Source organism: Zingiber officinale, chromosome 6A (assembly GCF_018446385.1).
Source record: "Zingiber officinale cultivar Zhangliang chromosome 6A, Zo_v1.1, whole genome shotgun sequence".
Lineage (NCBI taxonomy): Eukaryota > Viridiplantae > Streptophyta > Magnoliopsida > Zingiberales > Zingiberaceae > Zingiber > Zingiber officinale.
This window is the reverse complement of record NC_055997.1, coordinates 74623576-74695664: the sequence shown is the minus strand read 5'-3', so window position 1 is coordinate 74695664 and position 72089 is coordinate 74623576. Positions and strand designations below refer to the sequence as shown.

Here is a 72089-nt window from a genome sequence, read left to right as displayed (position 1 = left end):
GGCGCAACAAGTAAATGTACCCATATCTTGAATAGCATCTATAAAAGAGACGAAATATTCGAAACCACCTCTCGCCTAGATAGTTATAGGTCCACACAAATCAGAATGAACCAATTCCAACACATCTTTTGCTCTATACCCCTTGGCCTTAAAAGGTCTCTTGGTCATTTTCCCTTCCAAGCAAGATTCACAGGTTGAAAAATTTTCTAACACTAATGAACCCAAGAGTCCATCGGCTATTAGTCTTTGAATCCTACTTAAGTTAATATGACCAAGTTTTAGATGCCAAAGATATGTTTGGTTCATTTTTGAAGGTTCCTTTCTCTTATTAGCATTAGAAGATGTGTTATTAATTTCCATTTGTTGCTTTGTGGGAGTTATCAGATTTAGAGTATACAAATTTCCAACTAATGTACCAGAACAGATAACTATCCTATTCTTCTTGATAACCACTTTGTCATCAAAAGAAACAGTATATACATCCAAAAATAGTTTAGAAACTGATGAAATTAAATTATTTCTAAAACTTGGTACATAAAGACAATTTCTCAAAATCAAATTTATATTCCTATCAAATGATAAGTAGACATCTCCCACTGTAACAGTTGTCACTTTCGTAGCACTGCCTATGTAGATGGTTATCTCTCCTTCATACAGTCGACGGGTTTCCTGGAACCCCTGCAATGAATTGCAGACATGATTAGTGGCTTCTATATCTACACATCAGGTACTAGTAGATAACACTACTAAACATATTTCAACTACTAGAGAATAAGATATACCTTTATTGTTCTCTTTCCTATGAGGACAATCTGTCTTCCAATGTCCAGATTGCTTGCAAATAAAGCACTTGCCCTTCGACTTCTTTACTCCTGCTTTAAGTCCAGTACCTAGAGATCGATTCACTTTCTTTGCTGAACCAGCTTATTTCTTCTTCTTCTTCTTGCCTTTCGACTTAGAAGTAGAAACATTTTCAGCAAAGTGAATTTGAGAATTATGACGAAATAGGCCTTCTGCTACCTGAAGTTCTGTCAGTAGTTTTGCCAATGAATAAATTCTTTTATTCATATTGTAGTTCAGGCGGAACTGCTCAAAACTTTTGGGTAGCGATTGGAGAATAATATCGACTTGGGTTTCCCCATCGATTTCAGCTCCAAGGATTTGTATCTCATTCAAGTAAGCCATCATTTTGAGGATATGATCCCTTACGGGTGTCCCCTCTGACATGATGGTTGTCATTAAGTTTCTCATAACTTCTTGCCTAGCGGTCCGATTCTGGTGTCCGAAGAGTTCCTTGAGATTGTACATCATGTTATAGGCAGTAGGCATATGCTGATACTGATGTTGCAGCACATTTGACATGGAAGCCAAAATGTAATACCGCGTCATCTCATCTACCTTGACCCATTTCTTATGATACTCAATCTACTCTTCACTAGAATCACTATTAGGCTCATTAGGGCAGACCTCTAACAGTACAAACTTATAGCCTTCAACAGTTAGGACAATGTGCAGGTTTCTTTTCTAATCTATGTAATTGGGACCGGTAAGTTTGTTCTCTTTCAATATAATAGCTAGTGGGTTGAAAGTCATCCTAAGAATCACAAAATAGGTTTTAGTCAATACTTTAGAATTTAGAATAATATTCAATCCTCAAACAATATTATCCTCAAACAATAGTAGCCAGTGGTTGCTACTCGGAATACCGTCCTACTTCCCCTGTACAAAAATTTGTACAAGTATAGAACTATCTTAGCTACCCATGTACTCTACTAAAGTTAAATTTGGATTGCAAATGATGCTTAACATTATTAATCCAAATTTTCCCTTTAGAAGTTAAACTTAGATTGGGAACGAAACTTAATATTCTTACTCCAAGTTTAACCAATGTGATCTTCCTAAGTTAAACCATATTACAGAAGTTATCAAATATCTATTTCAAGGATCGGCTTCCAGGTTAAACATGGCGAGGCACTAGACCTTCTTGGATATGGGATCATCTACCACTTCCTAGACAAAGTCTCACAAAGAAATTGGATATTTAACTTCTTACAGTAAACTAGGTTTAACTATAGAGACCTCAATAGAAACACAATATCGAAACATAAAATTGAAAACATAAAATCGAAAACATAAAATTGATAACAAAAATGATAACTTAAACCGATAACCTCTTATGTTTGATTTTTCAAGATCTATACAAAAGATGAACTAGTTATGATGCGGAAACTAATAACTAGTTATACCTTTTGTAGCTTATAGACTTCTTGGTCTTCTATTGTATTCCTCTCCTTCTCTTGGATGTCGTGTGGGCGACGATCTACCAAGATGAAATCCACCCAAGCCTTCTCTTCTTGCTTCCAAGTTTCGGCCACCAACAACCTCCAAAGGATGATGAGTCTCAACCACCAACCAATCTCCAAGGGATGCTAGGAAACAATGCCACCTTTCTCTTCTTCTTCTTCAAGTGAAATCCGGCCACTAATGAAGCTCCAAGAGGTAGATGTCGTCGGCCACAAAGAAGAAGAAAGGGGAAGAGGAAGGGCCGGCCACAAGGAATAAGAGAGGAAGAATAATAGAAGTGTTCTTCGGTGAGGCACCCCTCCTTCTCTTTTATATTCCTTGGTCTTGGCAAATAAGGAAAGTTTTAAACATAATTAAAACTTCCTTATATTCCTTGCCAATGACTAAAAAGGAAAGGTTTTTTTTAAAAAAAAAATTAAAACTCCCTTTTATACTTGTCATGGTCGGCCATATATATGCCCCATACAAGGAAAGTTTTAAATATAAAATTAAAACTTCATTATTTGTTTATAGTAAGAAATTTTAATTAAAATTTTTTTTTCTTTAAATCCCTTATTGGTTGTAAAAGGAAAATTATATAAATTAAAATCTTTCTTTTAAAACATGTGAATGGTTGCAAAAAATGAAAGTTTTATCAAAAATTAAAATCTTCCTTTTAACTACAAATAAAGAAAGATATCTAACCTTTCTCTTAATCTTTTGTATAAAGCTATAAAAGGAAAGATTTAAAATCATGGCTTCCACATAAGGAAAGATTTAAAATTTAAAACCTCCTTTTAATCTTAATGTGGCCGGCCACCCTTGCTTGGGCTCCAAGCTAGGGCCAACCACAACTTGCCTCCCTTCTTGGTCTGGTTTGGTCGGCCCTAGCTTGGGCTCCAAGCTAGGCTTGGTCGGCCACCAAGAGGTGGGTAAGAAGTTGGGTTTTGGTGGATATAAGACTTTATAAATAAGAGGCTATAATAGGGACCGAGAGGAGGAATTTGTTTTGGTCTCCCGATGAGCTTGAGCTTCCCGTGTTCGCCCCGAACACCCAACTCAAGTTCATCAATAATATCTCATTCCACTAAAGTTTGCACTATCGCACCAATCTCATATTACAATATGGGCTCCTTCTTATTATGAGTATGTTAGTCTCTCTGTGTTTAAGATATTAAATGTCCACTAATTAAAAGAGTTACTGATAACTCACTTCATTAATATCTAGTTCCAAGAGTAGTACCACTCAACCCTATTGTCATGTCGGACTAAGTCCACCTGCAGGGTTTACATGACAATCCTTATGAGCTCCTCAAGGGGATATCATCAACCTAGATTACTAGGACACAGTTTCACTCTATAATCAACAACACACCATATAAATAATATCATTTCCCAACTTATCGGGCCAATTGATTTAACGAGCTAAATCGCACCCTTTGATAAATTAAAGAAATAAATATTAAATATACGTGCTTGTTATTATATCATGATTAAGAGTACGCACTTCCATAATAACAGAGGTTTTGTTCTTTGATATAGTCAGTATAAAAAGGAACTACCTCAAATGGTCCTGCTCAATACACTCATAGTGTACTAGTGTAATTTATTAGTCAAGATAAACTAATACCTAATTACACTACAACCACTCCAATGGTTTGTCCCATTCCATCTTGGTTGTGAGCAACTGTTTATAATTTATAAGGAACTGATAACATGAACTTTTATGTGTCTCCTCACACCATGTTATCTACAATATAAATTAAATGGACAACTACACTTAGCATAAATGTAGACATTTGACCAATGCAATTCTTATTTCAAAATAAATGTTTATACTAAAAGCTAGACTTTTAGTAGACACTCTAACATGCTGTAGTAAGAACTTCACAGTCATATCTATATATATGTAGAGAACTATATGAAGTCTTACAACGAGACACTCCAATGAACTAGTTACCATAACCAACATCCACGTTTAACTCTCGACATCCAATGTCTCCAGCTAGTGAGAAAATAGCTGCTTGGCCGAACCAAGGAGTATAACCCATGCTAGTCTTATAGAATTGATGGTGTCTGAATACATCAATTCGACAGCTAAGGAAATTTCAATATATTCATAATTATACATGTAGAGATAATGACTAGTTGCGATCCAATCACAAATTCTCTCATATTATGAATTATATTATGGACATTCAGTAAATGAGTTTAAGACAATCAAACATATAATATGCAAGCAAATAATGAATCTATAGTTATCAAATAAATAGAAAAAACCATAAAGTTATTACCTTAGGACATCCCTCAAATTCTAACACTCCAACTTGGCCTAAAGCCAATCACCATGGTGTCGTAAACCGTAAGCACAGACATGACTCTCAAACTTACTTTGTGGTAGAGTCTTTGTCAAAGGATCCGCTAGATTCCTTTTAGTGGAAATTTTCTCGAGTTGTATTTCTTTCCTACAAACAATCTCCCTGATCAGATGATAACGGCGAAGTACATGTATTGATCATTGATGAGACCTCAGTTCCTTTGCTTGTGCAATGGCTCCAGTGTTGTCGCAGTAAATAGGTAATGCTTCAACAATGGATGGAACCACTCTAAGTCCAGTAACAAACTTCTTGATCCAAACTGCTTCCTTTGCTGCTTCCGAAGCTGCAATGTATTCCGCTCCACAGGTAGAATATGCAACAGTGTCTTGCTTGGAACTTTTCCAACTAACTGCGCCTCCATTTAATATGAATCCAGACTGAGACTTGGAGTCATCATTGTCCGTCTAGAGACTAGCATATGTACATCCACGTATGGTCATATCACCATCTCCATAAACTAAGAACATATCCTTAGTTCTTTTTATGTACTTAAGGATCATCTTGACAGCCACCCAATGATCTATTCCTAGATCAGATTGGTATATGCTCATAACACTCAGAGCATATGATACATCGGGTCTTGTACATAACATAGCAATATGCCATCAACATATAATATTAGGAATACGACTACACTCCCACTAACCTTTTGATACATACAAGGTTCGTCTGGATTTTGTGAGAAATTAAACTATTTGATTGCCTCATCAAAATGGATATTCCAAGTCCTGGATGCTTGCTTTAGTCCATAAATGGATTGTTGAAGTTTGCATACTTTATTCTTGTTGATAAATGTGAAGCCTTCGGGCTGTGTCATATACACATCCTTGAGCATATTTCCATTAAGGAAAGTTGTTTTCACATCCATCTGTCATATCTCATAATCATAATAAGCTGATATAGCCAGGAGTATCCGAATGGATTTAAGCATGGTCACAGGTGAGAAAGTTTCGTCATAGTCAATGCCTTGCCTTTGACAATAACCTTTCGCCACCAACCTTGCCTTGCAGGTAATAATATTACCATCCATGTCATTTTTCTTCTTGAAAACCCATTTGTACCCTATAGGTGTAATGCCTTCTAGTGGGTCCACCAAGTTCCAAACTTAGTTTTCGTACATTGAATTCATTTCTGACTTCATGGCTGTATGCCACTTGTCCTTTTCTAAACTATTCAGAGTCTCTTCGTAATTAGTAGGTTCCTCATCCTCAATAAGTAACACATCATTCGATTCTCTTACAAGAGATCCATATCTCTCAGGAATATTGTGTATCCTACCTGATCTACGAGGAGATTTTGTCATAATCGGTTGTGGTTCTTGACTAGACATCTCATTAGTATTTATTAGAGTCTCTTGAACTTCATCAAGTTCAACCATACTCCCACTTGCTTCCTGTAAGAGAAACTCTTTCTCTAAGAAGGTAGCATGCCTTGAAACAAAACACTTTTTATTCCAAGGGGTGATAGAATTAGTAACCCTTAGTTTTCTTAGGGTATCCAATAAATAAACACTTATCAGACTTGACATCTAACTTATCTGATATAGTCCTCTTCACATAAGCAGGACATCCCCATATCTTCAAATAAGATATGAGGGGTTTCTTACTAGTCCATACCTCATATGGAGTAGTTGAGATTGCCTTCGTCGGGACTTGTTTAGCAAGTAAACATTATGTTGTGGCGTATAAGGCGGAGTCCATTGAGACAATATACCATTGTCCCTTAGATAATCTAGAAACTCTTGGCTTAAATATTCACCACCTCAATCGGATCGAAGTATCTTAATATTTTTACCAAGTTATTTTTCTACTTCACTTCTAAATTCTCTAAACTTTTTAAAGGCTTCATATTTGTGTTTCATTAGATACACATACTCATAACGAGAGTGATCATCAATAAAAGTAATGAAATAGTTATAACCTCCTAATACATGAGTTGTCATTGGTCCACATACATCGGTATGTACGAGCCCAAGTAACTCATCAACTTGTTCACCCTTTTGAGAAAAAGGTAACTTTGTCATCTTGCCTTTTAAACATGAATTATATGTATCAAAGGTATCTAATTCAAATGATTTGATAACTGCAATCTTTTGCAATTCGGACATGCGTTTCTTGCTTATATGGTCAAGGCGACGATGCCACAAGTAAGAGGTTAATTGATTATTTATTCAGGTGTGTTTATTGCTCTTTTTGATATTGAGTACGTCAGTAGATATATCTAACACGTAGATGTTATTGCATAAAGTTCCAGTACCATTAAGAATGTCATTTAAAGTTATATAACAACAATTATTATTAAAAGTTAAATGGAAACCTTTTCTATTTAAACAAGAAATAGAAACAATGTTCTTTATTAATGTTGGAACAAAATAACAATTATCTAGTTCTAATACAAGTCCACTAGGAAGCTTTAACAAGTATATTCTGATGGCGACGATAGCAACCTTTGCTCCATTCCCAACTCGCAGACTTGTTTCTCCCTTGACGAGTCTTCTGCTATTTTTTAGCCCATGTATGTCATTACATATATGTGACCCACACCCAGTATCCAATATCCAAGTGTCTAAGAAAATAACATGACAATCAATAACGAAAATACCTGAAGAGGATGGGGCATTGGATGCCTTATTCTTCTTCATGGATTCAAGATAGATCTTGCAGTTTCTTCACCAGTGTCACATTTTACCACAATGATGGCATCATCCCTTTTGTGTCGGTTCTACTGTCTTGGTTTTTTTTGCTTTTCCCTTTAGCTTGATGTTTTCGCTTCCTCTTAGAACCTTTCTTGGAGGAGTCTACTAACATCACAGTTTTCTGTTCACCCTTAGTAAAAGGCTCCATAATCTTAAGCATATTTATCATCTCAGGGATAGTCGATTCCAAATTATCATCCGATAGTTCATCACAAATTGTGAATGATTTTTCGGTAAACTATGTAGAATTAAATCAATACTTAACTCATGATCCATCGTAAAATTGAGTGATGCTAAACGCTCTATGTAGTCGTTCATCTTTAATACATATTGTACTGCAGACGAACCCTCTTGCATCTTTGAGCAAAAGAGAAGCTTGGAGACCTCGAACCTTTCGGATCTAGCTTGCTCATCAAATAGCTCACGAAGATGATAAATAATATGATAAGCATCCAAATGCTCATGTTGTTGCTGTAATTCAAGAGTCATAGTGGCTAGTATGATGCAACTAGTAAGTACAGAATCATCCTTATGTTTTTAAAGAGTCAACAGTTGGTCCGCAGTTGCATCGACATCAAGACTGGTGGGAAGAGGTTGATCAAGGACATAAGCTAGATTCTCAGCTTTGAGAATAATTCTCAAATTTCAAAACTAGTCCAAGAAGTTCGGCCTAGTCAATTTGTTTGAGTCCAAAATTGAATGCAGATTAACATAAGTCATAATTAAATGATTAACCTAGAAATACAAAAATGAGAATGTATAAGAGATATGATTTTATTTATGTAAATAATTTACATAAAAACTCGCTTATTTATCAAATTCAAATATCCTTATTTTGAATTCAAGAGATGGTAGGCTTTCTTCAAGTGGGTTGATATCCTCCATCGATAAGAATAACCTTGACTTTGGCCAACAAGTCATTCTTAGCTATAGCGGTAGATAACATATTTACCTATTGCATATCACTATATACAACTATCACATTATGCTAGCAACTAATTGATCTTCGCATAAACATCGATTTGTTAACACATTAACAAATATACATCAAATGCACATCACCCAACTTCACCTCTATCCACATTGATCATGACTTTGGCACAACAAATCAACAGTTCAAGTTTAAAACCAACTCGTTAATCATGAGATTGCACCTCTATGGTTTGAACATGTTTAATTTCAAGTTGATCTTGACTTTGGCCAACAACTCAAACAAGAACTTAAACTCTGGTTCTTACTATATTAACGAAAGGTGTAGGTTTTAATATTGAGTAAGGAATTTAGGTCTCATCTACATCATGCAAAATTCTATCTATATGACATTACACGCATGGCATAAATGATAACATGACACGTCGCACATATGACATAAATGATGACATGAAACATCACACGCATGGCATAGCATGACACATCATAGATATGGTAAAATCTAATCACATCACACGCATGGAAAAATCTAATCATGTCATAATTAATGCATCTACATGGCATACAATATGGTATGTTCATAAATAAATTTACATGTGTTATAATTCTATTTTAGAAAGAAAAATATGTTATAAATATGATTTTTATAAATAAAGATTTATCTAATCAAATTAGGAAACTAATTTTCAAATTTAATTAACATATCTCATCTAGAATCTTTCTATCAATCAAGAATCTTTAATTATTTTAGGAAAAAATTTCAAATTAATTTTCTAACCATTTAAGAAATAAATAATTGATATTACTTAATTTTTTACAAAATAATTCAAATCTGAATTTTTTAAATCTTTCCAAATTTAGTATTTCTTCACAATTTAGGAAACTTTCCAAAAATGGAATATTTTAATAAATCTAAAAATTTCAAAAAATATTAATTCTATAATTTAATTTAGAATATCTCAAATCTTGATTTTTTATGATTTTTTAAATCTTTCCAAATTTTGTATTTCCTAACAATTTAGGAAACTTTCCAAAAATGGAATATTTTAATAAATCCAAAAATTCCAGAAAAGAGTAATTCTATAATTTAATTTAGAATATCTTAGATCTAGATTTTTTAAAAAAAAAAAAATAGAATCTTTCCATATTTGGTATTACCTAACAAATTAAGAAATTTTCTAAAAATAGAATAGTTCTTAAAATTTCACAAAATTTCAGAAATGATAATTTCTAAATTAATAGAATATTTCTAAATTAAAATTTTCAAAATTATATCAAAAACTTTCCAAAAATAAAATTTTCTAACAATTTAAGAAACTTTCCAAAAATAGAAAAATCTTAATAATTTCAAAAAAAAAATTAAAATTAATTACAACACAAATTATGAATCATAAAATAATTTTACGATCATATCGAAGTACGATCAGACTCTGATACCACTGTTGGGATATGCCCGATACGGTGTGTGCTAAAACATATTTCGTAAACATGCACAGCGAAAAATAAAACAATAATAATTTTTAAATTATTACATCACACACACCACACACATACAAGAATATAACATGCCAAACATGATCGCATAATTAATCTTTTTACAGAAAGTAAATTTACGCTAGATGTATCTCACGGATGATCTGTAACGAGAAGGGTATCAATCGTAGCGACGTTGTCGAATCTCGCCTCTATTCGTATCCACACTGAGCTCCTTAAGACAACTCCTTGAGTACAAGTCTCTCCTTCGAAAGTTATTAGCCACGAGCGAAGAAGAGGGATCAAGAGGAAGAGAAGCACACACGGGAGAGTTTTCTCCCTTGTGGTGGTCACGACAACAAGGGGAAAGGATTCCCCTTGTTGGCGGTGACAAAGAGAGAGGGGAGAGGGAGAGGAGAAGAGAAATTGGGTTAAGGTTTTCCAAAAACCATACAAGGCAATTAATGATCTCATGTGTATAATCTTCTCTTAACCATATCAATATATAGCCCTCATTAATGAGTTGGATTAGAAATCCCAAATTTAACTCATGATCCCTTAACTAAAAATTAGCCCATTAACCCCTTAGTTTGGTTTACAACTAAACCAAGTTGGTTCATGACTAATTCATAATTAAACTAAATATGGTCCAACTCTTTCATAAGAGATGCGACCCATCCACGCTTCCATTGCGATAAATATTTCCATATTTGTCTTATGTATGGTCCAACCAAACATTTATCTCTTGATCTAAGAATCCTATTGTTTAACTTGTTTTACGTCTTTTAAAGACTCGTTAGTGCGTGTGACCCAATAGGTTCCCGGTTTATCTTGGTCATCCATAATTAACTACTTAATTATAGAACGATCATGAGTGTCACCTAGTAGTACATTATGATTCCCAATTGGTCAGAAAATCATAGTTTATCTTATAATTATGTAACAACTCAAATTTCCTCACTACGAGTCCTAATAGTTCTTATAAATATTTAGAAATGCTTTAGAAATATTCTAAAGATTTTTAGAAATTTTTAGAGTATTTTTATGTAATTTTCGGAGTTCATTTGGTATTTTTACCAAAAGAAAACAAAGTTGAGGCAAAAAGAGGTCGGGCCGAGGTTCAAACCGGAGACCCCTAGTTAAGCAAAGTCTTTAGTTGTTTCGGATAACCAAGAACCCAGCAGGGCCGTGCTGATCAAATAAAAGACGGAAATAATTTAAGCAGTGATACGTAACAGAAATACCCTAGGTATTAAAACGGGATAAGTTAAGAGGGGAAGGAGATTTATTTGCTCGTGACCTAAACCTTCCCTCTCCTCTCTCGCGTGCGGCGACACTGTTCGGGCAGAAACTGTAATGACCCGGCCCTCTTGGCCCATTTGGCGACCCTCGGGTCGTCGACCGTCGGCCCTTATGTCGTCGGCCTATTTGGCGACCTCTCATGTTGTCGACCGACGACCCTTGGCCGTGTCGTTACTCACTAGGACTTTCCACCCCTGGCCAGTGGATTTTTGCCTCCCCCAGGATTCGAACTCTAGACCTCCGGGCTTAAGTACTAGAGTTTATGAATCTTGGTAACCAAGTGAGATCAAAAATCCACTGGCCAGGGGTGGAAAGTCCTAATGAGTAATGACACGGCCAAAGGTCATCGGTCGACGACATGAGAGGTCGCCAAATGGGACGACGACATAAGGGCCGACGGTCGACAACCCGAGGGTCGCCAAATGGGCCGCCAAATGGGTCAAGAGGGCCGGGTCGTTACAATAAAAAGGTGCCTTTTATTGTAACGACCCGGCCCTCTTGGCCCATTTGGCGGCCCATTTGGCGACCTCTCATGTCGTCGACCGACGACCCTTGGCCGTGTCGTTACTCACTAGGACTTTCCACCCCTGACAGTGGATTTTTGCCTCCCCCAGGATTCGAACTCTAAACCTCCAGGCTTAAGTATTAGAGTTTATGAATCCTGGTAACCAAGTGAGATCCGGCAAATGGGCCAGTTACCAGGATTCATAAACTCTAATACTTAAGCCTGGAGGTTTAGAGTTCGAATCCTGGGGAAGGCAAAAATCCACTGACCAGGGGTGGAAAGTCCTAGTGAGTAACGACACGGCCAAGGGTCGTCGGTCAACGACATTAGAGGTCGCCAAATGGGCCGACGACATAAGGGCCGACGGTCGACGACATGAGAGGTCGCCAAATGGGCCAAGAGGGCCGGGTCGTTACAGAAACGAAGCCAGAGCTAGGGCTTTGTCTCCGGCGGCCTGCCAAGGGGAATTTCCGTGAGTTCTCCACCAATTCGAGACTCTCTCGTCGAGGAGAGCCCGTAGGCACGAAGAAGAGGCCGAAATTTCGAGCTCTCCGAAACCCTAGAAGTCGAGTTCGGTTGTAAGTCCAAGAACAAGGGTAAGTGCTTCTCACCTGCAGTAGGAGTAGTTCAGATTCTTGTTTCTTCTTGTTGTTTTTCCGAAGCATGCGGTAAGGAGCGTTGTTCTTGAAGCTTGCTGCCGTGAATCTCAATCCGGATTGTTTGGGTTTGGAAAAGGAACAAATTGTTTAGTTTAGGCATGTGATTCGGATTTTTCTTCAAGCTTGGTAATTAGTATTTCAAAAATTGAGTTAGTTCTTTTCTGTTTGTGACCTTAATGGGCAATTCGGATTGTGCTGTGAAGAGGGCATGAGCAGCTTCCTTTTGGAGTTTGTTGTGCAAGTCGAGTTGTGATGTGAAAGGGGCACGAGTAGTTGTTTTTTTGGAATTTTCTGTGCAACTCGGGTTGTGAAATGAAAAGGGCATGAGCAACTAGCTCCCTTTGGGGCTTGCTGTGCAGGTTGGTTTGTGCCGTTTAGACCCTTTCTGCTTTCCAATTAGCACGAACAGCATGTGATCAAGTATTTAGTTTTAGTTTTCTATAAAAGCATAAGCTTTGAACAAGTTTTACATGGGTTTTGTTTTAAAATTCCAACAAGCTTAACTTGATTGTGCAATTCGGGTTTGTGCTAGGAAAGGGGCATGAACAGTCCCTTTGAAGTTTGCTATGCAATTTTGGTTTGTGTTATGCATTGGGTATGAATAACTTTAGTTTGGGAGTTTCTGTTGGATTTCCGTGGCTTAATTAGATCCTTTTGATATCAGTTGAATAACATGCTGTTAGACCCCTTTTGTTATTAGATCTTTTATTATTAGTTTTTATATATGCGGTTTTAGATTGGCATGTGGTTTAGCAGTTCATTTTGGGTAGTAAATTTTGTTATACATGCAGTTTTAGATCCAGTGTTTCAGCTACAGATTTCCTGTTAAATTCGAACAAGAATAGCCCATTAATTCCATACCAGCTTTAGACCTTTTTGTCGATTTACTAAGTATGAAGAGTTTTCTTCTTCTTTTAGTGTGCAGCCCTAAATTGTTCATTTCCAGTCAATAGGCGTGAATACCCTTTTTGAAACCGTGGAGGATTGTTTTGTTGACTAGTTTTTGTTTAAGTGTGAAGGGCCTTATTATTTGGCATTGCAGATTTTGATTTCCTATGGAACTTGTTGGACACGAACAGCATGTGATCAAGCATTTAGTTTTAGCTTTCTATATATATGCAATAAATACGAACAGTTTGTTTAAGCTTGCTGTTTAATTGCCGAGGCATTCTTCTTATTAGAGGTATTAATAAGCAACAAGTATTTTACTTGAAGAGGCTAGTACCCGACTTCCGAGGTTGTCGTTAAACAAATCCAGGTGACCGATTCCGAGGTCTTGGCCCTGGTAAGACCAAGGTCTTTACCCTCGTAGGACTGGTGGCTCGCTATTTCAGTTTCTATTAGGGAGCGCGCAATGGTACTAAATCTGGGCCCAAGAGATTATTATTTTGAAGTATAAGAGTATAAGTTTTGGGAACAAATGAAATAAGTTTCACTTAGTTTTAAAGATCAGCAAGTTTAGTTTTCTTTTATTCTAGCATGCTATTTAGATTCTTATTACTGTTAATTGCTATTAGATGAGCATGAGCAGCGTTACATGTTTAGCATTTCAGTTTGTTATGATTTCTTTACTATTAGATGAGCATGAGTAGTTTTATTTAAAAACTAAAAAGCATCCAGTTTTTAGATTTCTTCTTATACACATACATATACGAGTTTTGTGAGTTAAACAGCGTTTACTAAGCATCCGCTTCTAGTTGTATTTCCTCTTACTGTAGATACAGGAAAAGGAAAGCTATAGTGAAGGAAGGCGACAAGGAGGTGTGGGATGGATGTGTGATGTCTGGACTATGGAAGCCTTGGGATTTTCTTAAAGAATTTATTAAGATTTTGTATTTAGACATTTTGTGAAATGTAGGTGGATTGAGTTCTTTTTGCATTGTTGGAATTATTCTTTTATGTTGATGGTTTATTCATAGAATGTTTTTATATTCTTCCGTTTAAATTGCTATGCACGTTAGTCCCATTATTTGAATTATATCACTGTCGCATGCATGTGCAGATTGATATGTTTTAGTTGTGAACAAATGCTAGAGTAGAATGTTGAGATGAGCTATTTATGTTTTCAGCTGTTACTAAATTGCATGCTTCGAGTTTTCAAAGAGTTCTAAGTGTTACTATCAACATGTGGACGACATTAGTTAAGTAAAGTAAAAGTTAATAGTCCACTAACGTCCCACCCTCACAGACTAGTAGAGTGGAGGGTGGGGTGTTACAAATTAATTCTAAACCCTTCAGCAGATACAGTGAGTCATGCCTCATTTCTTTCACTTGTCTTATATCCACTTGGTTCAGGGCATAATCTATGTGTCTTGTCCCTACTAGACTGACTACGTCACACCTACCTCAAATAATACTTACTCGTTCTACGGATTCAAATTACTCATACATGTGTACAAGAGTCTCGCACTCTTAACATGTGATGCTTTGGCCAAAGACTTTGAATAATAATCCTAACGAGTGGACATAGGGTATACGTCTCCTCGCAAGGAGCGGTGAATCCTCTGTGCGTTATCCAAATATCTTCGGGTACTTCAACTTATACCCAATCAACCTGGATCCACAACTCAATGAGATGCTTGCTTAAGATGTCAAAGTATAAGTCTCCATGACTAAGATGACTTGTATATCTCAAGCCAAAGGAAACTTGCACTTGTACTGCAGTAAGAACTTCACATACATTTCTATATATATGTGGAGAACCATATGAAGTCTTACAGCTAGTCACTCCAATGAACTAGTTACCATAACTAGCATCCACGTTTAACTCTTGACATCTTAATGTCTCCAGCCAGTGAGAAAATAGCTACTTGGCTGAACCAAACAGTATAACCCGTGCTAGTCTTACAGAATTGATGGTGTCCGAATATATTAATTCGATGACTAAGGAAATTTCAATATATTCATAATTGCACATGTAGAGATAATCATTAGCTGTGATCCAATCACAAATTCTCTCATGCTATGAATTATATTATGAACATTCAGTAGATGAATTTAAGACAATTAAACATATAATATACACTCAAATAGTGAATTTATACTTATCAAATAAATATTAAAACCCGTAACACGATTGCCTTAGGACATCCCTCAAATTCTAACAAGAGAAAGGTACCTTTTTAATTTACAGGCAATTCACCCCTTCTTGCCGACCTCACTACACCAACAAGTGCAATCATAGCCGGAATGCCTCAAAAGGACTAACCGTCGAGTAAAACACAGAGATAATGGCCGAATCGAGCATCTACCCACCGAAGTTCGAGGGAGAATTCGCGACCTAGAAGAAACTCATGGAAGAATTCTTTAAAATAGACTTTGAATTGCTTTTAATTATTAAATATGATTTTGTAGCTCCCAAAGACCCACAAGGAATGAAAAAAAAAAAAGAATATCAATGGACCAAGAAGGAGCAAGCGGACTTCGTAGCAAATGGACAAACCTAATTCCATATGCTGAGTGTGCTTCCTCTGCAAGAAGTCAACAGAATCGACGCCTACGAATCAGCAAAGGAACTTTAGGAGAAGTTCCTGGAGCTACACGAAGGTACGTCCAAATCTAAGCTCGTAAAATGAGATATGCTCTGAAGCCAACTGATCAACCTCTGGTTGATAGAAGAAGAATCTGTAGCGCAACTGGATGCTAAACTAAAAGAGTTGATCACTAGATTCACGAATCTCAAAGAAAAGGTAACAAACTGAAATTCCCTAAGGTATGCATTAAATGTTTTTCCAAGGAGACCCGAATGGTTCTCAATCGTCGACTCCTATTATATTTCTAAAGATCTAGAGGTAAGCACATAAGAAAGTTTATTTTCTACTTTGGAACTTCACGAATCTAGATGTGCAGAACCAAATGAGCCCAGACAGAACATCACCCTGAAGTCAAAAATAGATGATCCAAACTCTGAAGCGTCAATTGATAAAGACGAAGTGGCCCTAATGGTAAGAAAATTTAGTAACTTTATTAAATCTAATAAATTTAATAAGTCATAGGCGAAAAAGTACTTTCAGAGCAAGAGAAAGGTATGATGCTACAACTACCAAAGAGAATGGCACATCAAGGACAACTGCCCCGAACTGAAGAAGAAGAAGAAGGACAAGGGCAAAAGACCAATAAGATCAAAGCACAAAAATCTAAAGGCCACATGGGATGAATCATCGTCCTCCGAGTCCGAGATCGAAGCTTTCGCCGAACTAGCTCTAATGACAAGCCACCAAAGAGAAGCTGAAAGCAGCTCAGAGATAAACATCGATGAAAGGGAAAGATCAGCAGAGGAAAGCTGTGATGAAGGAAGAGCATCAGAACACGAGGTAAGTAAGGTACGTGCGCTATCTCTCAAGCAATTTTTTGAATTTATCAAAATACTTTTAAAAATATGTGCAAATTAGAAAAATAAATATGGACTTGAAAAGAAAATTAGTCAATGCATGTCCACTAAAATTGTTTGATAATTTACAATTAGAAAATAAAAAATTGAAAACACAAATAGAGAAATTGAAAGATTACAATGCATGTTCTAACTACATTCAAGTAAAGTTTAGAAATCATGGTAGAGTCAATTCGTACATTAGATATCACCAAAGATAAATTAGGAAAATTTTAAAAAATTATGTACCTCCCAAATTTTTAGTAAATCCAGTAGGCAGAAACCTATATTGGGTTCTAAAATTTTTTTAGGTTAAATTTTTTTTTTTTATTTGCATAGAAATTGTCTCAATTAGAAAATTTTTCTATGTTATCTGAAGATTTAATTTACAAAAAGAGACTTTTTTTAAATTTTGTTTACTGTTGAGTTATTTTTAAAATTTAAATGTATTTTAAAAATCTTATTTCTCCGTGATAAAAGATAATATTCTCTATACTTACAAATATTTTTGAATTTTTTTTTTTAAAATATCTAATTTATTATGAATTATTTTCAAAAATTAGTTTATGTACTGTAATAATTTATTTCTTTTAGAATACAAAGTATTTCTTCGTGTAGATTTTTCTAACAGTTTATTTTATTTTTTTTTTCTAGATTTTTTGATATAATCAAAGGGGCCGGGAGAAATAGGTATAAGTTCAAGGGGAGTTAGGATTTAGAATTTTTACTCATTTTGTACATAAATTTTTACTTATTGTTATCACTTTTATTTTATTATATTTTTAATCCTAACTTGAACTTGGGTTGATGCACATCAAAAATGGGGAGATTGTAAGTACGTCGAGGTAGTTTGATGTGGTCAACTAAGTTCAATTAGGTCTTGTTATGTTTTAACCCTTGTGTCTAAGTGTGCAGGAACTTAGGAGCATAGGAAGTCGAGCGAAAGACACAGCTAGCGAGAAGGATGGCACGGGAGATAGTCGACGGACTCGGTGCATCCGAGAGACGAGATGCTGCGGAAGAGTACACTGGTGGATGAGAAGGACGTGCACGACAATCGAGGGAAGAGAAGGTAGGGAGGAAGCCTGCTCGAGAAGGTCCGAAGATGGGTCCGGGTCAGCCCAATTATAGATGGACGAAATCATCCAAGCGATCAAAGTAGCAGAAGAGCCAACGGGAAGTTGAGATGCTACTGGAGGTGCCATCAATGTAGTTGGAGGTACCTCCATACTTTTCTGTGCGAAGGCACCTTCAACAGGGTTGAAGGCGCCTTCAACTTTTTGAAGACGCCTTAGATTGGGCAAAATATAACCGTTAGCGGAAATAAAACCTTATCTTCGCTTGCCTCACTGGAGGCACCTTCCACCTTATTGGAGGTGTCTTCCAGCCTCAGATAAGATTTTTCAGGAGGTATAAAATGACCCCTAAACATAGAAAATATTCAACAACTTAAGTATTCATTTCCTAGTAATTTTCTGAGTATTCGAAGAGTGTAAGATGCTTCGAGTGTAAGAGGTTTTTCCACCTTCACAAAAGGAGATTTTTAGTACTTTCATTTGCCTTGGATTAACAGCCACCTAAGTTGTAACCAAGTAACTTTCTTAGCCTCTTTATTTTATTAGTTGTTAAATTGGTTTAAGTTAATTGTGCTACTAATCTTGTTTGAAAGGATAGAGAAATATCCATTTTTAATTATAGACAATTCACCCCCCTCTTGCTGACTCTGCTACAGCAACATAATCTTTATTCATGAATATTAACAAGTTAAATACATATGTATTTAAATTTATTTATTTAATTTAATTAATTATTTAAACTTATTCATTTATACATATTGAATAAACATAAATAATTCATGGAATATCAATTCTACTCACCAACATTTAGTTCATTTAAAATCATAATTGGATGATCCCCTGGTGTTTAATGATCATGATAGATCTAGCTAGCTATCGATCCAATTGCACTATTAACTCATTTGATTAACTTGTTCAACTCATTTTTCTAAATTGGATTGCTCACTCTGTTGGACCACTTGAATTGACTCCTCCAACTTGAGCAATGTGATTAGCATTAGCTATGTTGGTCATTGACTTAGTTGACTCATTCGCAAACCGCTCAACCCACTTAGCTTGTTCAATTGAACTAGTTCATTTAGATTGTTCACTTGAACTTTTCTATGTTGCGCAATAGATCGAGAGGGCCTAGCAAGCAGGGTAAGATGGCTTCATCCAAACTGCTTAAGTGATCAACTTATTCGAGCCACTCGAATTGTTTGTCCTTTTGACTTGCCTCGTTGAGTCATACCAACTTGACAACTCATCCAACTAATTTGCTTGGCCTAACAAATCTGATGCGGTATGTCGTTAGTGGATCCAGAGGCAACGTGACAATCAAAAGTCAAGCTGAAGTGACAGTCAAATTCAAGGAAAAGTGATAATCCTGGATAGACGAGCCAGTCACCATCATCGAGGCCCAACCCTTGACTCACCAACGTCAAGGCCTCCAATATGAGGTTGGCCGTTCAGAGGGCCAGCGGCCCAAAGGTTGACCGAGCTTATCTAAGCTTAGGGGACTCAACTCCTTATTTGTGGAGTTTCTCAATATATGGTCGGATGACCCCTGAGTCGGTCAGACTTTAAGAAACTTATTATTATGATCAGTGTCAAAGCATACAGATCAAATCCAAATGGCCCTAGCTCCAATCGAGCATAAGAGATACAACTACTCACTGCTACAGTATGACTCAATATATAGCTGGTAACCCAATAACCAGTCGAACCTATAGATCTCAGCTTATTTCTTATGGTCGGTCTCCCTACATGCAGCCAGATGGTCATAAGGTTGGTCGGACTTACACTACTCAGCACTCCGTCCCATGTATACATGAATGAATCAGGCCATCCTCATTAAAATTTGGGCGGATATGGATCCAGTCAAATCCTTGGATCTCAGAACATTTCAAGGATAAGTCTTGTAACATATGGTCAATCGGTCTAAAGGTCGATCAGATCCTCTAGGACTTGGATCCTCGCTCTTCAAAAATAGGCATCACAATGTATAGTCGGTCGACCAAATATCCTGCCAGATTACCTTGGTCGGCTAAAGGTCTGACCGAGCTATATTCAGGGGATAAAATTGTCAGAGAATCACAATAGCCCTTCAGAAAATAATAGTCATTCAACATGGAATATTCTAATACTTGACACTTGTAGCAAAGCCTTCTTATGATGACTATACAACTTTTATCATTACTGCGGAGGTTACAAAAAATTATTCATACACATGTAACAGAAGATTCCTCATATGAAGACTATACACCTTCCATTATCCGACATCTTCTGACACCGAATATTTTTGTCGCCTCATTATTGCAGAGGTTATGAGAGGTGATATAAAAAGGGGAGGATTTCTCCATTAGCGAGGTATGCTTGATTATGCAATACATTTTATGCTCAAATGTCTACTGTTCTTCTCTATTTTTCTCTCGGCCACTATGTTGACTTGAGCGTCAAAGTACATACGTCAAGAATCTCTTCCTTGATTCTCGCTCTAATATTCTATTTGCTCTCTCTTTGATGCACGCAGAGAGGAAGAAGGAGGTCGTTCTTCTCTGGTTCAAAGTTTTTCCTGATCAACAGTAGAGCCGTCAACATCATGGATTTTTCATCCCATGGAGCAAAATGCCCTATAATGTACCGTAATTAGGATTCGGACAACGAATGCTTGGGTATCATGCTGAGCTCCTTGCCATTGCACCGTACTCAGGGGGCAGGAATGACATCAACCATTGCTTAATCTATGGCCAGTGAAGTACACATCAAGAGTTTTACTCCATTTAATTACATTTTTAGGATAGCTATATTCTTTTAGATTGCAATGTTAGAATTAGTGGGCCTATTTTATCATAACCAGGCCCATTAACCTAGATAATAATGGTCCTATTTTAATCAACTATAATTGGGCCTAGGTGGAAAGCTTCTTGTGATTCAAATCATTAAAAAAAAAGTATAAAATATATCATATAATTCTTCTATTTTATATTACATGGACTACTAAAATCTCACTTGGCGCTAATATGAGAGTATCCATATTTATTACCTTAAATTAAAATTTTATTTTAAATTTTATATCTTATATAAAAAATATCTATATTAGTTACCCTATCCATTTCCTAAATATATATTTTATAAATAGTAATTTTCTAAATTTAGAGAATGAATTCTATTCCCTAAATATTAAAATTGTATTTCTCTCTCCTACCTTTAATAATAAAAAAATTCTCTCTCCTCTATCTAATAATAAAAAATATGAAGAAAATAAAATAAAATAAAAATAAAAATAAATATATGACAAATTATAGAGAAATTGATGTATTGTGTAATGAAAAATAGATATTTAAATTTAATAACGTAATTCTTCTATACTAAATTTTATATTCTAAATAAAATTCTCATGTGGACGCTCTAAGGATATTTTGTTAACATGATCAAATTATAATCACATCATATTGCTTCAAATGTGGGGAGGGATTTCATCCTCACCACTAAACCAAACAATTGGTGTTTTTGGAGTGGTGGAAGTTTTTTTTTCCCGTGTGGGTGTGTGTGGGGCTACTCTTTAATTACAAAGTTCAAAGTCATTTTGCCTATTCTCTTGTTGAATAGTTGCAAAGTTCACATGTCTTGCGATGAGAGAGAGCAAAGTCACTTCACATCTAGAAACATGTTTTAGAATTATTTTCTTTATTTTTAAATATATAAAATATTTTTAAAAATGAAGGGGTTATTCAAACACCTTTGATGAAAAGACGATCACCAATTCAAAAATAAAGATAGAAAGCAAGTTGATATTTTGGGACCTAAAAATTTAATAGAGTTGTCCTTAAAACTTTATTATGTCTCAAGTTATCCTCTATACAAATGGAGAAACTAAAGGTAATTACAAGTTAGTAAAAAAAATATTTTTACTAATATATCCTTTGAAGTTCTTATAAAGTTGTGATAAATAATATAAAGTTGAGAATGAAATGAACAGCATGTTTACAAAGTTAGATTCTTTCCTTACTATGTTGTAATAAAAATGAGAATATTTTTGTAATGCTTTATTGCTAATGAAATCAACTTTTTTTTCTTTACTACTTTTGACAATAATGGTTCTCATGGAATATTGTTGGTAATATGTCAATACCCACTAAGTTATAAGGCAAGTGTGCAAATTAGTGTAGTTTAAGTTCAAGAAGTGGCCCATTAATTACATATTAAATAATTATTATTACTCAGGGGGCACTTGGTTCGCGGAAGAGAATGAGAATGAAAATAGGATTGATAGAGGTGGAAAATAAGAATCGAAGGGTTTCAATCTGAACATTATTTTTTCTCATTCCCTTATTTTACTTGGTAATGGTCCATTTCTATATTTGGAGGATTGAATCCGTAAGACCCACTACCAATCTCCTAAATTAAACACTAACTTTTAATCCTTTTCCTATTCCCCACTTTGATTCTATCCAACCAACTACCCCTTAGTGTATTGAGAAAAATATAATTGTAGGATACTAGTTCTTACAACTCTTTATTACACGTGAGGAAATTAAGTATTAGGTAGAATATTCCTTTTCCTTTGCCTTTAGTTTTAAGTTGCATCCTTCTCTTAAAGCATACCTCTACTTCAACTAAGCCAAACTTACAAGCAAAGCATCCGATCAACACTTCTACTCGTGAGAGGTGTCCACGGACATTGTGCAAGGTATCAACTAGATATATATATGATTGTTATTCTGTACACCTCATGTGCATTCCGTGCACATCCAAAATTGTTTTCGATTTAAAATTTTCTTTCTACTTAATACTATAACATAACTCTTAAATCCTAAAAACAAAATCCTAAATGGAATATCCACAAGCCAAAAAAAGAATTGCATTACCGCCTAAGTTGCTCACTGTGGATATGCAGACTATATATATATATAAATACATTCATTCATGGGCGACCCTCATAGGTATGAACACCCAGATTCTTAAAAATGAATCGGGACACTCAGGAGAAGCTCGGAGCACCCGGACCTATAAGACTCGCCCATGAGTATGCAGGATAAAGATATATAGGATATCAAATCTCTCTCTATATATATAGGGGAGGTGGATAACATAGATGGAACAAGTGATTCAAACAAATAACATAACTCGATAGATTGAATGCGCACGGTTAAATAGATGGGTCAAGAGGGTACATATATAGGTTTGGGTAGATCAACTTCGATAAATTTGATGGGTAGGTTGGACGAAGCAAGTTTATTAGATTTAACAAGCATGATAAATTGAGCAAGATAGATACAGAGTGGTTAGACTTGTCCTAATGAATTTGATAGATCAAGCAAACTAAGTGAATAAACAAGCTAAGCAAAAAAATTAAAAATAAAAAAGTGAAATAGGAAGATGTGCAGACATAGTGAATTAGCCTAATTATGAGAGCGATATTTATCTTGTAGTCATATTTTAGTATATGATAGTAGTATTTTATTTCATTGATCAAATCAAGAAATAAATATTTCTTCATCTTTTATTCCTACTGTAATAGAATCTTTAACAAGGATAAGTGGCTCCTAGGACACTGTTGAGTTGACTACTATGAGATAGATATTACTACTGTTGACAAATGTCTTATATTTGAATGAAGGTCAATACGAAAGGTTTCTCAGATGAAAAGAAAGAAACAGTGAAAAGAAATTCTATTACTATTTTCATAATAGAATTTTGTTAAAAAAATTTTAACAGAATTCTGTTATAGTTTTTTGTAATAGAATATGATACAATTTTTCGGATCTATTTTGACATGTTGAGGTTTGGATAATATTTATAATGATCATTGTAAACTTATTGTGACAATCATTATTATGATGAGGACTCTTTTGTGTAGAGAACATTCTAATAAAGTTTCGACCGTTTTGTGGAATAGATATACTGTCAAACCACAATAAATTTTCTCCCTCTTCTTCTTCTTCCCCATCATATTTGCTCTTTCTTGTGCATCTATGTCTTGTTACTCCGTGCAATCTCTTTCTTCCTCTTCTTCCACATTAGAGGTTGAGAGGTGTTGCCTCCTCTTTGCGCAAAAAGTAGTATTAGAGCAAGGTATTGGTCGATTTCTTAAACATGTTGGGGTTGTCTTTTGTGATGTTTGATCTGGTGAAATTTAACAAAACCAGGAACTTCGGATTATGGTAGAGGAGGGTTAAGGACTTGTTGGTATATCAAGACATAGTAAGGCATTAGGAGAAAGGAAACCAGAAAGCTTAGAGAGATCAAATTGATAAGAACTTCATGTGAAAGCAGTGGCAACAATCAGGACTTATCTTGCAGATGATATGATGTACCATATCTTAGAAGAGGAGTCACCGGTGACAGTTTGACAAAAGTTGAAAAGTAGGTACATGTCAAAGTAATTAACAAACAAACTGTATCTCAAGTAAAAGTTATACGGACTGAAGATGACAGAGAAAACTGATCTGAGCCAACACATCAACTTATTTAACCATATTGTAAGTAAGTTGATGTGAAAATCGAGGATGAAGATAAAACACTGATGTTACTGAATTCTCTATCTTCACTCCTACGTACAAGAATTTGGTTACTACTTTGATGTAAAATAAGGAAACTCTTAAATTAGAGGAGATTATATGTGCATTGCTAGGTTTTTATCAAAGGAAAAAAACAAGCTATGAAGTTTCTCATGAAAAAGGACTTGTGGTAAATAACAACTAAGAGTGTGGTAGGAGAAAATCTCGACATGGATCGGGCAATGACAACAATGCCCGTTCTAAGTCGAGAAGGAAAAAAGGTGATCATTTGCTATAAGTGTGGAGGAAAAGGTCATTTGAAGATAGATTATCTAGAAATAAAAAAAAACATGTTATAAAGAACAAAGATAGTTCGGCGAAATCTGTAAACATAGTTGAAGAGGATAATTCAAAGAGCGGTGATGGAGATATGCTATCAATTATGTCGAGTTCGGAGTAACTGACGTATGTATAGATCTTAGACTCTACATGTTCATATCATATAACTCCAAACAAAAAGTGATTTGATACCTACAGGATAGTGAATTCTAGTTCAATGTTGATGGGAAACAATACGTCATGTAGAGTTATCAACATAGAAACATCATAATTAAAATATTTGATGGTGTTATCAGAACCCTATATGATGTCAAACATATACCAGAGCTAAGGAAGAACTTGATCTCACTAGGCACATTAGATGGTATTGGTTATACTTACAAATCGGTGAGTGAGGTGATAAAGATCTGCAAGGGAGCTCTGACCGTAATAAAAGGATAAAAATTAGCAGAAACCATATACAAGTTGGTAGGGACTACAGTTGTAGGTAGAGTCACCTCGATGGAATATGAATCAGACAATACTGTCTTATGACATATGCGATTGGGGTAAATGAGCGAACATGGGATGCAACGAACGTGGAACATGGCATATGGATTTGACGCAAGCAGTTAGTATGGTGAGCAAGTTTTTATCAAATCCTAGTTGACCACAATGGGATGCGGTAAAGTGAATTTTTAGATACTTGAAAAATATAACCGATTATGCAATCATGTTCAGTAGACAATCAGAATATCCTTTAGTTTTTGGGTATGCAAATGCAGACTATGTAAGAGATTTAGATGACAGGATGTTTACTATAGGATATGTGTTAACTGTGGTGGGAGGACCTATCTATTGGAAATATATGATACAATCTATTGTTGCATTGTTTACTACGGAGTTGGAGTATATGATAGCAGCTGAAGCAGCGAAGGAAGTTTTATGACTTACAAAATTGGTCAGAGAATTGTGTTCAGCAAGTTGAAGTCAAGTTATTATGTGATAGTTAGAGTGTTATCTATTTGGAGAAGAATTAAGTGTATCATGCAAGAACCAAGCATATTGAAGTAAGGTTTTACAAGATCAAAAAGCTGATTGCTTATGAAGAAATCCAACTTGAGAAGGTTCATACTACAGATAATGCTGCAGACATGTTGACAAAGTCAGTGACCACAGAAAAGTTCAAGCATTGCTTGAACTTGATCCATATATTTAGATGCTAGAGGAAGGAAGCTCAGACCTAGAGATCCATATGAAGTTTTACTCAGATGCTCGTGTTCTTCGAAAGAGTGAATATTCACCAAGGTGGAGATTGTTGGTGGGTGGTTCATATCTAAGTGAAGGTCAATGTGAGGGACGTCACGAATGAAAAGAAAGGGAGAAAAAATTTTATTAAGATTTTTCGTAATATAATTCTGTTAAGGTTTTTTCACAACAAAATTTTATTATGATTTTTCGTAATAAAATTATGTTACGATTTTTCAAGTCTGTTTTGGTATGTTGCTATTTTGATATTATATATAGGGATCATTGTAAACCTATTGGGACAATCATCATTATAATGAAGATTCTTTTATGTAGAGAGAATTCTAATAAAGTTTCAGTATTTTTTGGAATAGGCACGCTACCAAACCACGATAAATCTTCTCCCTCTTCTTCATGTTTGCTCTTTTTTGTGCGTCTCTCGTTGCTCTGTGTGATTTCTTGCTCTCTTCCTCTTTTTTCGTGTTAGAGGTTGGCAGGTGTTGTCCTCTCTTTGCGTAACAATTGTAATGGGCAATGGGTCGAATCTCGATAAAGTCAAGAAAAATATTCTCCCTATAATGATCAACTGTAGCTTCCTGATTTACCTCATCATAAATAATCATGAAACTAATTGTGTAAGGTTATGGGGTGACGGATTTCATTTTTTCTGCACTTGAACAAGGACAAATGATACCTATATAATTTTTTTAATTATTATTATTATTTATTAATTAAAAATCTAAAATTTTCTTTAGACAACTCCATCATGTATAGTGTGGCACGTTTTATGACTAAATGATCCTTGTTTGTCTCATAATTAACGACGTGATTCACGATCGATTATTGTTCCTAGTCAACTTCTTTGTCCATGCAAATCTGCAGCCCTCACAATCCATCGATCAACGTCTATGACATTAAATTACAGCTCTCTCCCTGTGAATTCTTCTTTATCAGCTCTCATAGGTGGTGACATCCTCTCTAGCTACCAAGACCCTCCCTTTGGCATCTTCTTCAATAATTTCAACGTCCACTCACTTATGAGCAATCTTAATTGCTACCAATTAGATTGTTGTCGGAGTTATTGGAAATAATCTGTATTTAATTTTCGTTAAAAATAAATTTAGATTTATCTGTCAAGATAACTTTGCTTCACAGTTATGTGGTCTGACTGATGGGAAGAAGTTTCTGATTGCTGTCCGAGTGCTTGAGTGCCCGATTGGCCCAAGTGTCGGAAGGTCTGATCTGAGTGTTGACTATTGAGAGTCAAGTTGGTTGAGTAGTCGTCTTCTAAGCTACCTAGTGGACTGCTCGAGCACGAGTGGGATGTTCCTAGCCCAATACCGAGTGCTCCCGAGTAGGCTCGAGTGTCATGCGAGTGGGATGTCAAGTGTTGAGTCGGGAAACCGAGTGATTGAGTCACCTAACTGTTGAATGTCAAGTCAATTGAGTGAGTCACTACTACCTTATAGATGCGTCGAGAGGCTACATTGAGAGCTACCCGAGTCTGAGATTCGAGCACTCCTAGGGATGAGCGCCAAGTGCCAAGTTGGGAGGCCGAGTCTGAGATCAAGTGGAAAAGAGATATGTTGAGGTTTGTGTTCGACACAGTTTTCTTAAAATAATTTCGCCCTCTCAAAGAGTACTTCATGATTATATTGGACGTATATTTCTCATGATACAACATGATCACCATGTACATAATTTAGCTAGAGTTGTTCGTAGGAACCGAGCATGTACTCGAATGCTATCATGAAAAATATTGTGAAATATATACCAAAGAAAAAGAAATTATATGTTTCTGTATGCGTCTACTTCTCAAGCCGTAGGCTCCTTATATAAGGGCTCTGTCCTGCTCAACTGTATTGAATGATCGAGCAATGATTATTTAATGTCCGGGGCATAATGATAGTTGTCGACCATCAATCATGGATTATTTTTGTCCGGGCAGTTACATATTCACCATTAATATCAGATCATTTTAGATCTGGTACACTAATACATATGCTTCATACATTAGCAAGTAGGAAAAAATTGATCTAAATGGCAAAACGTAAATTAATATGCTTAAGCAAATTTTACCTATCCTGACTGGTCCGATATTTAATGCATGCAAATAGCTCTCGCACAAGAGCTATCTGGGGTTAGTATATTTACACTCCTCTCCTGTAAGTGTGGGCGTATTCAAGATTTTAATTTTTATAATTCATTATAAATCAACCTTCACTTAACTCCGGCTGTGAGACTGATATCTTATTCACAATTGAATACCTTTTATGCATACGGAAATGTCGACAAGATCTCAATTAAGCTCTTTGTGCAAATGTGCAATATAGTCATGTGGCCAAAGAAAATTGTTCAATAATTATAAGAATTTATAGACAAAATTAAAATAGATGGACCCCAGTGGTTGACCAACCCACTAACTCATCGCCGCAACAACAAAAAAATAAATCACGTGGATAATAAGGAGAACTCGTAACAGCTGCCAAGTTTGACATTTCGGCACGGCTCGTTGACTACTCTGTTCAAAATTGATTCAGTTCTTAATGGTCAGTTTAACCTAAAGGCAGTCCATATTCATTCTGTTAAAAGCCGAATATATATATATAATATTGAGTAATTTTAATTTAAACTGATCAATTAAGTTACAATTATTAAACAAATGCAAAAGCATCAAAGCAGAAATCTGATATCATAGTTTTTTCAACGCATGCACATTTATAATTATTAGGCTATTTATCCCCAAATTATAGGGTGGCACGTGGAAGGAAGGAAGCGGGACATCCATCTACCCATCTAACATCTATTGGTGAACTGAGACCGTTGACCAGTCCACTTCGATCCCGACGTCTGGTTCATATTTTATATTTATTTATTCATTTATTTATTCATTTAACAATATGAGACTAAAATTGTGGCAAATTTGATTAGATTATTTGAAATTGTTGTCTTAAATTTATATCTTGTCCACGTGGCATGATCCGATTAGATATTTTCAGAAAAAACCAATATATTTATGGACGGTAAACGAGTCAAGTTGAACTTTAAAATATTCAAACGTATTTAATAAGATAATCGAATTAAATCAAACTTAAAATAAATTAAACTTTTGAAATGATTATTTAATCTTGATTTGATTTATTTTTATGAACTTCAACTTATTTGAAGCTTGACTTGAACTTGATTTATTTAGATATTATCGAACTCTCAATTCAAGTTTGATTATGTTAAATTGAAACACGCTAGAGAGAGGATGAATAGTACTCGTGGCTTTCACTTTTCGATTTAAAATTATCAACTAAATGCAGCGGAAATTAAAAGAAAGCAGCGCAAAAAAGACACACCAAGTACGCAGGTTGGTTTTACTTGGTTCGGAATCTAGGGCGACTCCTACTCCAAGGCCCACGCTCGTTGAGTGTTTACTTTGGGCAATTCACTATCAGTTCGAAAATCTTATAAAAAAATATTACAATTTAGAATGCTGTAAAAAAATTATACTGACTACAAAGGAATCGTAAAATAAAAGCTTCATGTTGTTGGAATATTGTTACGGCTTCGCCTGATCGTCTCATTAACAGTGCGCTGAAGAAGGATTGCCAAAATTGTGTTGTTCTTTGCTGCTGCTCGAGACAGGCTTAAATAAGTCATTGAGGGTGCCTTTAAGCCCCTTAAGAGCGCCTCCATCACCGACGGATTCGCAGCGTGGATGAGCTTTGACTCCTTCGTAGCCTATCCACTTAAGGGTGCCTCTAATGTTATGGAGGGCGCCTTCAAGGCCGTCCAAGGCGCCTCAGCACTCCATGAGGGGGCCTCCAACTTTGCTGCGCGCATTCCCTAGCTCTTGCACCCGAGGCGCCTCCAAGCTTCATGAAGGGTGCCTCGGGAACTGTTCATCCGAGGCAAATCAAGCTATTTTGTCCCTGCAAGATATGTTAGTCCCAAAATACCAAGCATACCCTACAACACAAACTTAGCACATAATAATAACATAAATATGAATATCTGACAATCACCGGACCGTCCGATTCTGACTTCGGATTTCCTACTAAAAATCCTAAGTTGAGCCGACACCTACTGTTCCCTCAGCGGGGAATGCATCCTCACCTACTTCACTCAGGAGAGTATACCTGTTGCCAGTTTGATCCTCCAGATCAACTGGGCTTTTGCTCAACGCCCGAGTCTTCAGGTCTTTCCGCTGGACGTCCGCTCCACGACCCGCCCAAACTTTCCACCCAATTCGCGACACCGAGATTTTCACCTAGAGTTTCCGACTTTAAGACTTTTGTCTGAAGACCTCGACCTGCCAAGGCTTTCCACCTAGGGTTACCACCCCCTAGGACCTAACGTTACCACCTCCTACGATTTTCTCTCTGTCTAACCGTAGCTAGAACTTTTGCCTAAAATACCTTAGGACTTTCTTACAAACTCATTCAAACATATTAGATCATAAATAATTTTAACTTTGAATCGTTTGTCATTATCAAAACTCGATTTTGATCGTCGAATGCTTCCCGCACTAACAAATTCGAACTTGGTTGGTTTACATATTATCAAACTCTCAATTTAAATTTATTTGATTATTTAAAAACTTTTAGTTATTTAATTATTTATTAAATTTAATAATTCAAATTTATTTATTTTATATTATTATTTATTTAATATATTAATAAATTTTTTATTAATTAATATAGTTTATAAATATTATTCATAAATATTATTTATAAATATTGTTCGTGTTTTCTAAATGAAGAGTTATAAATAGTTTATAAATATTATTGTTCGTATTGACCTTGGATGGATTGGGGGGACTGAGAACAACGTATACACCTTTTTACAACAATGTTTTCTAAATATCTTGATCACAGATATAGAAAAAAAAAAAATCTATATATAGAAAAAATAATTAAATTTAAATTAATCGTCGCAAAAAGCAAAGCTGGACTTCTCCGCGACTTGCCTCCTTAATTATCACTTCATCTTCATCCTTTCACAGTCACTCATTCACGCGCTCCTCGATCGCCATGTTGTCTTCCACCTCTGCTTCTCCACCTTGAAACAGAGGAATTAATAAACACAGACGCGATGATCGCACCTCGCCGCCGTATTCTCCTCTTATTCCTCGTCTCTGTCTTATTCTTCTTCTTCTTCCATGGTGCCTCCTCGCTCAACCAAGAAGGCCGCATTTTGCTGGAGGCGAAGGGAGGCCTGGCGGGGCAGCCCGACGCGCTTTCCTCTTGGAACGCCAGCGACGACACGCCCTGTGCGTGGCAGGGCGTCAACTGCACCTCCGGAGTCGTGACCGCCATTAACCTCTCCGACGCCAACCTCTCCGGCCCCTTCCCTTCGGCCCTCTGCCGCCTCCCCCACCTCGCCTCCATCGACCTCTCCGTTAACTACATCAACGGCTCCCTCACTGACGCCGACCTCGCCGGCTGCGACGCCCTGTCCTTCCTGGATTTGTTTCTCAACAACCTCGTCGGCCCGCTCCCCGACGCGCTTGCGTCGCTGCCTAACCTCACCTACCTGGATCTCTCCTCGAATAACTTCTCCGGCGGCATCCCGCAGGCCTTCGGCCGGTTCTCCCGCCTCGAGACGCTGGCCCTCGTCTACAACCTGCTCACCTCCACCGTCCCCGATTTCCTCGGCGATGTCTTAACGCTCCGGAATCTCGACCTCCGGTACAACCCATTCAACGCCGGTCACATACCGGTGTCGCTCGGAAACCTCCGTAATCTCGAGACGCTCTCCCTCGGTCACTGTAACCTCGACGGGGAGATTCCACAATCGCTCGGCCGACTCTCACGGCTCGCCTACCTAGACCTCTCCTGTAATCACCTCCGCGGAGGCGTGCCGGAGTTCCTTTCCGGGCTATCCCACTTAACCCAGGTCGAGCTGTACAACAACTCGCTATCCGGTCGCATTCCGAGAGGCCTCGGTAAGCTCGGCGCGCTACTTCGCTTCGACGCGTCCCTGAACCAGCTCGAGGGCCCGCTCCCCGACGACATCTTTGACGGGCCGTTGCTCGAGAGCTTGCACCTACACACGAATCAGCTGACCGGTGGGATCCCTGCCGGCGTCGCGCGGTCCAAGAGCTTGTCCGATCTCCGCCTCTACAATAACCAGCTCCATGGCTACCTCCCAGCGGATTTGGGAAAGATAACACCGTTGGTGACGGTGGATCTGTCGAGGAACTCGCTCTACGGCGAGATCCCTGCGAGCATATGCGACTGCGGCGTACTGGTGCAGCTGCACCTGATGCAAAACTCCTTCTCCAGCAGAGTTCCCGACGGCCTAGGACGGTGCCGGACGCTGAACCGCCTTCGGCTCCCGGGCAACGCCCTGAGCGGCCCGGTTCCCAGCGGGCTCTGGGGGCTGCCGCATCTCTTTCTGCTTGATTTGAGAGACAACGCTTTGTCCGGCCGCATCTCTCCGGTGATCTCCAACGCCGCCAACCTCTCGTCGCTCCTCATCGAAGACAACCAGTTCTCCGGCATCATCCCCCCAGAGATAGGAGCTGCGGTGAACTTGCAAGAGATCGCCGCTGGGAACAACCAGCTCGCCGGACTGCTCCCTGCCACGCTCGGCAACTTGACCAATCTCAGCCGGCTCGACCTCCACAACAACTCTCTCTCCGGAGAGCTTCTCCGAGAAATCCAATCGTGGAAGAAGCTCAGCGACCTCAATCTCGCCCACAATAGCTTCACGGGCGGAATACCCCCTGAGCTTGGCGGCCTGCCGGTGCTCAACTACCTCGACCTCTCCAACAACGATCTCACCGGCCCAATCCCGGACCAACTCCAGAACCTAAAGTTGAGCCGGTTCAACTTGTCCAACAACGAGCTTTCCGGCGCAATTCCGCCCATGTTTGCCAACGAGGCCTTCGGGAGCAGCTTCTTGGGCAACCCAGCGTTGTGCGGGGACATGGCAGGGCTCTGCCCTGCCTCAGGGAGAACCACCGCCAACCGCTATGGATACCTCTGGCTGCTTTGGTTCGTCTTTATCCTCGCCGGCTTAGTCCTTGCCGCCGGCGTTTCTTGGTTCACCTGCAGGTGCCGCAAGTACATGAATGCCATAGACAAGTCGAAGTGGACGCTGAAGTCGTTCCACAAACTAGGATTCAGCGAGCAAGACATCTTGGGCTCCCTCCGCGAGGTCAACCTCATTGGCAGCGGCGCTTCTGGGAAGGTCTACAAGGTCGTCCTGAGCAACGGAGAGACTGTCGCAGTGAAGAAGCTGTGGACCGCAAACATGAACGGGGCCACCATGGATGATGCCTTCGAAGCAGAAGTCGCAACACTAGGCAACATAAGGCACAAGAACATCGTGAAGCTCTGGTGCTGCTGCACTCACAAGGATCATAAGCTGCTGGTGTACGAGTACATGCTCAATGGAAGCTTGGGGGACCTGTTGCACGGCAACAAAGGGAGTGTTCTTGATTTGCCAACGAGGTACAAGATTGCGCTAGACGCTGCAGAGGGCCTCTCCTACCTGCACCATGACTGTGTGCCGCCGATCGTGCACCGGGATGTCAAGTCTAACAACATCTTGCTGGATGAAAAGTTTGGAGCAAAGGTAGCCGATTTCGGTGTGGCCAAAGCTGTTGAGAATGGGCCTAAATCCATGTCTGTGATTGCTGGTTCTTGTGGATACATTGCTCCAGGTCAGTCACTCTCCGAACTCTGTTAATCACCTGAAAAACCTCACAATCCATAACTAAAGATTCAATGCTTACTGCTGCAGAGTATGCTTATACTCTCCGTGTCAATGAGAAGAGTGACATCTACAGCTTTGGAGTGGTAATTCTCGAGCTGGTCACTGGGAAACTTCCCGTCGATCCAGAGTACGGTGAGAAAGATCTCGTGAAGTGGGTGTGCAGTACGATAGAACAGAAGGGCATTGAGCATGTGATCGATCCAAAGTTTGATATGCGCTGCAAGCAGGAGATATTGAAGGTACTAAACATTGGTTTACTCTGTGCCAACTCTCTCCCAATCAATCGTCCGTCAATGAGGGTGGTGGTGAAGATGCTGCAAGAAGTTCGACTATAGAACAAGGCCAAGCGGGTAACGATCATGGCAACATAATCTGAGTAGTGAAGGAATTGTTTCAGATCAATGGTGGTTTGGGGCAAGAACTGCTAAAGAATGAATTCTCCTTGTGCTCTATTTTTATCCAACCTTTTTTTTTCCCTTCTGTGGTATCTTCGACGGTGTTAGTAGTAAAAATTGCATCTGTACCAATTGGGAATGTGGCAATTAGCTCAAGTGTTTTGCCGTCAGCTATATTGGCATCTCCTCCTTGTACTATCTGTGCATCTCAAATTTCTTGGATTCATGGGAAGAGGAAGCAGACCTCTGCAAAGATCTATAGTCTTCCCTTTCATGCTGACCAATAACTTTGCATTGAATTATCCTGCAAGGATTAAAGACCTTTGACTAGAATTAGTAAACTAGGATTAATTTAGTGTTCTACAACAGTATATCTGAATTGCTCACCATAAAGAACATGACAGCTATACCCTGTCGGTGGAGATTCTGGAAGCACATCTACTTTTCCAGCTGCAGGCAATCTACAAAGAGGGGGCCCTTAATGCTCAAAGGAGACTCCAGTTATGCTGAACAAGAAGAAACTAGATGAGTGTTGGTTGTGCCATCTTTAACCATGATCCAATCCATGCTTTCTTCTCCTGCTGAGGCTTGTTCTTCATCTGCTACCGTTTGTGTAAGATACCCAGCAAACGGTAGAAGGCCTTTATCTCGTCGCTCCTCATGACCACCATCTCCTGACCGCAATGGTGTCGTCCACCACCAACTTTCTCATATGGCGTGGGCAGGGTTGGTTCCAACAGACAGATGTTGGTCATGGCTTGAAACTGTCACTTTCTTTCCCTTGACATTAGATCAATCATACATTTAGAAACAAGGGGTTGGCTTCAGAGGTGGAACCAATCACCATTTCAAAAAACTATTACAACAACCACCACCACCACCAAGTTTTATCTCACTACATTGGGTCGACAAAAAACTATTATACATGAAAAAACTAATCTTTAGAGCCTGGCCTATCTCCTTCAGTAACCATCTAAACCAACCATTTATGTTGAACCCGTAAATGAATCATCAATCATGTGTACAGATTCTGCTAGGACAGCTTGCTAAGTTAAAATGAACATACTGAGAATATTGTTCCTCTCTGGTGATAAAACTAAATTGCTCCACAAAACATAGGCATCCAAGATTCTCTATTAAACTGACTCATAGTATCAATATTTTACATTTCCTGAGTTCTGCTCCAGACCATCTATGTCGTCCTCCATTGCTAGACAACATTCTATAGGTGGTGACTTGTTAGTCCAGTTGGCTGAAGTTTGAGACTTGTCCATGCCAAGATCAATGTACAAAAGCTTAGAATTGGCTCACTTGTTTGATTGATGAATTCAATTATTCTAAATGACCTACAAATACCGATTCCATAGAATAGGGATTCTAAATTCATGACTAGTTATCCTTTGTTCTGTTATAAAAATATTTATACCTTCTTGATTTCTTCCTCACGTTGTTCAACCCTTTGAAAAATATATTATAAACTTGAGTTGGATCCATTTATTAGGTCAAATGCGTTTGTCAACTAGACCTGTTAGTGGGGTGAGTAGATTGAGCCACATGAGTCAATCAAACTTCTTGGAGAGAGGTCTAAGTGGTCGATTGGCATAGTAAGGGCAGATAGGCAACGTAAACTGGTCACATTGAGGTCTAGGCTGATCATATGCATCATACGAGTAGAACAAATATTTCATATGAAGAAATCTATTATCTATGAAAATTATTTCTAATTTGTTGCTCATAACATTTTTATGAAGTAAATAGGAGAATAGTCATTACGCTCAAAATACTTCGACGCACAAAATGAAAGGGAAGGACAAAAACGGTGACAAAATTGGCATATATTGCATTGGGAGATGAACAAGACTTACAACTATGGATTGATTAGTTCATGGTGGCTTCTGGATCCCAAGTGACATTATCAGCGCCCTTCCTGAGATAAACAAATTGAAAGTGTTTTGGACATAGACAAACAGGAAAAGCATGTGAATTGGACAGAACAATTGAACAAACATACTGGCCGTGACGGACAGGGCCCAATTTCAGGAGGTCGAAGGAAGATAAGAGCAAGAAACAATTAGCATTGAAGACTAACCGAAAATTAATCAGAAATAGCTCGGCGATGGTAGAGCGCTGACCTGCTGCGGAGGGTGGTTCCCCAGCCTCCAATGGATAAACGCCAACCGCCTTCGATCCACTCAATGATAACTTCTTTAGGTTTTTCTTGTCTCCTCCCCGCTCGATCTCACTTTCACATCGAGTTCCCCCCCAAAAAAGGCATAAGTAAGGAACGAAGGAGGAGAGAAGGGGATCGGTTCAATTGGATTCATCCTGAACGACGTCGGAGACATCTGAAGAGGAAGACCGAGATAGCTCCGGCGGCGAGGAGGACGCTTGTAGGGTTGTCCTCGACAGCCAAGTTGTAGCAGTTGTCCCATCATCGTTTGAAGTGACCTCTATTTATTAATAATATATTAAAATTACTCTAATAACTATTTTTTTTAACAATAATAATAATTAATTTTAAAAAATTAATAATAAAGAGCATTTTAAAAATAACCTTATTTAATTTGATAAAAAATTGATAAAAATTTTCATTTCACCATCTACCTCTGCAAAACAACAGTGTGAGTTTTGCACCACTAACTTGACAGCCCTACAAGGTGACAACCAAAAGACAATTGGCACGTGTAAATTATCAAGGACAAGGAAGCTCTGTGTTTTTTAAAAAGTAAAAAAAAAAATAAGAGAAAAATTGGATAAAAAATTAGAAGGAATACTTTTGTTTTTTCCTTTATTTTTAATCATCAAGCTGGTATATGTCTTACTTTTATAATCAAAATACACTTTACCCTATCCGGGCTCTTTGAAAAATAACACAGTTGCTTTCAATTAGATTGTTAGATAGAATTAAATCTTGAATCGATTAATTGATTATATGAATATCATAAGTATGTATTGTAACAATTATAAAATTATAATTGTTATTATAATTATAGTAATTATAGGTTCATAATTACTATTTAAACTTGTTCATTTATATTAGAACAATTATAAAATTGTAATTGTTATAACAACTATAATTTTATAATTATTAGGATAACTGTAATGCTTATTAATAGGGGGTGTTATAAGGGTATTAACTCATTATGGAGGGATGTTATAACACCCTCATTTTAAACACGTTCAAACAATTGAACACCTTCAAAGTACAATTCTTATACTGTGGATGGGCCAGCCAAGGGCCCACCCATGGTGTTTTTTTTTTAATTTTTTAATAATTGTATAAAATCTTAAAATTAGAAAAAATAAATAAAATGTGTAACTAATAAATAATAAAGATATTTTTAATAATATTAATATTCATTTAAATTTTATTTATTTAATATGATATAATTTTAAATACACGGTAGAACCCATGAATAATGAGTATTAACGTTAAAAAGAATGTGGGTGAAAGAGATGTTGTTATAACGACTATGTGACAATGGATCCTATACTTTTTGATGAGATGACGGACGTTATAACACGGATATATTACGGATGTTCTTATAATGTAAATTTATCTTAGTCATATAACTGACCAACCGATAGAGAATTTAATACATATGTTAAGAAATAATAATACTGAATAGTTGAATAGTTTATTTGAGAACTCATGTGATGTGATATGATTTAGAAGAAAAAATATATATGCTTTTTTTTATTTTCCCCATAAAAATTAAGATGATGCTATTGCAGCAGCAAAGTAAATATGGATTTGCACAGCAACTCAAGTATCAAAATTTTACTATGAAAGAAAAAAAAAATGAGGTATTTATAAGCAAAGAATCAACGAAAGTTTACAAATTCCAGTTGTTGATGGTTAATAATTGACCAAAGCAACAAACAAATTTAAGAAAACATATTTGTTGTCAAGTGAGACGAGAAAACATGTTTGTAACCAGAATGCAGATGTTCATCCTCTTTTAAGTCAGCTATAAAACTTCATGTCGTGCTTCATGTTTTCAGAATCATGCATTCAAAAATTTTACTATCTTGAGTCTCACGAAAAATGCCAAGCAGCACACTGATAAAGATCATGAAAACGGTAAGAAACAGATCAGCCAGCCGAGCAGCAACCCGCATTCTTTAAGGCTTCGTCACCCTCCCCTATCTTAATATTCTGCCCTTTAGGCACAGTTGAAGTATCGTCACTGGCATCAAGCATCTTCTTGCTGACCACATGGTAGATCTGAGTGAGCACTTCAGTGAAGGCATTATCTACGTTCATGGACTCAAGGGCTGAGGTCTCTACGAAGAAAGCCTTCTCTCTTTGAGCAAAGGCCTGTGCATCTTCTAGAGGGACGGACCTAATGTGGCGCAAGTCTGCCTTGTTCCCCACGAGCATGATGACTATATTTTGATCTGTGTGATTCTTGAGTTCCTTCAGCCATCTCTCCACATTCTCAAAGGTGATATGACGAGTCACGTCGTAGACAATAAGGGCACCAGCAGCTCCTCGATAATAAGCGCTAGTAATTGCGCGATACCTACACAAACAAAGGAAATTTTGAACCAAGTGATCTACTGATTTAGGAGCAAGTTAATATACAAGTCAGGGTACAAGTTTTAGGTATAAGGAACCATCTTACTTCTCAAGCTGTTAGCAAACAACCCACAAAAAGGAACTAAATGGAAGGGGTAGGTTTGTGGATGATATGACACTAATACTGCATTAAGGAATGATTGGCTAACTAGTTATCCCAAAGTTATCTAAAGGACCACTGAGGAATTAAACTTATCAAATTATTGGTCTAATGCAGACAAAAATGCTGGTAGGATGGAACATCATCAGTAATTTCATTATCTCAAGATCATTGTAAGGGATGCTGGGGTGGTCAGAAATGTGGATGTGTAGCATAAGATTCCTTGTTCATTGGTTAGACAATCTTAACAATGGTTGTCTAGGCCTAACATTATTCTCAGCCTTTTCTTCTGGGCCTGGAATCAACATTGGAGATTTTATGTGATGTTATCTTTTATATCTTACTTGAAAATAAAAAGATTTCATCCTTCAAATCTTAGGTTGAACCATGTTGGTGCCATAATTGTTTGTTTGTTAGCACACATTTCTCATGCATGCATTAAGCCAATTCCACTTTGGATTTACTTGATGTATAAGTCTAGGCTTCCCAACAAGCGAAAATGATAATGCTAGCTACAACAAGTAGATTGACCCCAAAATCAACTAAAACATGTATCATGACACATTTAGGACACGTCCAAGACTTGATAGAAAATGGTCGAATAGTAATAACTTACCATTGCTTGTCATCATCAAAAGGCATTTTTAAAATGTTCATGCATCCGACCTCTTCCCTTATCCATAATGCCGAACAATCTATCTTTCCAAGAACTTGTCTGATAATGTATTATTATTATTTTCATACTTTTGTTGTTGGTTGAACTACATAAGAATTTATATTATTACATGCTAGTTAGATCTGTCAATTTTGGTTGGGTTCGTCAGGTTGGCCTGTCTTGCCAAAAAATTTAAGCAGATCAACCCAAGCTTGATGCGGGCCGATCCTCCTAGGCCCGCGACGGACTTGGGTTGATCTGCAGATTGAGAAACATATGTAAGCCAAATTTTATGTCAATTTATTATCTTTATTTATTATAATTTTGAAATAAAAATGGTACTTTTCATCAAATATGAATTTTCGTTTGCGTCAATTTATATTTACAATACTTGTTACTGATATATTTGATTGATGAAACTTTTCTGAAGTAAAACGTTAAAGATATGAAACTTTTTTAATTTTTTTTTTTGAATTTTTGAGGGCCCATGGGTTGGCCCCTCTAACCCGCAACCCACCTTGGATTGGGTTGAGTTACGGATTTCTCAACTCGTCAAGATGACGGGTCAGCCCGCCCCGCCAAATGGTTAGCCTGCCACGGGCTGACTCGTCGTGCCACGGGTTGGCCTGTCTAACCGCTCTAATTCAGGTCTATTAAGCAAATATTCGAGTTATATCCTATTCATGCAAGAATAACTTTTGCTACTAATTGAATCTTCAAACAAAATAAGAAATATTGATTACAAAAGTTTTAGAGATCACATAATATACAAGATTGAACAGAAAAATTGGTTGATCTTCTTCACGAAAATCCACATGATCCAAAAATAAATAAATATTGAAATTAGGTTTATAATTAGAAGACAACTAACCAAAATTCTGAAACTGCAACATTCCAGCCAAGCGATAATAAGTTCTTTATATCAAAGTTTTGTGCAGAAATGAGAGAAAGAAAAGGGTTTCAGAAATGATAAACAAAACCAAATCACATGCACCAACCAATGCACGTTTTGGTTGGACAAGTAATGGGAGAGATTAATCAGGTCAATATAAGGCAAAGGAATCAAATTAGCTAATAGTTGGTTTGGAACCATCAAACCTGATGGAATTGGAATATTCTAAATCTAATATTCTACTGCATTCATGTGTTCGGTGCTCAACTGAAGGAAACTGAGAATCAGTATATTCAAAAAATTCCTGATTAAAGAATTCAAAAAATTCCTGATTAAAGAATTTTCAAATATATTCAGATGTAGTTGACCTCAAATAAATGGGAAATTGTGGTAAAAAAAAAGAATGGCAGTATTGTGTTACGTAGATGTATCCATAATCTAAAGTTTCTTGCATAAAAAAACAAAATTCTAACTCTTGTTTTTCCAGTTAAATTCAAACATGAGAATTGGAATCAGAATTCTTTGGAATTCATTTTTAATACCTAATTAGAATTTTTTATTACATGAATCGGATTGTAAAAGAAGGGTATGATTAACAATATTAATTTACTCGGAATCTGGTTTAGGAAACCCATTCATTTATAAAGTATAATCTAAAATAAAAATTTGGTACAAATTGTGAAAATCACTAGCAGCATTGTTTTGTTGATTCAGGAATTAAAGGGAAGAAAAATGCATGCAAGCTTGAATCTGAATGCCATGGTTTACACACACGCACCTTTCCTGTCCGGCGGTATCCCAGATCTGTGCCTTGACGAGCTTGTCGTCGACGCAGATGGTACGGGTGGCGAACTCGACGCCGATGGTGGACTTCGACTCGGTGCTGAACTCGTTGCGGGAGAATCGAGAGAGCAAGTTCGTCTTCCCCACCCCGGAGTCCCCTATCACCACCACCTTGAACAGGTAATCGTAATCCTCGTCCGCCCTATACGCCATTCCTCTTTTCAATGTCAACAACAAATCGCGCCCTCTTCTCCTCCTCCTCCTCTGTAGCTACGAAAAACCAGATCTTCCTCCTCTTCTCTCGTGATCGAAGAAGAAGAAGAAGAAGACGGAGAAGGAATCGATGATCAATCAATGATTTGGGATCTAGAGGGCGGTGGGATTAATCGCTCGCCGCAGAGACGACGGAAAGGGAGAGGAAGGACGGGAAGCTCGATGAACAGAATTTGACAGAGTCTCTGCTCACGTGGCAGATCGCTGCTACTTACCTCACAATATTTCGAACATATTAATTCCCACCAATTAAAGCTACCGTTTTGTTTACCGATCTGTAATTGGATTGCTTGTGCGGTTCTCTGCGGAGGTGGCATGCCGCACCTTCAGTATTTCTCAAATGTCGTTCTCCGCCAGAAAGTACCCATTTCCTACCGTATTGTTATTGGAAGTAAGATAGGGTTTCTGCGGACTTGGCACTTGGCAGATCTCTGTAATTCTTTTTTAGACATGTAATAACTATGATAGATTATAAAATAAAATATATCATAGACCAAATAAGATATAAAAATATATGATAAAATGTTTAAATGTTTAACATAATAAATTAATATTTTAATAAAATATTTTATTTAATAAATGATGACTAAATTAAAAAAAAAAAAATTAGTTCATGATGACTAAATTAAATTGGTAAGTTTTTTTAGTTTTATTTAATAAGGTAATAATATGAAATTATGAGAATAACTATAATTAAATCTTCTAAAAAATTTATTATTACTAAAGCTTGTTTATGATTAAAAAAATATTAGTTTGTATAAAAAAAATGAATAGGCTTTAGATCTTTCCTATTATTACACTCATATACAATTTATTTTTTTTCATAATTATTTCTTTTTCTTTGAAATTAAGCTTTATTTTTATTTTTTATAATATTATGGAATAGATATGGCATCTCGCATCAAAATAAAATTACATTCAGCTAAAAATATTTTTGAGTTGACCAAAGGCATAAGTAGATTTAAGAAATTCTTAAATCATTTATGAAAAAAAAATGTACACTTATTTGGGTGGTCTTTTTGTTTACCTCTCCCGTCAACATTAGCTTTCTACATTGATCCTGTCCGAACCAAGAGTCAGTGGACGCTGGGCACGTGGCGCTCTCTGCTGGATCCTCGAGTGCTCCGGCGAACCTCCGGTGAAGAAATTGAGGCCTTATATAGACCCCTCGAAGAAGCCTGGGCGCGCCAATCAAAGCAATCACCTGCATTTGACCATGCCCAAGCATGGGTCTGTCAGAAGGGCCATGCCCAGATATGGATCCGTCAGAAAAGGCGTCCCTGAGGCCATACTGCTACTGTATCAACCTTTCCATGATGTGACGGCAAGATCCTCCATCGTGCGATCTTGTGTACGGCCTAATCATCAGACATGCTTCTACCGATATCCCATATCCCGAGCCGAGCGCATAGGCCGCTCGGCCACCTTTTTGTCCCCTCGCCCTTATTTTGTCCGGGCGGGTTGCCCGCTCGGCTCTTTGGCCCCTGCCGTTCGGGCTCCCGGTCGGCCCTTCGATCCTCCTGCCTTGGCGTCGGACACCCAACCCCATGGATGGGTTATCTCTAACTCCGCTCGGACCAACCCGGCTGATCGGCTCGGCCATTAACCGCTTAGTCAGCCCTTCATCGATTCTCAAGCTAAGACCCTTCAGGAAGTGGGTCCCCCATTCTTACTGCCGGATCACTTGCCTTCCCTTCAAGTCTAGTCGAAGGAGGCAGTGAGTCCGACTGACTGGACTATATGTGTCCGAGCGGGCGGTCCGCCCTTTAATCTCTCTTTAGCCGTTCGGCCCTTATGCCGGATTCAGCCGCTCGGCTCTTCGTTTCGGATGCCTTGTTGTTCAACGTGGACGTTTGCTTGCTTAAATCTTCTCGAAAATTGCGCAAATCCTTCCCATTAAGTCGCAGCATGCGCGGTATGACGCGCATTAATTGCACCTAGTGGCAAGGCGCCACGTGGCTCTTCTCACATGGCGGCGATGCATAGTACGATGGGACGCGATTGCTTTGAAATAGACGGTCGGATGAGGGCCTCGTCTTTCGTGACCTGCATCCGACGGCGGAGGCCAACCAACCTCGGCAGTATAAAGCCTCCGTCTTCTCCCTTCGCCGCATGCTTGCTCGTGCTTCCTCCGTCTGCCTCCCCTGCCGCTGTAGCCTCCGACGATCCAGTCCCAGTTTCCGGCTGCTACCTTTTCCCCGGTGATCTTTTCCGCCCGTTTCCTTCTCAGTGAGTCTTCTTCCTTCACTTACTAGGTTTTCCCTGCCCATTTCGCCTCTTTCGCTCCCCTTCTTTCGATTTCTTGCTATCCTCTTGCCCCTCCGAGATGGCAAGTTCCTCTGAACCCGCCACCAACGTTCACGGTCCCTGGTATATGACCATGGAGAGTCGGCTTGATGAGGAGGGTGCTCGGCGCCTTGTTCGGACGTATGGGATTCCCAACAACTATGAAATAATTATAGCCGACCCGACTGATCGACCGCATGATCCGCCGATCGGCACAATCTGTTTCTTTTTAGACCAATTCCAAGGTGGCCTTAGATTTCCTACCCATCCCTTTATTGTAGAGGTTTGTAACTATTTTCGCATTCCGCTCGGCCAACTTGTGCCGAATTCCTTTAGGCTGCTGAGCGGGGTGGTCGTCCTCTTCAAGCTGCACAGTATCCCTCTTGACCCCAAAATATTTCACTTCTTCTTCTACCCCAAACAATCCGAGCCGGGCACTTTCATTTTCCAAAGTAGAATAGGCTTTAAATTTTTTGATAACATGCCGACCTCCAACAAACACTGGAAGGAGTTTTTCTTTTATATCCGACTTCCTGAGCGGCCAGCATTCCGAACTAGGTGGCAGACCGCTGTGCCGACTCAGCCGGAGCTCGGCAAGTTCAGAAGCAATCCAGCCTATCTTCATGCAGCGAACTGGTTGTCTGGTCAGCGATACAAGATCGACCAGTTGCTGCTCAAGGGGGTGTTATATATTTTTGGGTTATCTCCCGTTCGGGCCAATCTTCCCTACCGTATGGGTAAGAGACTCTTTACTCCCTTCACCTTTTTTATCTAACTGATTTTAATTTCTTCTATTGCAGCTGAAGTCATGTGGCGCTCCAAAGCTACCGCTCATCTGAAACTGAAGGCCGTGGAGATCGAGGCGGCCACCAAAAAGGAGCTCGCCGAGCGGGGTCTCATCCCCAGCCGCCCGGCAGATGCGGGAGAGGGGGGGGCGCAGTCCGCCCCTGAAACGGAGGTTGAGGCGGATCCTGTTTCCTCGGCTCCCGCCGAGCTGGGAATTCCCCCGTCCGGGGATCCACCGCTAGAACTTCGGCGAAAACGTCGAAGAGACTCCGGTCCTCCGCCACCCCAAGAGGGGGAACCACATGAGCCGATCGGCGTTACTTCGCCCGATCGCACGCCGTCGCAGATCGGGACTCCTGTGACATCGCCTCCTGCGCAGCCCACCGACTCTCCTCCCCGGACTCGTCGCCGCTTACATCGGTTGGGCGAAACTTCCACCATAGGGGAGTCCTCTGGCCAGGCAACTGCAGCTGAAGAAGCGCCGACCGGCCACCCAACCATCAAGACCACCCTCCGATTCCCATCGGAGGAATATTTACTGTCCGCCGATCGGCCCTCAAGCCCCGTTCACGAAATAACCTTGACGGGTCCGCTTGCCAAGCTTTTTGAGGACGCGCAGATTCAAGCGGCCCTCATGACGCCCAAGCAGCTCGGCGACAACAACATGCAGCAGGCCACTCAGGTATTCATTTTTCTTCCTGTTCCATGCCACTATTTGATTCCTGATTTCATTATTTCCTTTACAGCGCTGGGCTGAGCAAATCGCCACTAGCCGTCGGCTAGCCGAGCTGGAGGGTCTCCTAGAAAAACTTCAATTGTCGGGGGGTCCGTCGGCCGAGCGGGAGAAACAAACCCTCGAGGCCGAACAGAAGAAGGCTGCCGATCTGGCTGCGGAGGTGGCACGACTCGAAGACTTGGTGAAGAAGCGGGACGGGGACGTGAAGCGCGCCAGTGGCCGGAAGAGGCGAGCGATTGCTGATCTGGATAAAATGAAAGTCGAAGTCCGGGCCCTAGATCAGCAGTCTAAGAAGCTAGAGGCCGAGCTGAATGCCGAGCGAGAGATCCGTTCGGCAGAGCGCACCAAGGCCGAGGTGGACTTGAAGGCTGTTCAAGACACCTTAACCGCTTCCCGAGCGGCACTCAAAAAATATAAAGAGGGTGAGCCGAGTCGCCTAGCAGCCGCGCGCCAGGAATACCTCCACTCGGAGAGGTTCGGCCTAAAATTCGGTGGCAACGTCTCTTCCACTTTCGCCGAAGCAGTCAAGGTCACCGTGACATACTTGAAGAAAGGGGGCCACCTTCCCGAGGGAATGCATATTCTCGCTTCCGACCTGGCGGCCATGATTGATGATATTCCTGACGCCTTCTTCAGCTTTGAAGACCCTGAGTGAGGCGGGTTATTTCGAGTACCTTCTGTATTTCATCCGCTCGGCGGATGTAAAATTTTTGTGCGTGCCGTTCGACATAATTCTTCTTCTAAAGAAACGCTGCTCCTTTGTTTTCCTACTCATTGTCCATAATATTCTTCTGTTTGCTTAACGTTGATACTTAGAGTCAGTCCCGCTCTTAAGGGTTCTCCTTCACGCGTCCGATCGGCTTGGCACATTGCATAGGGTCCGAGCGAGGTAGCCTACTCACTTTGCACGTATCCTGCCTGCGTGAAGTCCACAAAGCCGAGTATCGAAGGACCAACTCCCAATCGGGCCTGAATTTTTTAATATTTGTAGTTTCCACGGTCTTACTTTGATATTCGTTCTTCCGCTCGGGATGTTTATAGCCGATCGGCGCGGCTCTCGATCTTTAACGACGGTGCTCGTCGGCACGGATGTTTATAGCCGATCGGCGCGGCTCTTGATTTTTAACGACGGTGCTCGTCGGCGCGGATGTTTATAGCCGATCAGCGCGGCTCGATTTTAACGACGGTGCTCGCGCGGATATTTATAGGCTCTCGATTTTAATGACGGTTCTCGCGCTGATGTTTATAGCCGGCGGCCTCGATCTTTAACGACGGTGCTCGGCGCCGATATAGCCGATCGGCGCGGCCCTCGATTTTTAACGACGGTGCTCGCCGCGCGGATGTTTATAGCCGGTCAGCGGCCTCGATCTTTAACGACGGTGCTCGGCGCGGATATTTATAGCCGCGGCCCTCGATCTTTAACGACGGTGCTCGTCGGCGCGGATGTTTATAGCCGGTCGGCGGCTCTCGATCTTTAACGACGGTGCTCGCCGGTCTTCCGCCGGAGGGTTTATAGACGCCATCTCGTCTCTCGGTAAGGTCCGGGCTAGACGACCTTCGAGGTTGACTCCTTACCAGGTCAAGCGACCTTGGCCTTCATATCCCGCGCTTGAACAATATTTATGCCCGGCCGAACAGCACGGGTCATTCGCTTGCGAACCTGATCGGCAGGGAGGCTTTCACTATTCGGGTGCTTGGCTCGGATAATCCCTATGCCCCTTTTACCCAAGAACGTACTCTTGGCCGAATGGCTCAGGGTCTGCTCCGAGCATTTTGGCTCGGATAATTTATATCCGTCCGAATGGTACGGGGCTTCCGTTTTTAGAGCGTTTGGCGCCAATTCGATCCGTATACCTCCGGCCGAGCGGTTCGGGGCCTTCGTTGTCGAGCACTTGGCTCGGAAAACCATATACCTGGCCGACCGGCTCCGGCCTTCGCTCCAGGCAATAACCTCCCTATCATCCTGAGCAGCGCAGGGCTTTGGTTTCCTTCCTGCCACACTAGTATGCAGCCCGGCCGAACTGCTCGGGGTCTTCGATTTCGAATGCTTTTCTATACGCACTCTACCGAACCTGGTCTTCGGTTCGAGCTCCCTCGGATACAAACCTCCTACCGATCGGCTCGGGGCCTTCTTACGATGATAATGCCTTATATTCGCTCTTTTGACTTTTCATCTCGCATTTCAAGTATTTAGTCGAAAAATGAAATACATGGGTGATTTACGGTGATACACCTTTCACCCCGCCTTAAGGTCGGAGGTGGTTCGCCCACGCCTATCTAGCCGTCCGTCCTCATCCTCCGATAATACGCTACCGAGCGGAGCTTTCGATGATTTTGAAAGGGCCCGCCCATGGAGCTTCAAGCTTGCCGACGCCGACCGGCTTGACTTTCTTCCGGACAAGATCGCCGACTTGGAACGATCTGGGAATTACGCGCCCGTTGTAGTTTTGCTTCATCCACTGACGGTATCATCAGCCGAACGGACGCCTTTGCCTCTCCTCTTCTACCAAGTCCAGCTCCATGTTTCTTCGTTCGGCGTTGTCATCATCATAGCTCGATCCCGGCCGACTCAACGCCGACTTCGACCGGAATAACCTCACCGCCATATACCAAATGGAACGGTGTGACTCCGTCCCTTCTTTTGGCGTCGTTCGGATAGCCTACAAGACGACTTCATCCGCCAACTCCTCCCAAATGGTCGAGCCGAGCAGAATACTGAAGAATTTCCTGGTGACTTCACTGACCGCTGCTCGAGGATAGGCCACGGACGTGAAATGTTGCTCAATGCCGTAGCTTTTGCACCAATCCTCTAACATCTTCCCTGTGAACTGCCGCCCGTTGTCGGACACTAGTCGGCGAGGGATGCCGAACCGACAAATGATGTGTTGCCGATGAATTTTTTAACCATCTGTTCAGTGATCTTGCCAGCGGCTCGGCCTACCCACTTGGAGAAATAGTCTACCGCCACTAGTAAAATTTCCTCTGCCTGGCCGCCATCGGAAATGGACCCACAATATCCATTCCCCATTGATCGAACGGACATGAGATGGTTGATGCCTTCATCTCCTCTGCCGGTCGGTGGGAGAAGTTGTGATACTTCTGGCATGAAAGGCATGTAGATACTGTCCGAGCGGCATCTGTTTGTAAAGTTGGCCAAAAGTATCCGGCCAAGAGGATCTTCTTGGCCAATGAGCGTCCGCCCGGATGACCCCCGCATGATCCTTGATGTACTTCCTGGAGGATGTAAGCTGAGTCCTCCGAGCTTACACATTTCAGCAAAGGGCGCGAGAAAGCTTTCTTGTAAAGCTGATCTCCGATGAGTGTGAACCGACCGGCTCTTCTTCTGAGGAGCCGGGCTGCATATTCATCGGATGGTGTGGTGCCCGAACGGAGGAATTCTATAATAGGTGTCCTCCAGTCACTTGGAAATGCGAGGCCTTGCATCCGGTCGACATGCGCCACCAGCAGCGTTTTTTCAATTGGTTGCTGAACGGCGACCGGCGTTATTGAGCTCGCTAGTTTGGCTAACTCATCGGCTGTTCTCCGTTCGGGGGATCTTCTGAATAAGCACCTCTCGGAAAGTAGCTTTGAGTTTTTCAAAGGCCTCAGCGTAGAGTTTGAGCCGAACACAGTTGATTTCAAAGGTGCCGGAAAGTTGCTGAGCGGCCAACTGTGAATCAGAATAGAGTGTCACCCGAGTTGCTCCCACATGCCGTGCTGCCTGCAATCCGGCTATGAGGGCCTCATACTCTGCTTCATTGTTAGTAGCTTTGTAATCTAGCTGGACGGATAAGTGCATCTTTTCTTCATGAGGTGAGAGTAGTAATATTCCGATCCCACTTCCAAGCCGAGTGGAGGATCCATCCACATATATTCTCCACATAGCTTCCGGCTCTGGCCTTTGCACTTCGGTCACAAAATCAGCCAAGGATTGGGCTTTAATTCTGTCGTCCACTTGATAAGCCGTCCAGACGCTTCTGGATTCAACAGCACTCTTCCAAGTGGACTGTTCGTCCGGACAATAATGGTATGAGCCAAGAAATACGGTCGCAGGCGCCGAGCGGCTAGAACTAAAGCAAAGGCCAACTTCTCAAGCCCAGTGTAACGAGATTCAGCATCTTTTAAAATGTGGCTTAGAAAATACACTGGCTGTTCTTCGCCGTTCGCCCTCACAAGTGCTGAGCCTACAGCATGCTCAGTTGACGACAGATACATATAAAGTGACTCACCCCCGACCGGCTTGGCTAACACTGGTAGAGAATTAAGATATGTCTTCAACTCTTCAAATGCTCGGTCACATTCTTCATCCCACTGGAATTTAGTAGCCTTGCGCAGGATCTTGAAGAATGGCAGGCTCCGGTCGGCGGTTCTGGAGATGAATCTCGATAGAGCGGTTATCCGACCGGTCAACCTTTGCACTTCTCTTGTATTTCTTAGGGGCGGCATGTCTTGCAGTGCTTTAATCTTGCTGGGATTTGCTTCAATTCCCCGCTCGGTCACTATATACCCCAGAAAACGCCCTCCTTTGGCTCCGAACAGGCACTTTTGGGGGTTTAGTTTGACTCCATATTTGCGCAGCGTTCGGAAGGTTTCTTCCATATCCTTGAAAAGATCGGCCGCTCGGACGGATTTGATAAGAATGTCGTCCACATAAACTTCCAGATTCCGCCCGATCTGCTCCTTGAAAACCTTGTTCATCAAGCGTTGATAGGTGGCTCCGGCATTCTGAACGGCATCACATTGTAACAATATGTGCCGTCAGCCGTTACGAAGCTTACTTTTTCTTGGTCTTCTCGGGCGAGCGGTACTTGATGATATCCTTGGTAAGCATCAAGCATGCAAATTAGTTCGCAGCCGGCCGTGGAGTCCACCAACTGATCTATCCGGGGCAGAGGATAAAAATCCTTGGGGCATGCCTTGTTTAAATCTCGAAAGTCGATGCAGACCCTCCACTTGCCGCCCGGCTTGGAGACCAAGACTACGTTGGCCAGCCAGCTCGGGTACTGCACCTCGCGTATGTGGCCGGCCTTCAGAAGTTTTTCCACCTCCGCCCGGATAATGGCATTCTGCTCGGCGCTGAAGTCCCTTTTTCTCTGCTTCACTGGCCGAGCGTCCGGTCGGACATGCAATTCATGCTGCGCTAGGCTCGGCGAAATTCCAGGTAACTCATGTGTCGACCAAACGAAGACATCATGATTTCGTTGGAGGCATTGAATCAGCTTCTCCTTCTGTTCTTTCCCCAGATCAGAGGCGATAAAAGTCGTGGCCTCCGATCGGGTCGGATGGATCTGGACTTCCTCCTTTTCATCATAAATTAAAGCAGGAGGTTTCTCGGTTATGGCGTGTACCTCAATTCGGGGCGCCTTCCGAGCGGAACAAGCTTCTGCTCGGATCATCTCTATATAGCACCGCCGAGCTGCTAGCTGATCTCCCCGCACTTCTCCTACTTTGTCCTCCACGGGGAACTTTATCTTCTGGTGGAAGGTTGAGACAACCGCTCGGAATTCGCCGAGCGCCGGTCGTCCCAAAATGACGTTGTAGGATGAGGGAGAGTCGACCACCACGAAGTTTATTGTCCTGGTCCTCCTGAGCGGCTCTTCTCCCAGCGAGGTGGCCAGCCGGATTTGTCCGACCGGCTGAACTTCGTTGCCCGTAAACCCGTAGAGCGGGGTCGTCATGGGCAGCAGCTCGGCTTGCAGCTGATCGAACTCCTTCTTGAATATGATGTTGACCGAGCTCCCTGTGTCAACAAATATGCGGTGAATGATGTAATTTGCTATTACCGCTTTAATGAGCATCGCGTCGGGGCACTTCAACTCCTTCTAAGTCCCCGGTCCGAAAGTGATTTCCGGCCCACTTGCCCGCTCTTGACCGCGTGGATCTGCAATGACGGACGCCCGCCTTCGCTCGGTTGAATCTCCTCCCGGCCCACCAAAGAATAACGCTGATCTCGCCCGGAAGTATTGCTCTATTTTCCTCCTCCCGAGCGACGGTCGTGACTGCTCGACGCCCGCGATTCTCCCCTCGGATCGTGCCGACGGTGTCCGGTGTCGCCCTCGCGGGTCCGGCCACTTCATGAGTCCTACGCCTCCTGCCGATGGGAGGCGACCGTCGTTCGGCTTTCACGGGAGCAGGATTGGACACAAAGGGAAGGCTTCGCAATCCCTCGTGTTGTGCGATCCGTCTGGTGGAATTTGCAGAACATAGGGTCCACCTCTTCTTTGGCTTAGCGGCACCACTTCTTGCGTGCGATCCGACGTGAGGATCGAATTGCTTCCCTCGGTCCTCGGGTGGTCATGAGCGTGTGTCGCTTCCGCCGGCATGAACAGCCTACCGAGTTTCCTTTTTTCGGCGCTTCTTCCACATTTATATATTCGTTGGCCCGATGTAGCATGTGATCATAATCTCGGGGCGGCTTTCGGATGAGCGACCGGAAGAAGTCCCCATCCACAAGGCCTTGCGTGAAGGCATTCATCATCGTCTCCGATGTGGCCGTTGGGATATCCATCGCCACTTGGTTGAATCGCTGAATATAGCCTCGAAGCGATTCTCTCGGCTCTTGCTTGATGGCGAATAAGCTGACACTTGTCTTTTGATAACGCCGACTACTGGCGAAGTGGTGGAGGAAGGCCGTTCGGAATTCCTTGAAGCTCGTGATGGATCCGTCCGGCAACCTTCGAAACCACCGTTGAGCCGATCCCGAGAGGGTGGTAAGGAAAACTCTACACTTTACTCCATCTGTGTACTGATGGAGCGTGGCTGTATTATCGAACTTACCCAGATGATCATCCGGGTCCGTTGTTCCATTGTATTCGCCGATCGTCGGAGGCACGTAGTGCTTGGGCAGAGGGTCTCGTAGGATAACCTCCGAGAATTGGCGATTGATCCGCTCGGGGAGGAGTCCGCTCGGGGAGCTTTCCCCTTCCTGTCATCCCGCCTTGGCATTTCATCTGAGGAAGATCCTCTATCTCTTCGGGCTGGTATGGCTTCAGGGGTGCGAAACAAGGCCCGATGGAATGCGACGGTGGTTGGAGGTGCTTCCGCTCGGCCACCAGACGCAGATGTTGCTTGTTGCTCCGCCCGCTCGGCGGATGCTTTTTGTTTTTGCTCCATGAGTTTGGCGGCCCTCATCTCGACCAGAGCCTCGTCCAGTGCTCCGGCGAACCTGCAACAAAACCGAGCCGGGAGGGGTGTCCCGGCGACGGTCCTCCGACGCTCAAGTCAGGCGAGGAATGACAAAAAGGTGGCCTCAAGATGAAGACGTGCATACCTCCGGTGAAGAAATTGAGGCCTTATATAGACCCCTCGAAGAAGTCTGGGCGCGCCAATCAAAGCAATCACCTGCATTTGACCATGCCCAGGCATGGGTCTGTCAGAAGGGCCATGCCCAGATATGGATCCGTCAGAAAAGGCGTCCCTGAGGCCATACTGCTACTGTATCAACCTTTCCATGATGTGACGGCAAGATCCTCCATCGTGCGATCTTGTGTACGGCCTAATCATCAGACATGCTTCTACCGATATCCCATATCCCGAGCCGAGCGCATAGGCCGCTCGGCCACCTTTTTGTCCCCTCGCCCTTATTTTGTCCGGGCGGGTTGCCCGCTCGGCTCTTTGGCCCCTGCCGTTCGGGCTCCCGGTCGGCCCTTCGATCCTCCTGCCTTGGCGTCGGACACCCAACCCCATGGATGGGTTATCTCTAACTCCGCTCGGACCAACCCGGCTGATCGGCTCGGCCATTAACCGCTTAGTCAGCCCTTCATCGGTTCTCAAGCTAAGACCCTTCAGGAAGTGGATCCCCCATTCTTACTGCCGGATCATACATATTAATTTCTAATGTATTTAAGTCACATTTTTAGAAAATCTAATTCAAAATAATTTCTATTTCATCATATCTCTCACCATCTCTTTCCGATGTAACATTGAGTTTCATGCTTACCATACATCTTTTTATTATTATAAATGCAATGTCGGAAAGCTTAAAATAAGCAATGAACGATACAGTTAAACTCCTTAAAACCTAAAAAACTCACATGATTTGAAATGAGTCAAATCAGACTTATCTAACTCGATAAGTGGATTTTGACTAAAACTCACTAATGAACCTAAATTATTAAAATTTCTATATATTTACAACCACTAGGAAGGGTTGAGTGAGGACAAGGTACTGCAAACCTTGGTTTCGATCAAGGAACAACGTGAGTATGGTGTCGGGAGATCAACACTACCACAAGCTCGTAGGCTTGATCTAGAATCAGACCATGCTCATGTTGGGCAAATTCGGGATCAAACTAGGCCCATGTTAGACAAATCTGGGATCAAACCAGACCTGTGGCAGTGCTGATCTTTCAACACCAGACCCACGTTGTTCCTTGATAAAAATACAGTTTGACATCTATGTACCTTGTCCTCACTTAACCCTTTCTATTAGTTGTAAATTTGTAGAAATCCAAATAACCTGTGTATATGAGTGAGGTTCGGTCAAAATTTATTACGACTTAGACAAGTTCGATTGGAACCATTTCAGATTCTGTGGATTTCTGAGGTTGCAAGAAGTCAATGTCTTCCATTGCTTATTTCGATCTCTCGAGAGGTGCTACAAGGTTATACTAACTTTCAGCTAAAACATGAGTCTCGTGCTACCATGGGTCTGGTTTGATCCCAAATCAGACTCAATGTTGGTCTGGTCTCTTGAAGATTAGGACCACATTGAGCCTAATCTGACATCAAAAAAGGCCCACGTTGGACAGATCCGGGATCAAACTAGGGTCGTAGGAGTATTGATCTTCTAACACCAAACTTGTGTTATTCCTTAATTAAAATTAAGATTTGATACCATATGTACCTTGTCCTCACTTAACCCTTCCTAGAGGTTGTAAGTATGTAGAAATTCAAATAGTTTCACTGATTGACTTAGACAAGTCTGATTAGATCTATTTCAGGTAATGTGAATTTTTGAGGTTATAAAGAGTCAAATGGTGTCCTCCATTACTTATTTCGGGCTCTTGGATATTGTGTTTATAATAACATGAAAATGTATGTTAAGAGTATTCACATTAGATACCTTATTCAAATATTTTATCATAAATTTTAGTTAGGATAGCTAAAAAACCTTTACATGAGATACCCTATTCATTCCCTAAATTATGCATTTATAAACAGTATTTCTTTAAATTTAGGGAATATATATTATTCCCTAAAATTTATAGAGAAAGAAGAAATAAGAAACTTGATATATTATATGGTGTATTAAAAAATGAATATATAAATTTAATAAAATAATTTTTTTATTTTAAATTATACATTTTCGATAAAAAAATTTGATATAGATACTTTAAATAGGAAGCTTAATGTCACACAATGGAGGGAGACTGCGAGAGTGAGGGACCTGATGAGACATAAATTGTTTTAAAATTAGATTTTCAAATATAATTAGGATGCATTAAAAATTGACGTGTCAAAAGTTAATATTGACGAGACATAAATTACTTTAAAATTAAATTTTCTGAAAATATAATTAGGATGCATTAAAAATTGACACGTGTAAAGTTAATATTGCTGGGAAGAGTAGAAGTATCATTTGATCATTCTCAAATATAGTGGATGATTTGAATTTTTTCTAAATCGGCGTGCACCCTTGAGAATTTCTTTTTTTTTTATATTTTCCAAAAGCTCAATAAATAAATAGAATATTCTTCATATTTATTTAATAGCTAAAACTACATAAAATAAATAAAATCTTATTACTTTGCCTTAATTATAATCTTATTGGATACATAAAGAAATAATATTCCATAATTTTATTTTTTCTCCAATCCGTAAATATTATATATTATCTGTTATATTAATATTTTAAATAAATCATTATGATACGATCGCTTGAGCTTGCCAGAAACAGAGTTTTCGTGTTCAGTCCAAATTGAGATTTCTAATAAATATATTTGAACGTAAGTAAATGAACAATCTAGAAACAGTTAAATTCATCTTCCCAAAAAACAAGAAAAAAAAACTGAATCAGAACAAAATCTAAGATCAAACCTTGAGCACACAACGTGATCCTTATTAGATAGCAACAAAATCTAAAACTAGCAAAAAAGTGACAGCTTTTAGCACTTAATTGCAGATTTTTTAATATTAACTGCCTCGAAGCGGCGGCAGCGGCGGCGGCCGCCTCCCTCTACTTTAGTCTTCGTCCACGTAGCTCATGAACTCGTTGTCGCGCAGCAGGGTTGCCATGGTCTCCGGCGCCAGGCACACCTCCAGCTCCACGCTTCCCCCTCCCTCCCTCCCGGGGAAAGCCGACATTTTTCCGTCGAACTTGTTCGCTCGCCCGCTCCTCACCGCCACCGGCAGACCCCACCCGAAGTCGTTCCCTTCGTACATGGGGAAGCGGTTGGAGCTCCCCATGGTGAGCCCCGCGCCGTCAGGATTCCCCAGGGGGAAGCACCGCGGCGCCGCCTCCCACTCGGCCACCCCGCGCCGCACCACCTCGTCGCCGTGCGCCACCACGCCGCGGTGCAGCAGCGCCGCCGCCCATCGAAGATCCCGCGTGGCCACCTCCCCCACTGCCGCTTGCGTCGGGATGCTCTGTATCGCGTTCCCGAAGTAGTTCGCCGACACCGACGGCACCACCCGGTGCCGGCAGTTGACCGCCATGCGGAACGTCGTCGTCGCTTCCGGCGCCAGCCGCTTACGCGCCCTCGTGACCGACACCCACATCAGCGCGCAGAGCGACTGGAACGCCGAAATCTCCTCCTTCTTAACATCCGGCGAGGCCACCTTCTTGTCGTGGACTTGCTTCCCGCAAATCTCGGCAGTCGAATGACCCCCGCCGCCGTTGGCTCTCGATTTGAGCGCGAGAATCGCGTGGCGGCTGAACCGGAAGACGCGCTCCCGAAGCGGTGCTCCCACTGGGAAGGTCACCTCGGGGCCGCGGCCGCCGGGGAACCGCAGCACCGCCTTCGATTCCCCGAAGTAGTTCCTCCGGAAATCCGGCGGCGCGGGGTGACCCCCGCGGCAGAGCTCCGCCCAAGCATTAAAAAAGTTCCAAAACGAGGTCCCATCGACGACGGAATGGTTGACGACGGCGCCGAGAAAGACCGCGCCGTCACCAAACTCCGTGAGCTGGAAGCAAGCTAGCGGGCGGAAGTGGCCGTGGAAGCTCACGGCGCCGTCGAGGGGGAACAGAGCCTTGACGGCTTGAGGCACGTCAGCGTTAGGCGGAAGGAGGTCGGACGTCAACAGCGACGGAGCAACCGCGTAGGAAAACTCAGCACCCGCGTCGTTGCAGAGGATAACGACGCTGCCATCGGCGAGGGTGTCGAGGCGGCCGGCGAGGGCAGGGAAGAGGGAGAGCGCGCGGCCGAGAGACGAGACCAGGAGCGAGACGAGTGCCGGAATGGGCATCGGCGGAGGCGTAAAAAAGAGGCCTTTTTGGATGTATTGGCAAGACAGCATCGGGAGGTCCGACACCGAGAGCCGGAGCTCGCCGAGCTCCGACGCCCGGTCCGGCGTCACCGTGCACTTCGACACGACCTCAACAGCTCCCGCACCGACGGAAGCCACAGCAACCATCGAAGAGGAAGAAGAAGAAGAGGTATGATTGGGGGTAATCGCAAGGGTAATAGGAGACATGGCGATCAATCAATGAGTTCACCGGAAAATGCTGCTGCTCTTCTCTACCCTGCTCCGCTCCGGTGAGACGAATTGGAAGCAGAGGCAGGGATTTATAAAGGCGAAGAGAAGGTGGTGGTGCATGCATTTGGCTGACACACTCATCGTCCTCATCAGCATCTGCTGGTAATTTACTGGATAAATTCATTGATTTTAGTTGATGAAAAAGACAGCAGCAATTGGGGAATTAATTCTGCTACAGGAACAAGACTAAATCCTATGAATCATTGCGGGAAATTCTTTAACTATGAATTGATCGATAGATCATTCAGGAGAAGTCTCTACGATTCTTATTGTATTTTTAGTTTGATCAAATGGGACGGTTATAGAAAACTCTCAAGTTACAACACAATTTGAGTTGTAAGCATTAAGCTATGATTAACTGTACTAACTAATGCATTATCTATTCAATCGGCAGATGCATAAACAAAGACTAATGAAGAACATGAACAAGTCAACGATTTCTTTTCTTTATAAGAAAAAAACAAAGAAAAATGTCCACCTCATAAAGCACGTGTTATGTGCCAACCTCCTTGGACGGCAATAGTAATTGGAGTTTACAATAAACTTTTATTATGGTAAATTTAGCACCTCATAAGGCCCACGCATAACATCACAGAGACACTTACAACTTTCGATTAGAAACAACCTCAAGGTCACACTAATGAGACATCATCATCATCAATAGGGAGTGGGAGACATCATCGACAAAGACATGATGAAAAATACATACTACCAATCTAGCATTGCCATATGCTAGCACAAGGTCATATCGCAAGTTGCATACTAAGCCAAAGTTAAGATAGTCGTCAAACTAAGTTCACTTTGACCGTATTGTGAATTACCAACATGTTATGTCAAACTAAGATAGGTCACACCATCCAACAAAGATACTACTAAAACACACCATTCACATTTCAAATTAAAATTGCATGAACATTCATGGAGGAGGCATGAAAAACATGTGTGTGTGTGTGGAAGTTTAGTTTGATTTTGGAAGTTTTATGATATTATGATTGACTTATAATATATCACAAATATTAAAGTTGTGAACATATATATATATATATATATGGGTTGAGGTTCTCTTCCACATGTACACGTGTAAGGGGTGCAAATCTAGGACTCGGACTACATTGAACAAAAGGTGACTTGTGTACGAGCACGACCTATACACGTTGAATATTGGATTGGCCAAGGAAAAATTTGCCCAAGCGAATTAACCAACATAAGGAGAAGTTCATGACCATGAGTAGTAGATAAGAACAGATGCAATAGTAAAGAAATTCTTCTATCTTCGTTCCCCTCATCTTCTCTTTGTTGTGCACTTTGGTCAACTATTGAGTACCGACTTAGCCAAGTCGTTGAGTCGGTTGAGATGTCGAGCTATCGAGTCAGGACGCAAGTCATTAGAGCTGGTCCCTGATGTTGGTGCAATCATCAGGTCAAGTTGACTAATTTGACTAAGCTCGGGTTGGTTCGAGCTTGAGTTTCAATTTTTGATAATGTGTGAGAGAGAAGTCAAATAGGTCAAGAGAGAACCAAATACTTCACTAGGAAAGTCCTAACTGGAGATTAGGCGATAAAAAATCCTAACTGGAGGTTAGGCGATAAAAAATGCTAACTGGAGATTAGGCAAGGGAATGCCCTAATAGAGGTTAGATAATGAAAAGTTCTAATTAGAGGTTAGGTAGATGAGAAGTCTACCGAGTGACTAATCCTAACAAAAGTTAGGCAAGGGAAAAGTCATAACTAGAGGTTAGGCAATGAGAAATCATAATTGGAGGTTAAGCAGGTGAGAAGTCTACCGAGTAACTAGTCTTAACTCGAGGTTAAGGAAGGAAAAATTCAATGGGAAGGTTGGCAAGGAAAAATCCAAGTGGGGTCAAAGGGTGACTGAACACTTGATGATCAAAAGTGGATTTCGTGATGTTTTCGAGTAACCATTTCTTAGGAGTTTTGGAGCAAAATCTTATTGTATTTCCATACACCAAGAGGCAATCCAAAGTAAGAAAAGAGCAAGTAATGCAAGATTCCTGATTGTAAACCCTAAAGTCATTCTCGATTGTATTTTGTGTTTATGTTCTTGTTTTCTTATTATATTATTGTGCTCAAGGTAGTACAAGGCTTCTCAGCATTTGGAAAATTTCCGAGAAGGAGGCATTCATAGTGGAGCTGTGAGTATAAGGAGTGAACCCTCGGATTAGTTACCTTAAGGAGGTGAATATCAAGTAAAATTGAAGTTGTTAGCGATTGAGAGTTTTGCTTCGAGTTTTCTGTTGTCATTTAAGTTCTAAGAAGCAAAGTGTGCTATTCACTCCCCTAGCTCATAAATGTTCTAACAAGTAGTATCAAAACGAGATTACTCTTCATCGGACTAATCGCCAGAAGGAGGAAAGAGCTAGAGGAAGAAGGAGAGCCCTAGATATCAACAAATCAAAGACTTATCATCAAAGGAGCTCAAGTTCGAAAATGGATTTCTAAGATGGATTAGGATTTGACATCTGAGCACCTCCATCATTCGAAATGAGATGCTTTAATATTTGGAAATCAAGATAAGAAAATTTCTTAATGATTGATATAGAGCAATAGTTTGCTCTCATGGAATGATTTGAAGCTCCCAAAGACAAAAAGGGAGAACCTCTTCGAAAGAACAAATAAATCGAAAAGCAAATTAAAAGATCCAAGGCAAATGATAAAGTAATCAAATTATTGGTTAATTTATTGCCTAATAATCTCTTGTGCAAGATAGGAGAATATCAAGATATCAAGAAACTATGTAACAAATTGGCAAAGCTTCGTGAACATCCTACCTCAATGCAAAATGAAGTCAAATCCAAAAAGGAAAACTCATTGGATCAAGAACAAGAGGTTTCAGAGATTGAGAGATGCTCAAAATCCGAGAATGAAATCAAAGAGGCATTTAGGGCTGTGCAAAAAAACCGAGAAACCGAAAATCGGACCGGAACCGGTAGCGTACCGGTTCCAGTTTACCGGTTAACTGGTTTTAACTGGTCGGTTCCCTGTTTGGGATTTTTTTTATCGGTTTAACCGATAAACCGGTAAAACCGGGAACCGACTGATATTTTTTATAAGAAATTTTAATTAAATTTTAGTTTAAGTCGCACAAATTGAACCGCTACCATTTATGATCACATATTTCGATGAAACAAGTCCGCAAGCCAAGCTAAAAAATAAAGCCCTTTCATATAAATATAGAAAGAGAAAGAAACTATAGATTTATTTTTAAAATTTTTATTTTATTTTCAGAACATCCATATTTATTATTGAAACACAGTCATGACTTGTGAGTGCTGATTTGCAAAGTTGACCTTCTACTTAATTAATTGCTTTCGCGGGGATACCAAAATGTTCGTATTTTTCAAAATTTGGTAACCGTTGATTTATCAGGATCAAAATCAGGCACTCCCCACCGCAACACTTTGGTTTTCTAGATCCTTCTAGCCACGTCGGCCACATCGCGCTCGCATTCTGCTTGCGGTCTTGTTTCACAACTTATCAAGCCCAATAATCTTTACCGGTTTTCGGTTGGAACCGGTTAACCGACCGGAACCGATTCAACCGAAACCGATAGAACCGATAAGAATACCGATCGGTTAACCGGTTTTACATAAACCATGATAAACCGGAACTGATAAACCGGTAAACCGACCGATTGAACAGGCCTAGAGGCATTCACCTCAAGGATTGATGGGGAGCAAAGTTAATTAACACCGATACAAGAAGAAGTGTATACATCCAGAATCAATGAAGGAGCATGTGCCACCTCTACAAATCATAAAGGTATAACTATTTTCATTTGTAAAATTAAAAATCATATCATATGTTTTGAGTGTAAGAAGAACGTACACTATAAGAGTAAATGTCCAAGATTAAGGAGCACTATCAAAATCAATATGTGTTTCTTATGAAGAAGATGGGTAAAGTGGCACTCAAGATGAAGGAGAAGCTAAAAAAGGTCAATCCCATGATATAAAAGAATAAAGAGTATATTGTGTGTTTCTTATGCAATCACAGGGGGCATTATCAAAATCAATGTCCAAAGAGGAGGCTTCAAAATAAGAACAAAGGAGGGAGCTCAAATTAAGAGAGAGCTTCTAAAAATAAACCTAAGGTACCATTAATTCATGGTATTTCTTTATATCATGATAAAGAGCATGTTAGAAATAAATGATATCATTTTAGTGCTATTTATTATGAAAATAGGAAGCATGATAATTCTAAGAAAAATTATAGATCATATCATGATAGAATAATCTTACCTAAGGATAGGAAGGTAGAGAATAATTTAAGCAAGAACTCTAAGGAAGTTAAATATATGCCTAGAAAGAAAAATATTTAAAGAAATAATGGAAAATCTAAATTTGAGGATTTAAGGATTGAAAATTAAGTTTTGAGGTTAAGACTTAAAAAATTAGAGAAGCCCCTAGAGAAAGTGACAAATAATGTCAAATGGTCCAAAAAGCAAAATCTAGGTTTAGGTAGACAAAAGTCATCTAAGGACAAGAGCCAAGGAGAATGTGATATTATATCATAAAGTTTCATATAGCTATAAAACTAACTCTAAGTTTAGGAGTCAAGTCAAGGTTACAAGGAAAGTTATCCCTAGTATTGAACTTGAGGAGACTAGCATGTCTAAGGCTTCTAAGAAGTTTAGAAAAGTCATTAGAAAGGTCTTTAGGGAAGTTATCCCTAGTGAATATCTAGTACACTCAAGGAGTACCAATAGATATTGAGTTCCTAAGAGTGTGATCTCTTTATACTTAATGAGTTTAGAGTGTGTCAACTCTAAATTGAAGGGTAGCTAACTCAACCATAGTAAAGTCAACATTTTATGGCATTTTCAAGGCATTATGATATCTTGAAAATGAAAATTCAATTTGTACTCTTGAAGAGTTTAAAATCTACCAATAAAATTTGAGGTATTGAGATTAATCAAATTGACACAAATAGAATAAAAGTCAAAAGTGTGTCGAGTTGGGATTTTGACACATTCGAGGGAGATAGAGTTGTTTATGTCAAATCATGTTTTAAGCATAATGATTAGTTATTGGAACTTAAATGAAAATCTATATATTTTCTTTATGCTATAATTGTCATATTTTGTGTGTCCTATCATATATCATGACATCATATTATTTATTCATCTTGACATGATATTATATTGTTAGTATTTTTGACACATACCATGTCATATATATATCATTTAAATATGATAAATTTTCTTTTGAAAAAATTATGCATGTGATATATGACATATTCATTATTCTACATTATTTTAATTCTTTGTAATTAAGGACAATGACATTAATTGACATCATAGGTAGGATGCTCAAAGGTAAATGTCTTAATAGAGATGCATGATCCGTTAGTTATGAAAAAATAATTTTATATCTCACAAGATCAGAGGATGATTTGTATGTGTATTGAAACACATTAGATATAAGTGAGATGTTAGAAGGATGAGCAAAACTCAAGATATTGATTTAGTGTATCTATTTGAGTTTTAATTTCATTAAAATACATGGATTTTATGAAGTCCAATCATAAGGAAAACAAATGTGTAAGTCATGTGCATTTAGCTCAAAGATCATGGTTGAAAATTTATTTTAAAAATAATTTCAAAAATGCTCTAAAAACCCTTGGGAAAGTCTATTTGTTTATATGAATTACCATTGATTAGTTAGGTATAAAGTTAGAGTGAAACATTAAAGTTTTTAATGATTTTTAATTTTGTATCATTCTTTAAAAATGATTTATATTTTTAGATAAAATTATTTTCCCATGATAGTATATGACATAATTAATCTTCTACGTGAAATTTCATAATTTTTTGAATATCTTGGAATTATTTATGTATTTCTGAATTTTGATTAGAAATCAGATTTGAGAAATCAGTAATACCAATCGTTTGGGCACTATTGCCAATCGATTGGTACATGATGTAATCGATTGGCAGCTCATGCCAATCGATTAATATAGGCCAAAAATGATTATACTAATACCAATCAATTGAGAGTTACTGATTTCGAATAAAATAAGTTTGTTTCAGTCGATTAAGCCGTGTTTCGCTAATTTATCTATTCCTAACCCTATGAAATACTTGGGCAAGCATTTAAGGGAAATTTTATTAATGAAAATAAGAAAGAAATAGTTAGAGGGGACAAATTTGGAGCTGATGAGGAGATTTAGGTTCATGGTTGAATTTCCTAACCTCTCGACTCAAATTTTGGGATTTTCTAAAGGTTTTGGAACTCCAAATATTTGTTAGTACAATGAAAGAAGTTAGAGCATGCTTTGAGGATGAGGCAACACTTAAAGACATGATCTGGATATGAAAGGAGATTTATAAATGGATGTATGCTTAAGGTTTTGCATTAGATACAATGAAAGGTATGTGACTTTCATTGGGATGTTCATTGTGATAAGAGGAATCAATCTTGCGAGAAGATTTTTAATGTGTGTCATTAGGGAGAATGTATAGTTTAAGTTAGGAAACCTTATTTATGCTTTGGCATAGGATGAAGAAGGAAGTTGGATTAATATAGGTTAGTCTAACTTAATCATGTTATCAAACATCAAAAAGGAGGAGATTGTTGGTGTAATCATCCTCAGGTTAAGGTTGTCCAGTTTGACTAAGCTCAGGTTGGTTCGAGCTTAAGTTCGATGTTTGATAATGTTTGAGAGAGAAGTTAAGTAGGTCAAGAGAGGACAAAATACTTGACTAAAAAAATCATAACTCGAAGTTAGGCAACGAAAAGTCCTAACTGATGTTAGACAAGGGAAAACCCTAACTGAAGGTTAGACAACAAAAAGTCCTAACTAGAAGTTAAATAAGTGAGAAGTCTACTGAGTAACTAGTACTCCTAACTAAGATAGGTAAGGAAAAAGTCCTAACTAGAGGTTAGGCAATGAGAAGTCCTAACTAGAGGTTAAGCAGGTGAGAAGTCTACCAAGTGACTAATCCTAACTGAAAGTTAGGCAAGTGAAAGTCTAACGGGAAGATTAGAAAGAAAAAATATAAGTGGGTCAAAGGGTACCAAACACTTGGTGATCTGAAGTTCAACAGAAAGTTGGCAAGGAAAAGTTAGTGGATCAAGAAGGATCAAACACTTGGTGAAGAAGTCATAGTAGACCAAGGTTAATCGAATGCTAGGTAACAGGAAGTTCTAACAAGTCACGGATGATGGATGTTGGGCAATGAAAGTCTTGGTAAATTGATGTCAACCAAATACTAGGCAAGATGTGATTTAAGCCTCAGAAAGACTGAAATTAGGGTTAGTAATTGATTGCTAGGATTTAGAATCAATTTGAAAACCCTAAACCCTAACTTTCTAATTTTGCTGCTTGAATCGATTGGCTTAATCAATTGAGAAGCTCCAATCGATTGGTGTGGATCACCAATCTATTGGGAGCCTTTTCAAAAAAAGAGAACCAATCGAAAGGAGCAATCAATTGGTAATCAATTAGGATAATCGATTAGGCACTATTTTATGCAAATAGAAGTTTTCTAAATCGATTCAGGCTTCACCAATCAATTGGGCTAATCGATTGGAGGCATTTTGCGAGAGAACAAAAAATCTCAAAATTGATTAGGGCAATTGATTAAAGGCTAACCAATCTATTGGTATGACTCACCAATCGATTGATTGGGTAAAAAGAGTCGTTCTACAACTTTGAATGGTCTGATCCAACATGACAATTAATTAGGGATAAGGCCAATCAATTAGAAGATATTTTCTAGCCCAAGAGAAACCCTAAAAAAGGGGGTTTTGTGATGTTTTCAGGTAGCCATTTATTGGGAGTTTTGGAGCAAAGTGTTATTGCATTTCCACCCATCAAAAGACAATTCAAAGAAAGAAAAGAAAACAATGCATGCCCCTCATTGTAAACTCTAAAGTCGTTCTCGATTATATTTTGTGTTTGCGTTCTAGTTTTCTTGTTATATTCCTGTGCTAAAGATTGTACGAGGCTTCTCCACTTTCAAAATTTTTTTGAGAAGAAGACATTCATAGTGGAACTGTGAGTGTGAGGAGTGGACCCTTGAATTAGTCACCTTAAGGAGGTGGATACCAAATAAAAATAAAGGTGTTAGCGATTGAGAGTTTTGATTCGAGTTTTCCACTATCATTCAAGTTCAAAGAAGTGGAGCGAGCTATTCATGCCCCCTTCTAGCTCATACATATCCTAACGACCGAATACCCAAGGGAGTTGCTCAGTGCCAAGTCGGGAGAGTGACGTTGACTGCTGAGTTCGAGTGGGAACTTGAGACACCGAATCAGGAAAAGGAAATGTTGAGGCCTGCGTTTGTAGTTTTTATAAAACAAATTTGTCCCCTTCAACTATTCATTAAGATCACGTTTGGATGTCTATTTCCTATGATATAATAGACGTCATTGTTAGACATTGAGGAGACGAAGGGGCACCATTTTCCCTTCATTTCTCTCATTGCTACAAATGCGAAGGAGACGAAGGGGCGTCCTTTCCCCTTCGTCTTCCTCAATCTTCTTATAAATGGTGCGTTTAAGCCATGAGAATGAATAGGCATAAGGAAGAAAGGAAGTGGTGACGGTGATCAGTGTGCGCGGAAGTGACGGTGAGCAAAGGAGAACATCCGAGATGAAAGGTATTTGGCTCGTGAAACTCAAAGAGCTTTCCGGTTCATCTGTGATCGCGCTTCCGACAGCAGCGACGTCTAGCGACTTCTTCGATTTCTTCGAGAGATCACTATGAGTTATTTACAGTTTAATTTTATTCTTTGTTTCATGCTCTCAAAGATACTACATTGGTATCAAAGCATTTTTGAAAGCATGAATTTCAATGCACGGAACTGAGAAATCGCGACATTGCGATTTCACACGATTTCTGCAAGAATCGACATCCCAAAGTCATGATTTCCACCCGACTACATGAAAATCATGTAGTCCTCGGCGGCATAAATCGTGGCAGAGGAGCGTTGGCAACTGTGTTCAAATACCGGTGAAAGTCGGCCGCGGGAATCCTCGCGTTTGTCGCGAGAAGAAGATGAACAGTGCACAATTTTTTTTATTTTAATCGATTGCTCAATCGATTCAATTATTTGAATCGATTGACAAGGAAATTGAATGGATTAAATTCACGGCACAGTGAATCTTGTATTTAATCGATTCTTCAATCGATTGAAAAAAAAATACAATGAATAGTATTTTGACAAAGCACAATAAAAGAAATATTTTTTTCTTTCACGTGTATGTGCTGGTTTAAAATTTAATTAAATATATTTATTAATTAAATGCATATAGAAATGGATTATTAATTAATAAATATATATTTAATTAAATTTTGGTTCAATTAATTGAAAATTGAACTAGACCAACTTGTTCAATCAAACTCAGGCCTGGTTTAAATCATCAGTTGATTTAAACAGACCAATTTGATTCAATGATACCTAGATCTGATTCAAATCATTTGTTGATTTAACCATATCAGTTCATTATTGAATTAGTTGGGGTGATTTTTATTACATAAGTTGGGATGATCGGATATGACCAGATTAGTTCTATTGTGTCAGATTTGATCAAAAAAATTAGATTTATTCTAATGGGTTAGACTTAATCCAATGAGCATTAGATTGATCAAAGAGACCTATGTTTGGTCAATAAGTCTGAATTGACTTAAATGAGCATAGATTAAAATAATAACAGAACATAGCTCAGAAATCTCTATCCAATTAGATTAGTTCTAATGAAGACAATAGACTAAGTTTAGGATCCAGATTCCTGATTGACCGGTCCAATCGGTCAGTCGACTTAATCTCCTGAAAATCGAGGAAATTTATTTTTCTTGATTTATAATGATGGCTCTATATATGTATAAATTAAATTAAACTAGTTTGTACCGATTAGTTGGTTTTGTACTGACTTATTTAAATTTAATTTTTTAGATGGCAAGAACGATTACCACATTGACTCATCACGAAGTGCGGTGAAACCAACTCCAAGAGAAAATTTAGGAGATAGAGTATACGTCTGCTTATGGAGTTGACAGACATGTTAGAAGGCTTGATAGACTATTTTGGAAACTTGAGTAAGAAGAGTTTTCAGCCCTGGATAGTTATGGGATCTGGGCATTGATACATTCATTGCCAGAGTATCCTAGGGTAATAGCAGACTATGTATGGGGGCGCCATGAAGGATGCGTCATATATTCAGAACTGTGTGAGAAATTACTTCACTATATGGGTGAAAAAGAGCTTCAAGAGTTTGAAGAGGACCAGGAAATGTTCAAGGAAGATCTAGAAATGGATTTGATGGAGAATCCTGAAGTTGGCCCATATGAAATTATCCCAAATTAGTCCAGGTTAATAGGGATAATGTTGGCCGCTGCACTAGTATTTGTCCTAGTGGGAGCGGTATTGGCCTATCTAATTTATTAGTGTTCTGTTTACTGTCGTTATGTACGAACAGTATTAGCTCATTTAGTTTTTGCGTCATGTAATAATTTCTGTCGTTATATACGAATAGAGTTATGGTATAAAAATAGTTATGTTATGTGTTAACTAACTTGCCAATAATTAGTTCATGTAAAAATGATTAGTTCATTTCATGATTTGTTCATATTAAATGATTCGTTCATTAAATAGGATGCACTTGATTTTGTAAACTAATTCTAATTTACACTAAGTCAATAATTAATTGCATACATATGAATTACACTGAAATAATAAATAATGTGTTTATTTATGTAGATCATGACAACTAAAAACATCATAGCTGAACTTAATAAGGGAGAGAAATTATATGGGGATAACTACAAATAAGAAGTTCTAGAGGCTGTAAATCAATTCATGGATGAATCAGCTGATGGTTCAACAACACAGCACAGATGTGACCTTGATGCCCATAAGGCATGGAAAAGGAAAAACTCCATTGCTAAGGGAATATTGATTAGTTCAATGGTGGATGATCTAGTATTTGAGTATGAGTCATTACCATCAGCTCATGCTGTCTGCGTAACCCTTAGAGAAAAGTATAGTAGAGTAAGTCTGAGTAAGCTCCGTTAGCTAACTATCAAGTTTGATAGCTATAAAAAACGCTCGAATGTTACCATGGCCCAACAACTTAGGGAGATGGGTAATATGATTCGAGAGCTTATGACTACTAGTCATACGTTGACTGATGAACAATAGGTTCAAGCAATTATCCGTTCCCTTCTTCATTCTTGGGAAACAATGAAACATAATTTGACTTATAGTGAAAATATTAAGACTTTCACTGATGTATCACGCCATGTTGAACTTGAGGCGGAGAGGATTGAATCCGCAAGAATTCTGGTCAAGCTTTTGTAACTGAAGGTTCTGATTCCAATAATAAGAAAAGATGATTTAAGAAAGGAAAGAGAAAAGGAAAGGAGGCTGATGTTGTTGGTGTTAAAAACCAAATCAAGAAGAAAGGAAAGAAATATGGACAAAAACCTAAGAGCAAGTTGACTTGCTATAACTATGGCAAGAAGGGTCATTTTGCTCAAGATTGTACCGAGCCTAAAAAGATAGATCCATTTTTATCTTCTTTCCACGAGTATTATGTTGCAAGTACAATATTGTTAGCTGATTCTTATCTTTTGTGGATTGCAGATTCAGGAGCAACGAACCACGTAGCACGTGATCGAGCTACATATGTGGAGTACCGTCAGGTACCAGCTGACAACAATTGGATATATGTAGGAAACAATGTAAGAATTAAAGTTAAAGGAATTGACACTTGCAAGCTCAACCTACGTGCTGGGCGTGCCTTGTTTCTACATGATGTCCTGTATGCTCCTGAGATTCGACAGAATCTAGTTTTCGTCATTTGTCTTATTGATTTAGGTTATTGTGTAAATTTTTATAGTCATTGTGTGAAACTTCGAATTAACTCCGTGTTAATTGGGCATGGTTATGTAACAAATGATTTTTGGTTCTTGATGTAGAACCAAATAATAATGATGGTTGTTTTTCAAACATTGCTTTTACTAGTAATGCTGATGTTAATAATGAAATTTAGCATGCTAGATTAGGACATATAGAACAAGAACGAATGGATAGATTAGCTAAGGAGGGCCTTTTAGGCATTCATGCTAAGATTAACTTGTCTATATGTGAGCATTGTCTTGCTGGAAAGACGACTAGGAAATCATTTGGTAAGGCTATTAGGATTGAATCACCATTGTAATTAATTCATTCAGATATTTGTGGTCCAATGAATATGAAGGCTAGAAATGAGAGTTCTTATTTTATTACATTTATTGATGACTTCAGACGTTTTGGTCATGTGTATTTAATTTCTCACAAATCTGAAGCATCATATTACTTTATTCGTTACTTGAACGAAGTTGAGAATCAATTGGAACATAAGGTTAAAACCTTGCGCACTGACCATGGAGGTGAATATTTATCTGATTAGTTCAAGACAATGTGTAATGAGAAAGGGATTATTAGACAGCTAACTATCTCTGGAACTCCACAGCAAAATGGGGTTGCTGAAAGAAGAAATAAGACTCTTCTTGAAATGGTTAGGTCTATGATGATACAGACTAATTTGTCAATCTCCTATTGGGAAGATGTATTATTAGTTGCGGCCTATATACTTAACAAAGTACCTTCAAAGTCAGTTCCATCTACCTCACATGAACATTGGACAGGCAAAAATCTGGATTTAAGTAATTTGAGACCTTGGAGGTCTGCTGCCTTCGTTCATGATAAGACTCACGAACATAAAAATTATGACCCAGAGGTAAGAAGCGTATCTTTATAAGGTATTCTGAGACTTCTAAGGGTTATATTTTTATTGGTGAGTGACAAGATAGAACCATCTCTGAAATAGAGTCAAGAGATGCTACTTTTCTTGAAATTGAGTTCCCAACATGAGGTGAAGTTGCTAAGACAATTCCTCTATATGAGATAGAGGAGGAGGATAATGTTCTTTTATCAACAAATCAGGAGATGCCTGAATCTAGCCAACCTAGTGGGAGTAATTTGCCACTGAATGAGTCAGTTTTTCAACAGTCTAACCTACGAAGTAGTCATCAAATTATTTCTCGGAGAAGGTTTGATATTAAGAATAAGGCATTGATGATTCTCTCAGTTGATGATGAGGAACCTCGAACCGTTGAGGAAGCTTAGTAAGAAAAAAATGAAAATTTGCAATGGATGAGGAAATGTAGTCAATGAGAAAGAATCAAGTTTGGGATTTAGTCGATCTTCCTCCAGACCGAAGGGCTATTAGGAATAAGTGAATTCTCAAAATAAAGAGGAAAGAAGATAGATCGATTAATTGATACAAAGCTCGATTAGTTGTAAAAGGATATACCCAAATGGAGAGTATTGACTTTGAAGAGACATTCTCCTTAGTTATGAAGTTTGTGTCAATACGTGTCATCCTAGCTATAGTAGCACAATTTGACATGAAATTATATCAGATGGATGTAAAAATGACTTTTTTTAATGGTAATCTTGAAGAAGAAATCTATATGATACAACCAAAAGGTTACGTTGCTGAAGGCCAAAAGAAAAGAGTATATAGACTTAGGAAGTCTATATATGGGCTAAAGCAAGCGTCAAGACAATGGAAAATAAGATTTAATGAAATTATTTTATCTTATGATTTCGAAATGATCAATGAGGATCATTATGTTTACCTAAAAAAGGAAAAAGGAAAGTTTGTCATTTTATCATTATATGTTGATGATATGCTAATAGCTGCAAGTGACATAAAGAGTGTAATAGAAGTCAAATCTTGACTTTCATCACAATTTGACATAATAGATATGGAAGAAGCAGAGTATATCTTAGGAGTGAAGATAATTAGAGATCGATCAAAAAGGCTTTTGGATTTGTCTCAAGAAGTTTATATCGCTAAAATGCTACAACACTTCAATATGTCAGATTGCAATATTGAACAGATGTCTATAGCGAGAGGTACTATTTTGAGCAAAAGTATGTATCCCAAGACTCCTGAGGAAATAGCCGAAATGAAGAAAAAATCATATGTCACTGCTATTGGTAGTTTAATGTACATTATGTTGTGTACTCGTCCTAATATAAGCTATGTTGTTGACTTAGTTAGTCATTTCCAGTCAAATCCAGGATCGAGAGACTGGAAAGTGGTGAAGAGGATATTTAGATATCTCAAAGGAACAACAGATTATTGTCTCTATTTCCAAGGATCATAAATGAGCCTAAGTGGTTATACAGATGCAGATTGGATAGGGAACCTTGATGGCAGAAAATCCAAATCTGGCTATGCCTTCTTGCTGAATGGTGGCGCCATCTCATGGAACAACAAGAAGCAGACTTGTGTAGCCTTGTCAATAATGAAAACTGAGTATGTGGCTTATGCAGCGGCTGTGCAAGAGGATGTCTAGCTAAGAAGGTTCCTGAAGTATCTGAAGATTGCTAAGGACAATGGGAGTCCTGTTATAGTGTACTGTGATAGTCAAGCTGCAATAGCTTTTTCCAAGGATCCCAAATATCATAGCAAAGGCAAGCATATAGAAATTAAGTCTAATTTTGTAAGGGATATTATTGACAAGAAAAAGATAATTCTTGAGTACATCCCTACACGAAATATGTTTGCTAATCCTTTTACTAAGACATTAACTAAAAAGTCATTTCATGGCCATGTGAAGTCTTTGGGACTTCAAAGAATGTAATTTATTGTAAATACATTTTGATAAATAAAAAAAATATCATGATCTATTCAATGTATATATCTTTGTTACATTCGAATAAAAGTTTCGATAAGCATGTTGGTAGATTAATATTGGTTCACTCACATGGACAATCATCTCTATTTGTTAAGTATAAATAGATGTGAGACCGTTGCTTATAGGATAACTTATGTAGTTGTGAATAGAGACATACCCATAAGTTAAGGTCGCCTTGATAATTGTGTCAAGATGAGATCATTTATGTAATAATTGGAGTAAATGCACCCATCATTTATTGAATCTGCTTAAGGCCAGATTAGAATTCATATGTTGAATTCAGGATTAGACATTAAGTATGTCTAGATCGAAATCTGTATGATGTTAAATTTTGGGAAAAACATGCGCTTTTTTTAGTAAAGAGAATAACATCGTAGCATGTGATTCATACCATATATGCTATGGCGACAAGAAGGATAGTAGGAGAATGGATCTCTGCTTCTCTACTATGTGAGACCCTTGAGATTATAAGTTAATCTCAATCTTACTCTAAGTGGCTATTTAGCTGTCTACTTAAAGTTCTGATCAATGTCTGATACTTTAGCATGTTTCTATTAACTATAGATGATTCGGTCTATGAAGCATAACTAGGAAAGGGACTGATTAGAATAAATAGATTCTAGCTAAAAAGGAAGGTTAAGATTGATTTACATCTGTAACATTTATTCACTGGTACCAGTTACATTTTTAGTTCAGTACATAAAATGTAATTATGAATTATTTGTTTAATTGGGAATGTTGAACATGCTCTTGAT

The 72089-nt window shown here is 39.5% G+C and overlaps 3 protein-coding genes and 1 long non-coding RNA gene across 4 annotated transcripts; 1 reads left to right on the top strand and 3 right to left on the bottom strand.

Moving 5' to 3' along the window:
• Window positions 1–30660: 30660 nt before the first annotated feature.
• On the top strand, window positions 30661–34100 carry LOC121996575 (receptor-like protein kinase HSL1). Its single transcript, XM_042550587.1, has 2 exons — window positions 30661–33378; window positions 33459–34100. Exons 1-2 carry the CDS (start codon window positions 30801–30803, stop codon window positions 33764–33766), a joined length of 2886 nt encoding a protein of 961 aa, XP_042406521.1. The 5' UTR covers window positions 30661–30800; the 3' UTR covers window positions 33767–34100.
• LOC121996576 lies at window positions 33337–36256 on the bottom strand. Its single transcript, XR_006116121.1, has 4 exons — window positions 35916–36256; window positions 35692–35753; window positions 34214–34606; window positions 33337–34130 (listed from the first exon to the last, which is right to left on the bottom strand). It is a non-coding gene; the product is annotated as an uncharacterized LOC121996576 (long non-coding RNA).
• Window positions 36257–37727: 1471 nt separating this feature from the next.
• Window positions 37728–41276, bottom strand: LOC121996574 (ras-related protein RABA1f-like). Its single transcript, XM_042550586.1, has 2 exons — window positions 40834–41276; window positions 37728–38352 (listed from the first exon to the last, which is right to left on the bottom strand). The coding sequence occupies exons 1-2, from the start codon at window positions 41049–41051 to the stop codon at window positions 37923–37925; spliced, it is 648 nt and encodes a 215-aa protein (XP_042406520.1). The 5' UTR covers window positions 41052–41276; the 3' UTR covers window positions 37728–37922.
• Window positions 41277–54875: 13599 nt separating this feature from the next.
• On the bottom strand, window positions 54876–56638 carry LOC121996573 (uncharacterized acetyltransferase At3g50280-like). The gene has a single exon (XM_042550585.1). It carries the CDS (start codon window positions 56551–56553, stop codon window positions 55102–55104), a length of 1452 nt encoding a protein of 483 aa, XP_042406519.1. The 5' UTR covers window positions 56554–56638; the 3' UTR covers window positions 54876–55101.
• Window positions 56639–72089: the final 15451 nt, after the last annotated feature.

Bases quoted from the DNA above. Each gene is read 5' to 3' on its own strand.
- LOC121996574 (XM_042550586.1), bottom strand. From the start codon at position 41,051: ATGGCGTATAGGGCGGACGAGGATTACGATTACCTGTTCAAGGTGGTG. The intron at 38,353-40,833 runs GTGCGTGTGTGT...TTGTTTGTGTAG, and splicing joins GATACCGCCGGACAGGAAAG to GTATCGCGCAATTACTAGCG.
- LOC121996573 (XM_042550585.1), bottom strand. From the start codon at position 56,553: ATGTCTCCTATTACCCTTGCGATTACCCCCAATCATACCTCTTCTTCT.
- LOC121996575 (XM_042550587.1), top strand. From the start codon at position 30,801: ATGATCGCACCTCGCCGCCGTATTCTCCTCTTATTCCTCGTCTCTGTC. The intron at 33,379-33,458 runs GTCAGTCACTCT...TTACTGCTGCAG, and splicing joins TTGTGGATACATTGCTCCAG to AGTATGCTTATACTCTCCGT.